The sequence below is a fragment of the Heptranchias perlo genome, chromosome 34 (assembly GCF_035084215.1).
Source record: "Heptranchias perlo isolate sHepPer1 chromosome 34, sHepPer1.hap1, whole genome shotgun sequence".
NCBI lineage: Eukaryota > Metazoa > Chordata > Chondrichthyes > Hexanchiformes > Hexanchidae > Heptranchias > Heptranchias perlo.
Window position 1 is genome coordinate 8,926,702 of NC_090358.1, and position 72,089 is coordinate 8,998,790.

The window sequence follows — 72,089 nt, forward strand, 5'->3', positions numbered from 1 at the left end:
TGTTTCCTTATTCCCTGTTAAATGCAATCCATTTACCATTAAATTCTCATTTTATGTTTCTGGCAGGAGCTTCGAACAATAAACAAATTGCATAAAGGGCCAGTATTTAAAATGAGGCCAAAACTGAATAAGGAGTCAGTGGAATTTTTCACCTAAAACAGCTGGAAAAACACGAAGCACACAGAAGTATTTATTTAGATTCCTGCGACGCCAAACCTTCGCACCGCCAACCTGAGACTCCACTCTTGCCTCGCTGCACTGTGTCTCTAATTTAGGGCACCGAGGAGCAGAAACTGTGCTGACAGTAGCTCCATCAAATATTTATTTTACAATCGGGACTGCCATACTCGTACTAGTTGGGCTCCGTACATAAGGCCTTCTTATGTGGATGTAAGATTCTAAAGGGAGGTGCAAGTTCACTTTCAGCACATTTTCCCCCTCAGCAGTCATAGTGTGTCTCTGTTTTATTTTCCAACCTTGCAGCTACCCAATAAGACTGTAATTGTACCTTACCTGTGGGACGGTGAGAGGATCCTCTCTTTGTGGGTCCTTGGGCACTTCTATCCAGCGGGCAGGAGTCAATGAGGGTGAAATTGGCCATGAGCGGGGACGCAAAACAGGAGGCCTCACGTTGGTCGCCGTTTGTACACTTTGTCCGATATTCAGTCTCGTTGACTCCCAAAGAACTGAACATCAGGCCTGTCGTAGTAACAGGCGGCAAATGTGATTCAGCCCGTTTTGCATCCCTGGCCCATGTCCAATTTCACCCCCATGGGGTGATGGAACCCAGGTGTGAATGTTTGTCCTTTAAACTGTGTTGCCGCTCCCCCCAGTGTCTCAGTTTGGTGAACCCACTGCCCAGGGTGGAAGCAAATCATACAGAACAGGATAGTCCCAGGTTCAACCCCGCACTCGACGTTGAATTGGCCGATCTCGGCCGAAGTGACAGTGGGAATGTTACAATTGGCCCTGGTGCTCCTGGGTTAGCAAACAGAAAATCAGTTTGGGATGCTGCTCCTGATCACGAACCAGTGACTCCTGGCTGAAGCATGCATGTGTATGAATGATGGCTGAAGACGGGTTTGGGCTCAGCTGTAATGTCTCACATGGTTGAATAGCCTGCTGAAACAGATATGTGTTCCTCGTCAGCAAGTGTTGGCAAGTTATTTGTGGAGGGCTTCATAGCTGAACCTAATCCCCCAATCAACACCCATATGTTCACTTCAACAGGAAACAGTAGACAGTGAGAGTGCTGGCTGACTCTCAGCCCTCACCATCCAGGAGTGCAAGGGCAATTCTAAAACCCCAATTGCTTGAAATCAGCAAATTCATGTATGCTTTCCAGCAGGAGTCATTGGAAAGTGACCAGGAGTAGGAATGCTTGCTGATTTTTCCCCTCCAGTGAATGTAAGGCCAACTGTAGCACCCTTGCCAGCTGAGATCAGCTAACCCAGCACAGACTGGGAATTGAACCTTGGACCTTGTATGTTGCTCAGTACCATACCAAGTGATGTCGTCACTCATGGAGTACCAATGGTAGCTCTATGACCAATACTTTCAGTTCCAACTGTTGCAATAAACTGAGGCGACTGCCAAAATAAATAGCAAATTCCAGAGACAAGCAAATTTTAGTTGGTCCTTGACGTTTTCAGTACCAGAATATGGAATTCCAGTTTTTTTGTGCATATTGTTATATGACAGGGTTTACACTGGTTTGTAGCCAGTGAGGGTGATTGACTCTGAAGGTACTGCCCAGTTCATTTAGAAGCCAGAGTTGGTAGTTGCAGACATGGATGTCTGGCCCTCACCCATTGGGTACAGGTTTGGTCACGGAATGTAAAATTGCCAGCAACACAAGTTGTAGGCAATTTATCACCAGGACTAATGCTCCAAAGAGCTTGGACAGTAAAATTACAAAGTTCCCCATATTGTGATATAAAAACCATGACAACTTTTTATCGTTATTTTTATTTTGTAATGGTCATGGAAATCACAATAAATCAACAGGACAGTTTAGTCACCTCAACAAATTTAATCTGCAAAAAAATTATAATTTACTGATAAAATGATAGAAATGAAATAGTTTTCTGGTTGTCAGTCCATTATCACACTTTTAAAAATGTTTATCAGACCAGCTGAGACTCCCATCTGAGTTTCGGCCAAATTTTTTCCTCCTCCCCTGAAGGCGCTAACTCTTGCTAGGGTATAGGTTTCACAGGCACATGAGCCATCTAGTACCTTGCCCACATGGCTTTCTTCAGTGTGAGTGTTGACTCACTATTTGCTTTTGGAGGATATCAGAGCTACACCTGGTTTTGTCCTCATCTGATGCCAAATACATGCCAAATTCAAATTTCAGCAATCACATAAAACGTAAAGCCCATTATGCACCCCATCTGATTTTTCTCTCTATTGAAGTCATTCTATTGAGGGCATTCGATCTGATATCGCCTTTTTTACTGAAAGTTAAAACTACCCCCATAGAATTTCTAGCAGGGTCACTGCAAACAATCAGAAGCAGGAACTGCAGCAGATTGTATTTCTCCCTCCTTCCTAACCCTGGGAAGCTGAGGCACGCTGTAACTTTCCCAGTGCTGTCCGAGCTGAGATCAGCTAACTCAGCACAGAATGAACCTGGGTCTTTCCTGTATGGTTCAGCAGTGTGGTGCTGAATTCTTAATTCAACCAGCAGCTATAGCATCCTGCCTTCCGACAATCTAAAAATAGGAAAGAAACTAGTTAGTGACTAGTTTATGAAGACAAAGAATACATAATGATTTTTTAAAAACCTACATGTGTACTAAGCCATATGCATATGTGGGTAGATATTTTGGATAGATTGTTATTTATGAGATGTCGAAGTTACATTGTGTTTACGTTAAATCTTGGGGCTTTAGTCTGGATTAAGTATTAAATGAACCCGTCTAGGTGATTTGAGTCTAACTGTTGCAATTAAACTGTAAAGATAAAAAGAAAAACTGCAAATGTTGAAAATCTGAATTAAAAAGAAAAAATAGTGTAAGTACATAGTGGATCCATTAGCCTCTGAAAAGAGAAAAGACTAAATAATGTTTCAGGTCTAGAACTTCTGTCAGAAAGAGAAGGGAGCCAAGCCCCTTTATAGGGCTGACTGAAACATAAAGGAGAGGGGAGAACGGTAGGTAAAGGTCACAGGTCAAATATGCTCAATACTAGCACAAGGAGGAACTGCAACTGGGGTAAATGGCATGGGAATAGAAACTGCGGAGAGGCGAGAAATGCTGGATAATTTACAAAGGTCATTTCAGTCAGGCTGTGAAAAGCCATTAAAGAGACAAAAACGGGAGCAAGACAGCTCGGAAATGGAAATAAATGAAGTGGAATCTGAGCAGTTAAACCACAAACTGTCAACTCTACAGCATTCATTTTTGCTTTGTTTGCATATGTGCATACATTTCACACTGGAGGTGCATGTCTGTCATTTCATACACTCATGTAGGCATCTGTGCACTTGGACGTGAAGAATCTCACCCCTCTGCCTGCATACACTGGGCAGAGCAGCCCAAATAGGGCTGATTCAGCTAGTGGAACAAGGGTGGTATACAGTGACCATTGGGTATTGCCTACAAATCAAGCCTGGCCCTTAAGTTACATCCTGGATATCATTCAGAGCACAGAGTTCAGTGAACGTATCCTAGGTCAGATTTTAGGTAGAGTTTGGGCCTTGTCCCACTTCTAGTTGACAGCTTCCACCTGACCTTTTGAAGACACGTTTGAAGGGATACAGCCCAGATGAATATGTCACAAGTTCCAGCTGCTTTTCTCCCCCATTCTATGATCGGAATTGCTCCAAAAGGGATGTATTTTCCCTGCTGTGAAAGGAGTTATTGAAATTTTTCTGGAAATTGTTAGACTTTGCTATGTGTTTTAGAGGGAGCCAGACATACCAAAGAGTGTCAAACATCCTCAAGGATCCTGAAAGAATCTCCTGTGAAGAACTGAACCAACATACACCAGCAAGTTACCCGATTTAGTCCAGGCCGTATTGGCCTTCGGGCTGCTTTATGACAAACATTTTTGACTATGGAAAATGTACTAATCTTTAAAATGTTCCTTGCACCATTCAATGACTTAATAATGACTGTGTATCCATACATTCAAAGTTATTGATGTGCCATCAGTGTGGAAGTGGAGCCCAGATCAGAGCCTTCGAGGCCAGAGGTGGCTGAGCCACCCAACAAAAGGGATAAGCTCTCATTTTGTACTCGTGACGACTTTTTGGACAAAAATTAACTGGAGGAATTTCACCCGCAAAAAGACAACAATCAAATCTGCTTATAGTCATCGATTTGACTTGTAACGATCAATATAATTGATTCCCGATATATGCAGTATAGCTGAGTGGCAGTGTTCTGCACTCACTGGCACATTAATGAGTTGAGCAGGAAATAGCTGGCTTATCCTTTCCTCATCAGTGTGCCAGTCAGAGTGTAAGTGCTTTTATTTTTCCTTCATAACCATTTTTTGTAAGCATATAATTCAACAACAACATGCATTTATATAGCACCTTTAACATAGTAAAACATCCCAAGGCGTTTCACAGGAGCGGATATCTGACAAAACTTGACAGTGAGCCACATAAGGAGATATTAGGACAGGTGTCCAAAAGCATTGTCAAAGAAGTAGGTTTAAAGGAGGAGAGAGAGGATTAGGGAGGCAATTCCAGAGCTTGAGGGCTACGCAGCTGAAGGCACGACCACCAATGGTGGAGCAATGAAAATCGGAGATGCGCAAAAGGCCAGAATTGGAGGAGCACAGAGATGGCTAGAACAGTTAGGAACAGGAGTAGGCCATTCAGCCCCTCGTGCCTGCTCCGCCATTTGATAAGATCATGGCTGATCTGTGATCTAGCTCCATATAACTGCCTTTGGCCCATATCCCTTAATGCCTTTGGTTGCCAAAAAGCTATCTATCTCACATTTAAATTTAGCAATTGAGCTAGTATCAATTGCTGTTTGCGGAAGAGTGTTTCAAACTTCTACCACCCTTTGTGTGTAGAAATGTTTTCTAATCTCACTCCTGAAAGGTCTGGCTCTAATTTTTAGACTGTGCCCTCTACTCCTAGAATCCCCAACCAGCGGAAATAGTTTCTCTCTATCCACCCTATCTGTTCCCCTTAATATCTTATAATCCAGATTATTTGTTTTGCAGATAATGAATTGAAACTAGTAAATAACCGCCATATTTTCCTTCCTGTCCTGAAGATACTGAATGGGATATAATTCCACAGGCACCCTGGTAACCATCTGGTACCTCACCCAGCTGGCCATTTTTCATGTGGACACTTAGACAGTAAGCTTCAACAGGGCATTTAAGCAAAGAGGGCATCACAACAGAGCCTAACTGAGTCCCAACCCAATGTCCATACACAATCCCTGTGAACAAAAGCCCTTCCCTAGCCCAGAGTCTCTGAAGCCAATTGTAGCACCCCTAATACTGCCCCGGCTGAGATCAGCTAACTCAGTATAGATTTTGGATTGAACCTGGGACTTTCCAAATCTGTGTGTCTTAGTTCTACAGCAGGCAGTGCATTTAACAGCTGAGGCAAATCCAGATTGCTGATAGCTAACTAGCAGGAGAAATTCTGAATTCTCTTCTAAAACCACTTCACCTTGTTACTTCCCTCTGCCTTCAGAAACCTCCTTAAAATCCATTTCTTCAAATATGGCTTTGGTCCCCAAATTCTCACTTTCTGCTCAGTATCCACAATTTCCCCTTGTTAAACACTCAAAATGTTCTATCATGGAAAAAAAACTCTAGTTGCAAATTGATGAGAAAGGCTTCACAACTCATTCATTCACAAGTTGGGGCTTTCTCACACAGGCCAACACCCTTTATACTTCCCCAGTGCCACAGAGACCTCCTCCTTTGACATTCAATGTTTGTTCTGCAGGGACGGTACTAACTCACTTTTTAACTCTCTTTCTTTTATAGGTAAATTATGACCACTCTGCTTTTAGTGTTTGTATGTTTGCGAGTGATCGCAGCAGCTATTTCTGTCGAAGTTTCTGGTAAGTAATTTTGCAAGATAAATTAATGACTATATAAATTGTCAGATTATCGGCTTGACTCAGTTTGTAACACTCATGCCACTATCAACAGATTTGAATAGTCTGTGCATGCTCACTGGCCACCAGCATGAGGTACCACACGACCGTCAGTGCTGATAGAATCGTGGACTTCCATAACAATGGATCTCCTGGGGATTTTTGAAACTTCATCTTTGATCTTTTAATGTTAGCAAGGAGACCAGTGTCCCATCAGCTCTGAGCTACCATTCAAATTTAACTGGTGCTTAGTTGCCCATGAACCGTGCTGTGTATCAGTTTTACATATTCCCTGATGGGAGGGTGAGCAGTATAACTTTGGTCTGTAAGCCCCATGGCATTCTAAGTAGGGAGCTGCCTCAAACCAGTATCAGCAGACACCCTGAGCAATCTGTTATTTCTGTACCGGTCTTTGAAAAGTTCTGGATGTAGACAGAGATTGGGATATTCAACTATCCTACTGCATCTGGCCCATTACTGGTGTAAGGAGATGTCTCTTTATTCCTGTTTAACAGATAATGCTAAGGCACTGAGCGTGAAGATTGCCGCGCAGTCGCCAGTGAAGGCTGTTCTTGCGAGCTCTGTGACTATCCCCTGCTACTTCATCAACTCCACACCACTCTCACCGGACACTCCCTTGGCATCTCTACTGGCCCCAAGAATCAAATGGACCAAAATCACAGATGGGGGGAAAGAGACAGTCATCGTAGTTGCCACTTCTGGAAAAGTTAAGATCAACCAAGAGTACCAAGGTCGAGTCAAGCTTCCAAGCTACCATGAAATCCCAACCGATGCCACCTTGGAGTTGGATAAACTGCAATCAAGTGATTCAGGAATATACCGCTGTGAGGTGATGCATGGTATTGAGGACAGCCAGGATATTATAGAGTTGGTTGTTAAAGGTAAATATTATTCTTTTTTTCTCTGCTTTTTGGTGTTATTTTTGAAATCGCAGCCAGGATTAGATTCACTATTGGGTTTACTATTGGTATGTTTGCTGCTAGCCAAAACTTTTCCCCTTACCAACAGACTTACATTTGCATATTCCAAATACTCACCAAATTGGCTCCCAATGCCCACTCCCAATAGTATAGGCTCGTGGATTCAGATCAGAATAACCAAGAGTGGTGGCCCTTCCTCTTCCTGAGAGGTTTGTCTTTGTCAGTTTCAATATAGGGCCTTTGACCATGATTAAACCTGAAGTCAAATTATTGGCACTACAAATCCTTCAAGTCCACACTCATGACATGGACGTGCAAAACTAAGGAAAAATGTGAGTGAAAGAACATACGGGAAGGCCAAATCTAAGACCATATACAAGACGACCAAATGGAAGAGTGGCAGCATTTAGTCAGCAGCAACAATGGCAAGGAGGAGAATGCAATGGCAAAGCCTTGTGACATCTATGGCAAGCCCTGATTATGATGACCCACTGCCTACCTACCATCTAGACTTTCATATCACTTGTAGGGACCTTTCAATAAAAATTCCTGCCCAGCCGCAATAGACTGAGCTCCCTTCTGACAAACAATGTAAGACCTCCTATAAATACAGTAGCTTAAATCTTGACGGTGTTTATTACCTGCATTTCTTTTCTGATTGCAGGCGTCGTTTTCCATTATCGTGCAATCTCCAGCAGATACACCCTCAACTTCTACAAAGCCCAGCAGGCTTGTATTGACAACACTGCAACCATCGCAACCCCAGAACAACTGCAGGCAGCTTATGATGATGGATATGATCAGTGTGATGCCGGATGGATGGCTGATCAAACAGTAAGGTCTGGACCAATTCTACTTTTTGCCCCACAAATCTTTGTGGGATACCACTTTGGGAAAAATGTGAGTGAGAGTCCGTACAGGAAGGCCAAATCTAAGACCATGTACAAGATGACCATAGTTGAACCTGAAGTCAAATCGGCTTCAAACTGAAGTTAAATCACGCCCCGTATGGTGAAATGACTAACAATATAATGGAGCAAATTTTTCAGACCCCACTCTGTCCATGAATTTCCAATCTGCACCATTGCGGTCAGGGCCCGTAAGTGGCATAGGGACTTGCACAATTTACCCAAATATGTATATGAATTAAATTTTAGAACTATTATGGTGCACAAATAATTTACATTGCAGCACATGATAGATGATCTAACATTATATCATAGAAAACAAATTTTGCCATTTTCTCCCCTCTGCCCTGGGAAGTAGTGACCAATGCTGAGGTATAGTTTCATGGGCATTTATAAAGATCTCACTGAAATAGCTTTTCCACATGTGTGAACCTGGATAGTGAATGTTGGCAGACAATTCAACCATGAGGGGTCATCTGAGCCTGATTCTGTCCTCACCCAACGTCAATGCGAGCGGACTTTCCAGCAGGGGTCGCTGGATAGTGATCAGGAGCAGGAACAATGGCCAATCTCTTACCTCCCTCTCCCCTTCCTCACCCACACATAGGTTAACTTGGCACAAGCCGGGTATCAAATGCGGAACCTTCCTGGTCTGTATGCCAGGTGGGAAATTTACCCATCGAGCCATCAGAGCTCCACAAGAGCAGTGGAAAGCCTGATGAGAAAGTATCATTTACATTCAAATTTGTACAGATATTTTATCCTGAGAAGAATGCACCCTGTGTGCATGTCACAGGGCTTCTCAGCTGTTACCCAGTTTTAATGGTAAAAGCCACTAAAACGGGGTCTGGCTGGTGTGATGGACTTAGCACATTGACTTTTCATTTCTGGGCCCTTGGTTCAAATCCAACCTAGACTGACGGGATGAAAGTTCCATTTGTCTGTTGGCTGTAAGGCTTCTGTGTGAAATGGGATTAGCCAGTCTCTGCCGAATCAGGAATCCAGGTAATCCGCATTTTCAATGCTTCATGGAGTCAGTATTTATTGTGGTAGGTAGTGGTCTATCCCACAGGTTGGTTGCTTCCTCCTCTCCAAGTCATGAATTTTATGCAAGTCCAAAATATAAAATGAGACAGAAGACTGAGGATGTTGGTCTGGGCCCAGACTGCTAGTTCCTGTGTTTGTCCATTTTAAACCTTTTACAGTGGAATCCAGTATTTATAGTGAACAAAAAGACACTGCTGACATTATTCCTGACAGATATTTCTGAAATTCTTTTCTTAGGTATCCAATTCACAAACCACGAGAAGGATGCTATGGTAATTTGGATGAATACCCAGGTGTCAGATCATATGGTGTTAGAGACACAAATGAAACCTATGATGTTTATTGTTTCGCAAAAGAATTACAAGGTAAGAAATTTATTTTCTCATGGAGAAACCCAGATTGAGACCCACAGTGCAGGAAGCCACCAAGGTTGAAAAAAATAGGAGAGAACATAAGGTGAACGTGGACAGGTGACACCAACGTTCAGGTTTTAAAAGCCTTGGAGATTGAAGAGGAAGTCCTGGGAAAGAATGGGTTAAAGTGGGAGATGGTGTGATTAGTCATGATTTCAACACAATGCAGAATGCAAAGGAGGAAGTGTGTGCAGGATCAGATAAGATTGAATGAGGAAGGTCCTTCAGCCTATTGGATCTCATCCTTCCAGAATACCAACCCTACCGTCTTTTCACTACAAGACGTAACTATTTCTGAAATGAATCAACCACTTTCCTGGTAACCCATTCCAGCTGTTGATCCCCCTCGGTGTAAAGAAATATTTCCTGGTGTTTGTCTTAAACCTGCCGTTCAGAACTCTGACTGTACCCTCTTGTCCTGCTACTCTGGTGTATCTGAAAGTCTTGATTCAAGTTTACTCTCTCTATCCTGTTAGGTATTATGTATATTCCCCTATAAGATCCGCTATGAGAGTAAGGATGCTATACTTGGAGCAGTGATCATAGCTGCATCAATTAAAAAAAAGAGAACATTTCAAAGGCAGCTAGTTGTGTACCAGATGCTCCCCTCCATCTCAGAGTCTAGGTAAATTGTTGGCCTTGATAATATTTCAGCAATAGCAATTAGTTTCTAAAAGCTTGGAGAGTTCCAAATACAGGTCTCCAATTGCTCACTAAGCTATGAATAACTGAACCACAAAAACCAGGAAAGTTTCAAGTCTGTGCTGTTGATTGATAACAAAAAGGACTGCAATAATTGACTTAAACACTATGGTTGCTGCTTCGATCACAATCCAGGGATTAATGGGCAAATACAACAACACTTGAATTTATATAGTGCCTTTAATGGAGTAAAATGTCCCAAGGTGCTTCACAGAGCGGCTATCAAACAAAATTTGACACCGAACCACATGAGGAGATATTAGGACAAGGGGGAATTTGAAAACAAGGATGAGAATTTTAAAATTGAGGCATTTCCGGATCAGGAGCCAATGTAGGTCAGCGAGCAGAGGGGTGATGGGTGAACGAGGCTTGATGCGAGTTAGGACACGGGCAGCAGAGTTTTGTAGAGCTCAAGTTTATGGAGGATGGAAGGTGGGAGGCCAACTAGGAGAGCATTGGAATAGTCAAGTCTAGAGGTAACAAAGGCATGGATGAGGGTTTCAGCAGCAGATGAGCTGAGGCAGGGGTGGAGACGAGCAATAATAGGGTTTCTTGTGGATACAATCAAGGTAAAACTTTCAAACCTTTAATCGTAGATTTCCAGAAGTGTAGTGGCCAAGGAGTAGAGTCCACACCCAGTTCATCGAGGTAAATTGTCCCATTCTCCAGACAGCACTCCCATGGTCCCAGCTACAGATTGTTCTATGACCTGTTACATTATAGGGGTGATTCTATAATCCGGTGCTCCCAATGAAGGACAGTGATCGCAGGCAGTGCAGGTCAGGAATCAGTTTCCTGTTTCCACATTCATTGTGCCAGCCATTGGGTTTTGCCAGACATTTTTCTAACCCAAATAGTCTTTGCAAAGGCTGAAACGTTAAAAATATTAGCAACCTTTATACAGACTAGTAACATTTTTATCCCCATACACGGGCGCGATAATTAATAGCACACCTTTTAAATTTATTCATCATCCCTTCCGATGTTCTGTTGCATCTGGTGACTTCCCAAAGTCAGGTCCAATATGCGCCAGGAGCCTACCTATACTATGTTAATGAAGCTGACCCCACAAATCAGATGGGGTCGGCACACTAACAGTGGCAGGTAATAACGCACCACCTGACAATGCCAGATGGGAGGCCCTATTTGGAAAATCTTTTGTTGGAAGTCTATTCCATAGATAAACTACAATGAGGGGAAGGGGAGGGGTGAGAGAAAGGACATTTCTTCCAATGACATTACTGGCATATAAATGGAGGGAATGTTCAGATTATTATAGTCTCACGTTAGTAACTACATGTCTGACTATAGCTGAGATCTAGGCTCGTCTTCTAACTCTTAGATCCTCTAATTGGAAACAGATAAACTTCTCTGATGCATATAGAGTGCCACATTCAAGATCAGCAAAGCCAAAGAAAATCAAAAGTTTAGGCACAATCCTGTAGCAAAATGAATGCACTACAATGCAGATGGGAGAACTGGAAGTTTTAAGGTGTTTCAGAAAGGAATTGGATAAGTGCTTGGCATCTGAAAGGATTCATGGTTGTTACATTTTATAAATAAATATTGATAGAAGGAAAGGGATAATAGGATGGGCAGGCCAGATGGACCAATCTTCTTCTCCTGCCTGATTAATTACTAACTGTATTCCATCATGACTAAGTTTCTGTAATGAACGTAAAGGAATCCTTTTAGCTTAACAGTTCAATGGAAGAGCAAATTGGTATTATCCTTGTGTGTTGAATACACATGACACACCATATCTGGAGTGTCTCTCATTCCGAATGCTGTTATCACAGGGGGAGGAAAATAGAATTATAAGCAAGAATGTGTTGTCTTTAACGTACTAGTGTTGTAAACTTTTAAATACCTAGTTACGTAAGTGGATTTTGATTATCAGATTATGCCACTACCGATATTGCACAACAACCAAACTCAATTGGAATTCAAAACTGTTTATCACCTTCGCGAAGGAATCAGAAACCACTAGTTTAAAATTAAGAAGTTAAGAATAAGAGGGAAGTCAGGGGAACTTTTTCACCTAAGGGATAATAGGAGTAGACATTATAAATAGGTTTAAGAGGCAATTACATGCGATACTAGAGAGAAAGAGGATTGAAGGCAGGTTGGCAGGGTTGATCTATGTGAAAGGATCAGGCATTTGGGCCTAATGGATTTTCCCTGTTCTTATGACTTCTTCTGTTCTTATGATTTTTTTTTTCAGGTGTAGCATTTTTGTGGGATGATTTTGCTGGAATTTCAGATGGATTTGCACAGCTCAACTAATCAACTTCAACTTTCCCTTCTGTCTCTAGGTAATGTCTTCTACATAACTACCAATGGAAGATATGCCTTTAAGGAAGCGATGGAAGCCTGCCTTGACAAAGGTGCCCAGCTAGCCACCACAGGACATTTATACATGGCATGGAAAGATGGCATGGATCAGTGCAATACTGGCTGGCTTGCTGATGGCAGTGTCAGATACCCGATCTCAAAACGAAGACCCAACTGTGGTGGCAACCTAATAGGTGTAAGAACTGTGTACCGGTACCCCAACCAAACTGGTTACCCTGATCCACTCACTCGCCATGATGCCTACTGTTTCAGTGGTAAGAGATTAAGAATTTTAGTTTCTTTTGGACTCATAAATTCTGGTTATTATCATTATGAAGGGGCTTAAAAGCTGATACAAGCAAATTGTTAGCTCTGCAAAGAGTTCAAATACAAAAGGATACAAGTTTATTTTTAAATTAAGACAGTTAGGAGCAAGAAGGGAAGCCAGGAGAAACTGTTGAACCCAATGAATAATAAAGCTGCACAGAAGGTGATTGGAGCAGACAATATAAAGCAATTGGTGTATCTGTTGAGTGAAGAGACTGAGAGGTATGGTGGATAGGACAGGCTTATAGGGCTTAGCAGTATCTAAATGTTACTAAAAAATTTTTTTTTTTAAATTAAAGTTTTTTTGGTTCTGACTATTAGCGCAAAACGGAATACAGATAAATGTTTCCAGTTACTTTCACAATACAGTAGTTTAAATGTGGAGATGATATTGAGGAGCAGGTTCTTTTCAAAGAGTTTTTGAAAGTTTGAACAATATTTTTTTACTGATGGTGTGTAGTGAGTTAGCACACTGCCAATTTCACTTCAGTGCTCTGGGTTTGAATCCAGCCTAAACTGACAAGATGGCATTCTCCTCACTCACTGTGTGTCCCTGTTAACCTACATGGATAGTGTCAATCCGGGCCCTGGTGGGAATGGGTCCAAAAACCCTGATTTCACACTGAATTGAGAGTTTCACTCAAAAAGCCTCAAACATAGCTGAAGTAGGAAATGAAGGTAGGTACCACTCTTCTGAGATTGGGGTTAAGCTATGTTACTGGAGCGGAGTAAATAAAGCTTTACTCTGCACTAACCTGTGCTTTATGTGACCTGGAAGGGCTTGACAGTGATATTGGGTGCATGCAATGGAAAAGTGAAGGGGGCAGAAATTGGACCCAGTTGCATCTGTTTTCCAGGCGTGGAACAGGTGCAACAAGATCCAAATTCGGAGAGCCACATCCCGCGTCTGATCAGCACCAGGGGGACAGGCGCTGCAATATTAGCATAGGCTGCTGCCCAGGCGCTCGTCTGAAACAGGCATTAGGCCCCCTTACATAGGTCCCACATTTACATAACGCCTGTTTCATGACCCATGCACTAAATTGGTGAGCGATGAGTGGAGCAGGCTTGGAGCCTGCACCGTTCAGGATTCCTCAGCGGTTGCTGTAGAAAAGAAAGTAATTTTTTTTTTAATGTTCCTGTGAAGCCAGGAGGAAAAGGAGTGCTCATCCCAGCTCCACATAATTCCTAAGGGCAACCTTGGGTCTCCCGGTGTGCTCGCTCGGTACACGCCGTCTGTTATATACCCGAAAACAGGCCAAAACCAATTTTTACCCCTAGTGCTCAGTGCTAACAATCCCCTTCCTCGATGAGCCCCAACAGATTTGTAATACTAATAATAATGAGCTTCGCTTATCATAGAATCATAGAAAGGTTACAGCACGGAAGGAGGCCATTCGGCCCATCGAGTCCGTGCCGGCTCCATGCACGAGCAATCCAGTTAGTCCCACTCCCCTGCCTATCCCCGTAGCCCTGCAAATTTTTTCCATTCAAGTACTTATCCAGTTCCCTTTTGAAAGCCACAATTGAATCTGCCTCCACCACCCCCGCTGGCAGTGCATTCCAGATCATAACCACTCGCTGCGTAAAAAAGTTTTTCCTCATGTCACCTTAGTCTAGGCCCTTTGACTAGAGGGGCTAAGGATGCATGAGGATAAACAATATAGGCTGAGTCCACTCTTTGATATAGAATTCAATTTGATGTTACTCTATGCAAAGTGAAGTACAGTAGTGGTCCTCCCTCTAGTGTTCCCTTCGTTGTTAATCCCTTCAACATGTTTATATTCCAACAGTGAGGTCTGATATAGAAGCATTCACGGAAACTCCACTGACCTATCCAGCCACGGAGCCAGAAGAGATATTTACTGATGAAGGAAGCGCCTTTACTGTCCAAACCATAACAGAAAAGGTAGAGGTCTTCTTCACAAAAGCTATCGTAGAGGGAGAAGCAATAGGAGACATTGTTACACTTAGTCCATTTACTCCAGGAACTCTTCCATTCACTGAGGAAGCTCCTGAGGTGACCATATCTCCAGAAGTTTTCACCCCAGAGACTGTCAGCGTTCCAGCTTTTGAGGAACCTGTTACTGAGGAAATTATTGTTCCTAAAATTACAGGCCTACCTGAAAACATAACCATCATTGAAGAATTAACCACCCCTGGAGTCATATCAGTAGTTACTGAGGAGATCACCCTTCCAGAAGTCACAGTTTCTGAGGTAACAGCTGTCTCTGTCCCTGTCGAAGAACTGACGGCAACTATAAGACTTGAAGAAATCACAGAGGCTCCACAGGAAACTCCAGCCACCATTGAGGAGGTTGTTGCTAAGGCAACAGCAGTTCCAGATATCCTTGCAGCAGTGTCTGAAGAGCTAACAACTGCTCCAGAAGAGACAGGAACCCCAGTCACAGAAGTCATCACCGAGAAACCAATCGAAGAGGAAGAGAGTTCAACATTAGAACAAATATTTCCTATCAGCCCAATCACTCCAACTGGTAAGTTAACATAGTTACCACAGTAAGGATATAAAAGGAAATTTGACCTCTGCTGGGGCCATTTCACAGGGGCAGTAGGTTCCAGAGGAGGGTACGGTAACCTAGTTATTATGGTAATGGACTAGCAACCAAAGGTTGTTTCCCTCATTGTTATGATGCAATGGCATACATACATGTGACTCCAGTCCCACATTGTGTGGTTCAATCTTGATGCCCTCAGAGCAGCTAAGGATTGGCAATAACTATTGGTTTGCCATTGTCACCCTCATCCCAAGAACAAATTTTTAAAAAATGTTTCCTGATCAGGTATAAGAGGATTGTCTACTGAGAAAATCAAAAGCAAAATACTGTAGAGTACTCTGTGATGCTGGAAATCTGAAATAAAAACAGAAAATGCTGGAAATACTCAGCAAATGAGGCAGCATCTATGGAGAAAGAAACAGAGTTAACGTTTCAAAAAGGCCTTTGACCTGAAACGTTAACTCTGTTTCTTTCTCCCCAGATGCTACCTCACTTGGTGAGCTTTTCCAGCATTTTCTGTTTTTATTGTCTACTGAGATACTTCCTTGAGCACAATCTTTTTTTTAGAGAATCCGTAAGAAAGCAAACTATTAAAAGATTTTCAAATTTTCTGTTAGAAAATTAAAGCCAACCAGTACTATTGCTAATGTAGTTACATAATTGGGGAATAAGAGGTCATTGTGTCTGTAAACTGACTTTCAATATAATTGACTATAAAGCCAACACTCAATAAAAATGTGTAAATGGAAATTACAATAGTCCAAAACAAAAATATTGCCAGAAGATTGTTCTAACATGTTGATGTGTTTTTTGGTGTATTTTAGTACAGTTGTAGGGATTGGGGGAGGGTCAACAAGGTAGAAGTGGACCTGATCCTCTTGGAGTTTAAGTGTCCCAAGTCACAAATAGTTTCTGACGCTTGTTGGTGCCACAGGTTGAGTAAGACACTATCCAACAAAGAAGTTTGTATGAAACTATAGGTAACCGTACAATCGCAGAATGTTAGCCACTGTGGTCTTTTGTCATTGAAGCAGATACTGCAAAGTTCAACAAGGATGTTCCAATGTCCTGAGGTAATTGCCAGATCTTGCTTTTACTCACTCCAGTTCCCCCTATTTATTTCCTCTGTAATTATAGTCACTCTTTTCATGGTTACAGCTCCATCAAAATTTCCTGTCTTGTTCCTCTTCAGCTGTAAATATAATGTCCTGTGCAAGCTTTCTTTTCCCTTTATCCTCACTATGCTGAAATCAAGACTCATTGCACTCCTACTCTCTCACTGCCTTCTACTCTAACTCATTCTTTTCCAGGGACTCAAATGGGAACTTGCCCCCTTGGTCTTCCCTTTGTCCTGCCATTAATACACTTTCAAACCCCAAACTTAGGTCACACATCCATTTTTTTTGGATTCATCTCAACTCCTCTCCTCCTCCTTTCAAACTTGAGCCTTTGCTCTTCAATTAAGTTCTCAGTGAAAATAATAATATTCAAGACGTTCCCCTATTTCCTAGTTCCTGGACTTTATCAATTTTATTGATTATAAAAAGTTTATCATAAGATCATTGAATTTTCAGCATGGAAGGTGACCACTCAGCCCATGTGCCTGTGCCGCTCTACATTAGAACTATCTACTCTAATCCCATGTCCCTGCTCTTTCCTGGTACTCTATAGTATTTTCTTTTTCAAGTGTTTATCTAATTCCTTCTTAAATATTGTGATTGACTGGGCTTCAACAGTCACTTGTTATAATGCATCCGATACTCTAATAGTCTTTTGCATGAAAAATTTCTTCCAATTTCCCCCTTTACCCTTCCAGTACTAATCCTGAATTTATGCCCCCCACCCTTGTTACCGATCCATTGGCTAGTGATTTTCTCTGTCAAGTCCTTTCAAAACTTTGAACATTCTGTTGGATTTCCCTATAACCTTCTCATCTCCAATAAGTACGGCCCTAGTTTAAAGCTCAGCACTACTTTGGACCTTGTGTTTTTGCTCACTGACTAACAAAACAAACACTGGATGATTGAAGAACTGGCCTTCAATCTTGCTAGTCAATCACTTAAATTCTGCTGCAAATTTTTGAGCCTGGATTCCAGCCAAGCTCCTGTATCTGTTCAGACCAGGTTGGAGTGACAATAAACCCCAGATCCCACAACTTGGTCTCATTGATTTGAAAAAAATTAATTTTATATTATCCCAGAGATCCCAGTCATTTGTTCAGAATCCATGTCCTGGCAAAATCCACCTTATATTCTTACATATTGTCACTTCTAGGAGCTCACATGAATTTTTTTCACTGAGCACGTTCTGGGTCATTTCTCATCTCTGTGCCTGCTCAATTCTACTATATAATTGCCACAGGACTGAGAACCCCAGACGATCACGGTGGAATGTCAAAACTATTTTAGACTCTTCCTATACAAAATGCAGTAAAGCCTTCTACATAGTAGTGTCCTTGGGAGTCAGGTATGAAGGTAAGGCACACGTGATAAGAGGGACTGTTTCATCTGCTGTCTGTATTACTAAAAGCCAAGTGCACATTAATCAGTGGCGTAATAGTGAGGTTGCATCCATTGTATGCATCACGTCTTATGTGACTCGGGTCAATCACCTGCATATTTGTTCCTTAACAGGGATTGTTTTCCATTACCGTGCTATTTCGAGCAGGTACACCCTTAATTTCACCGAGGCCCAAATTGCCTGTTTAGAAAACAATGCCGTCATCGCCACCCCTGAGCAGCTTCAAGCTGCCTACGAACAAGGATACAACCAGTGTGACGCAGGCTGGCTCTCTGACCAGACCGTCAGGTAAAATATACGCTATCCAAATCCCTTTGGATTAAACAATATGTAGACTAAAAATAATAGCCTACAGTGTAAACACAATCGTGTGACATTCCCTTATCCACTAGTTTAATGGTGATGTTAATCGATGTGGTAGTACTGCCATTAAACAGCTCACAAATAGAATCAAATGCTTACAATTAGTAACACAGTATAACATTAGGAACAGGACTAGGCCATTCAGCCCCTCAAGCCTGCGCTGCCCTATCCTTTGACACCCTCACCTAACAAAAACCTATCTATCCAGTCTTGAAAGCTCCAATTATCCCAGCATCCACTGCCTTTTGTGGGAGAGTTCCAAATTCTTGTGGGAGAGAGTTCACACCCTTTGTGTGAAAAAGTGCTTCCTGATTCTACTCCTGAATTGGTGCTATAGAAAGGAAACTGTGATACAAAACCCTTCAGCACCTCTATCAGAACCTGTCCTGTGGCATCCACCTTTTGGATGAGACATTATACCGAGGCCCCGTCTGCCTTCTCAGGTGGACATAAAAGATCCCATTGCACTATTTCAATGATGAACAGGGGAGTTCTGGCCAATATTTATCCCTCATCCAAAATCACTAAAAAAAATAAGATTATCTGGTCATTGTCACATTGCTGTCTGTGGGAGCTTGCTGTGTGCAAATTGGCTGCCACGTTTCCTACATTACAGCAATGACTACAATTTTTTAAAAGTACTTAATTAGCTGTAAAGCGCTTTGGGATATCCTGAGGTCGTTAAAGGCGTTCTACAAATGCAAGTTTTTTTCTTTCTCTCTTTCTAAGAATGCAAATCCCAAGCTAAAAATTGACCCTCTGAGTTTCTGCCACAGTTAAAGCAATCACTCAGCTTCATCACTGTGAATGCAGGTTCCTTTCCTTTCTGATCAGACCTGCTTGTACAGAGCACACAGCCTCAGGTAACCCTCAACTATCCACCTCTCCAATAGTTCACTCACACTGCATCAGTCAATTGATTTCCCAGCAATCTGTCAAATTGCAGCCCATAGTTTAATTCTACATGCATCACATCGAAATATCACTGAGTGCCAGTTTTGCAAGGTATCCATGGAAACATGTCAATGGCCTGATACTAATGGAAAAGAGTAGCAAAAAATTAACACTTTTGATTTTAAAGCAACTTTTTTTTAGCGTCTCTCCAGTTATCTTCCCTCCCATCCTCCTCGCCTGAAGATGTTGACTACTTTACTGGGGTAATGCTCCAAGGGCACAGGGCACCCTGTGGTAAGTCACCCAAGTGGCCATTCCTAGTAAGTGGGCTGACCGCTCTCTTATCCACAGTCGGATTGTTGGCCAGGGATTGGAGTCAAAAATTGAGCAATAGCAAAAAGTTAATTTTGTAGATTTTTCATATCTCTAACCTTTTTTGATTAGGTACCCAATGGTGAACCCAAGGGAACGCTGTTTTGGTGACAAAGATGGCTTCCCTGGTGTAAGAAGCTATGGTCTCCGCAAACCTGAGGAAACCTATGACGTCTACTGCTACATTGACTATCTCAATGGTACAGTATCCAAATATGGCTAAGAACCATAGTTATGGTCCCTAAATATCTCTGCCTCTCTACCCCTCCTCCTCCTTTAAGATGCTCCTTTCAACCTACCTCTCTGACTAAGCTTTTAGTCACCTGTTCTAATATCTCCTTATGTGGCTTGGTGTCAAATTTTGTTTGATAACGCTCCTGTGAAGCGCCTTGGGATGTTTTACTATGTTAAAGGCACTATGTAATTACATGTTGTTGTCGTTGGTCAAAGCTTTGGAGTTAAGTTGTGTTTTAGGAAAGATACGTACATTCCAGCAGCTTCATCGTATTCCAGTCATTGTTTTGTGACTGACGCAGTCAGCTTGGAGTTCAAAATAGGAGTGAGCCAAAGGTACATGTTTGAGGAAAATGGATTAATGAGCAGCAGTAGAGTACACTGGAGTTGTTTTGAACAGAAGTGTGTCTGGTATCCTTTATTTGCTATGTGTGGGGGAAGCCTATGGCCAAGGCAGTCATCTATGGACAGTGGAGTGGGTGGGTTTGATGGGCCGAATGGTCTTTCTCCTTCCAAGCTTTATGTTTTTATGCCTTATGTATTAAGAAATCAAATGAAGAGCCACAGCCCACAGTGCAGGAAACTACCAAGATCAAAAAAGAAAAGAGAAGATGAGATACATCAAGAAATAATGGTCAGGTGATACCAAGCTTACATTTTAAAAAGGCTATAGTTTGTGAGAGGTAAGGAAGATGGGAGTTAGAGTTCCACAGTTCGGAGGCCTGTGGAAAAAAGAGTTAGAGTTGGAGACAGTCAACAAGTCCTGGTTTCAACACAGTAAGGATGTAAGGAGGAGAAGAATGATGTCAGATGACATATTTAGAACTTAAGGTGTACAAGAGAGGAAAGTTAAAGAGGCAATGGTCATATTTTTAATCACTAAAATAGAGACAAGAAAGGTTGTAACACAGTGGGCTAGGATAGGGGCTAGTGGTGAGAAGCTAGCAGCGAGTATGTTGATAGGGTTAGATGAAGTAGGGTGGGAGAAGGCTCTTGTGGAGCATAAAAACCGGCACAGACCAGTTGGGCCGAATGGCCTGTTTCTGTGCTGTAAATTCTGTGCGATTCTATGTAACAGTTTATAATAAACAGAGCTGCTTTCCTTCAGCAAGCAAAGGGTTACTTGGCACTGATAAATATAACCTTGTATTGGAGGATAGAATGGGCAGAGCCACACAGTGGTTGGCACACAGCTGGCACCTGGGTGACTTGAAATGTGTAACAGGGTCTTTTAACGATCGGTAGGCAGTCTGAGCTAAGAAGCCGTAACTTTTTTTTTACAACATTCCAAAATTTAAAAAAATACTCTATGAAGATATGAATGAAATAAACTGTGAAGAATTTGGCAAGAAATCCTTAGTTTATGATATTAAAAAAGTGTGATACCGTAATTTTCCACATATAATCTGTATTGAAAAATTACCCTGAAATCTGTACGCATGTTATTTGTAAATCTGTGCTTTATGTAAAACATTTTACAAAGACCAGGAAAGGTGTCCATGCATCACATGCAAAAGATGACTAAACATCCTTCACCGTGTTTATTTCTACACTTGTTGTTGTAGGGAAGGTATTTCACGGAACTGTGGCAGACGGATTTACCTATGATGAAGCAGTTGACTACTGCTTCAGCCACAATGCTAAGATAGCCACCACTGGCCAACTGTACGCAGCCTGGAAACAGGGCATGGATAAGTGCCGAGCAGGCTGGCTATCAGATGGCAGCGTTAGATATCCCATCCAAAAACCCAGACCATATTGCGACAGCAGGCAAGCTGGAGTCAGAACAGTGTACCTAAACCTGGATCAGACCGGATACCCTGATCCTGAGACACGCTATGATGTCTACTGCTTTAGAGGTGAGCAAGAAAAAAATGTCTTTTTCCTTATTTTTTTTGAGAGATGCTGTCATCTGATACAAGTAAAAAATCGACTGGGTGATGCAGAGGGGTTTGTACATTTGGACCCCGCCCAGACTGATTAAATGAAAGTCTCCTCTCTCTGCTGTCTCTAGTGGTCCTACACAGACAGTCTGAATCCATTTCCTAATGGGTATGATTCCATAAAATAAAACCGCCCTAAAACACATATTAGCAATTTAACTCAGAGAAGCTATAAGGATGGTTACAGTGGTATAACAGGAAATGTTCTTCTGAAGTTAGGACTGAGGCACATTGTCAGGCAATGTAGAAGGAGTTTAATCTACATCTTACCCATATTACAACTTGCCTGCGTACGTTTGGGGCTGTGTACAGAGAGCTTTATTGGGCACCTGACCTGGAAGAGCTTGATGGGACAGTGTAGAGGCAGCTTTCCTCGACCTCTAACCAATGCTGTTTCATGGCCTGGGAGTGCTTGATGCTGAGACTGGGAGCCCAAAATTGGAAAGTTTTCCATTCTCCAACATCTTGTTTAATGGAGAGAAAAATTGAGTTTAAAATTTAAAAAAGTAAATTCTGTAATTTATTACAAAATCCCTGTACCTACAAAGGATGCTCCTTTGGTTTCTCTACCAATTTATTCTAAATATTGGAATACGTATGTCAAGCTAAAGATTAAAGTTTGGATGCAGTGTACATCTATCTTTGAATATAAAACATCTGGAATATGATAAATGTAAGAAAAGAATACAATTTATTTTGTTTGGGTATTGTTAAAGCCAATATATGGAAACATATTGTCAGTAGGAGCTGTTCATTCTGACATAGGTACAACATGTACTATTCAACTCTGACAGAGGTAGCTCTACTCTGACACAGGTATCTCAACTTGACACAGGTACAACAGGTACCTCAACTCTTAACACAGGTACCTCCTTCTGACAGAAGTACAACAGGACAATACATTATCATTTTTGATTAATTTGTTTGATTTTTTTTAATGAGAGTAAGAGGACACACAATTCAAGCCAGTTTTATTCTTAATTGTGAAACCCAGTTGGAAATTCAAGGCCAATAGTGTAGGACATCATCAAGGTTGAAAAGAATAGGTCAGAGGGAGCTAAATTAAGAAGTCTTATTTAGCTGAGGTTAGAGATTTTAAATAAATACACCAGGAATTTCTGCCGGGTTTCTCCCAATCTCTCCCCTATAGCTTTGGCAGAAGATTAGCAGAACCCTTGGAGAAATGGCATAAACAGCCATTTATACCATTTTGCAGGGAATGCAATGAAGTTGCAGTGAGAGATCGGGAGAACCCCACGGAAATTCTCCACCGTAGACTCTAATATTTTCTTGCAAGATCATAGAGACATGACCCTCACTGACTCCTCCCTAGGGACATTTTTCACAGTACCATTTCTATCGGGGAAACAGCGGGGGTATGGGACTAACTGGATTGCTTTTACAAAGAGCCAGCATGGGCTCAATGGGCCGAATGGTCTCCTTCTGTGCTGTAACGATTCTATGAACTTTGAATCCTTAGTTTTATACATATTATTTTTTTAGAAGCCATTGTTCCTGTGGTTACTGAAGAGCCAGAGGCAGAGATGCTTACAGTGATCCTAGTGGACAGGGTCTTACCAACCCCTGTGGTCGAGCTTGATGTAGCTAAGACAGTGAGACCAGAGGAAGCTGAACAAGGCAGGACTGATACCTTTGTCATGGAGACTACAGGGCAGCCCACTATTACATTGGGTATGACTGAAGAGACTATAGCAACCCACATGGATACAAGGCTGGAGATATTGCCTCCTGAATGGACTACAGTATCCCTGGTTTCTGAGCCTACCACTGAAGCCATCCCAGATGTGTATCTCACAACTGAAGAGGCTGAGAAAGTCTTTGTGACAGTCGCACCCACAGAAGAGCCTGGTGAGTACTGTATTTATTCATTTGTGAGTAGAGGACAGGAAACTGTTATTGATGAAGTATTACAACCAAGCAACTATGCTTGGCGGAGCAGGCTCGAAGGGCTGAATGGCCTACTCCTGCTCCTATTTTCTATGTATATTAGAGGAACCTAACCGTGTGTCAACGAGAAGCAGACTATTTATATATTTCCAATTTTATCCCTTCCACTCCTGAAGGTGTGGATTTCTATTACGTTAAGGAATGATGGCAGACAGCCTCCTGTTATTTTGACTAAGTGGCAATTCTTCATGCATGAGCTTACACAGTAATGGGGAGATGGGTTCAAATTGGTCTTGGGCTTTAGCGTGAAACAAATGATAGCCAATAAGCTGCCCGTTTTACAGCATAGAGTCATAGAGAGTCATAGAGTTATACAGCACGGATAGAGGCCCTTCGGCCCATCGTGTCCGCGCCGGCCATCAGCCCTGTCTACTCTAATCCCATTCCGGATTTTATTTTCTACTGACTTCAGTGGAAACGAAAACCGGACACTGTAAAACAGGCGGCCAATTCACTATCGCCCATTTCTCACTAACGGCCAAGACCAATTTCACCCCTTGGGTGTTGGCCGTCTATTCGATTGTCGGGGAGGGGAGCGTCACAGTTGAGTTGAATCCTGTCAGAAGCTTTGCATTTTAAATACCCAGTCAGTTAGTCATATTTTTGGTTTGATAATGTAGAGCAGTTAGACGTACTCCATTCTAAGTTTTTTTAACAGATGCAATCAGCTGAATGATCGATGCAGGGGAATATCCATAGAGAGTGTGAAGTAAAATCACATGGCCTGGGAAGGTGGGGCAATGAGCCTGCACAGTATATTCAAGCAATCTTTATTTTGAAAAAAATATCTTGTCAAAGAGATTAAGGACAAGGGATGCATGACCTCAGAGATGAACACTCTGGTGTATTTTCAAATGTAGGAGGATCCAGTGGCCTGTGTATATAATAAGTCCTTAATGTCTTCCCCCCCGCCCCCCCCCCCATTTCCACCATGACTTAAAAACATTTTTGCATTTTCTCTCAGGGTTTGCTGATGTAACGCCTCTCCCAGAAGTTGTAAGTGGAGAACCTTCTGGAATACCGGATATAAGTGGAGAACCTTCTGGAATACCGGATATAAGTGGAGAACCATCTGGAATACCAGATATAAGTGGAGAACCATCTGGAATACCGGATATAAGTGGAGAACCATCTGGAATACCGGATATAAGTGGAGAACCATCTGGAATACCGGATATAAGTGGAGAACTTTCTGGAATACCGGATATAAGTGGAGAACCTTCTGGAATGCCTGATATAAGTGGTGAACCTTCTGGAATACCTGAATTAAGTGGTGAACCTTCTGGAATACCTGATATTAGTGGTGAACCTTCTGGAATACCTGATATAAGTGGAGAACCTTCTGGAATACCTGATATAAGTGGAGAACCTTCTGGAATACCTGATATAAGTGGAGAACCTTCTGGAATACCTGATATAAGTGGTGAACCTTCTGGAATACCTGATATTAGTGGTGAACCTTCTGGAATACCTGATATAAGTGGAGAACCTTCTGGAATACCTGATATAAGTGGAGAACCTTCTGGAATACCTGATATAAGTGGTGAACCTTCTGGAATACCTGATATTAGTGAAGAACCTTCTGGAATACCGGATATAAGTGGAGAACCTTCTGGAATGCCTGATATAAGTGGAGAACCTTCTGGAATACCGGACATCAGTGAGGAACCTTCTGGAATACCTGACATTAGTGGGGAACCTTCTGGAATACCTGACATTAGTGGAGAACCTTCTGGAATACCTGACATTAGTGGGGAACCTTCTGGAATACCTGACATTAGTGGGGAACCTTCTGGATTTCCTGATATTAGTGGGGAACCTTCTGGAATACCTGACATTAGTGGAGAACCTTCTGGAATACCTGACATTAGTGGGGAACCTTCTGGAATACCTGACATTAGTGGGGAACCTTCTGGATTTCCTGATATCAGCGGGCAATATCCTGAAATACAGGTAATCCTAGTGCCAACAGAAGAGAAAGAATATCCAACAATGCCTTCTATAGGTGTGGAAGCAGGTAAAGGACCCATAGAAGAACATATTTCAGGGATTCCTGATATAAGTGGGGAGCCATCTGGGATTCCTGATGTAAGCGAGGAGCCATCTGGGATTCCTGATATAAGTGGAGAGCCACCTGGGATTCCTGATATAAGCGGGGAGCCACCTGGGATTCCTGATATAAGCGGGGAGCCACCTGGGATTCCTGATATAAGTGGGGAGCCATCTGGGATTCCTGATATAAGCGGGGAGCCATCTGGGATTCCTGATATAAGCGGGGAGCCACCTGGGATTCCTGATATAAGTGGGGAGCCATCTGGGATTCCTGATATAAGTGGGGAGCCATCTGGGATTCCTGATATAAGCGGGGAGCCACCTGGGATTCCTGATATAAGCGGGGAGCCACCTGGGATTCCTGATATAAGCGGGGAGCCATCTGGGATTCCTGATATAAGCGGGGAGCCACCTGGGATTCCTGATATAAGCGAGGAGCCATCTGGGATTCCTGATATAAGCGGGGAGCCACCTGGGATTCCTGATATAAGCGAGGAGCCATCTGGGATTCCTGATATAAGCGGGGAGCCACCTGGGATTCCTGATATAAGCGGGGAGCCACCTGGGATTCCTGATATAAGCGAGGAGCCATCTGGGATTCCTGATATAAGCGAGGAGCCATCTGGGATTCCTGATATAAGCGAGGAGCCATCTGGGATTCCTGATATAAGCGGGGAGCCACCTGGGATTCCTGATATAAGCGGGGAGCCACCTGGGATTCCTGATATAAGCGGGGAGCCATCTGGGATTCCTGATATAAGCGAGGAGCCATCTGGGATTCCTGATATAAGCGGGGAGCCACCTGGGATTCCTGATATAAGCGGGGAACCATCTGGGATTCCTGATATAAGCGGGGAGCCATCTGGGATTCCTGATATAAGCGGGGAGCCACCTGGGATTCCGGAAATAAGTGGGGAATTTGAAGTCAACGGAAAACCATATGACATTAGTGGAGAAGCTTCTGGAGTTTCTGGTGTTAGTGGAGAACCTTCTGGAATTCCCCAAATTGTTATTGCAACTTCCAGAATTATTGATATAAGTAAGGAACCTTCTGGTGTTCCTGAAGTTAGTGGAGAACCTTCTGGATTCCCAGAAGTCATTGAAGAACCTTCGGGAGTTCCAGATGTGTTTGGAGAACCTTCGGGAGTGCATGAAGTTAGTGGAGAACCATCTGGTGCCCCTGAAGTTAGTGGCGAACCTTCTGTGACACTTTTACCTGTAATTCCTGATATTTCTGGAGATGTTTCATTACCCGATGTGGTAGTGAGCACTGGACAAACGGAGATTGAAATATCCCGGGTGGAAACAAGCATACCAGAAGAAGCTCAACGTGAAGAGGATGAGGTTTCTTCACCGTCAATAGACAGCACAATATCCAGTGGAATAGAAATGTCACTTGCTCCCGAGACTGTAGGGGTGCTAAAGGTTACACCTGCCACGCCAATAGCACTTACAACTGTTCCACCTCAAATCTCGCCAGATGTTGTGACAATTGTGGCTGAACCCGTGACAGTAGAAGGTACAAAATGTTTTGATTCAAATTATCTCCTTCAGTTGGAGTAGGTTCTGTAATAAGTGGTGTTCCAGCGGCATGATGGAAAACTGTAGCCAAAAACCACTGGAATTGTGTAATTTATCACTTGCCAGCGGATCACCCGTGGTGGTGCGCACGGTAAGTCGGATGAAATGCCATTTTATAATGACGGGAGCATTATACCATGTAATGTATTATTCTGTACTAAAATGGAGATTCATTTATGATAGATATTGTGGCCTTAAAAGCACAGGCTAAGTGCCAGAAGTAAATGTAGCTCAAGGTCAGTCAGAGTTTAACTGCTTTTTGCTGAAGCGAGCTGGCAAATTGGCAGATATTTTTTAATATCCATCTCCTGCTCAGAAAAACACAGGAGATGGATATTAAAGTGCAATTTTTGATATAATGAAGCGTGACATCTAAAATATTAACAGTTATCCTCACTTTTCCTCTTGCTCATCCTAAGAGAGACAGGGTGAAAGGGAGAGAGAGAAATGTATTTTATTATTGAGTGTGGTTAACTTTCTCTTTTGATAAGGGGTGTCCTGACATTATATAGCAATCTGTCTGATTACCAGTTCAGCAAAAGAACTGAAACTTAAAAGAAACTTACTCAATTAGGTCAAGAGGTATCCTTCAGAATTAAAAACTCAAGGTATTGTGGTTAGGAGTCAAATGTTGAGTTCCTTAATTGACCCTTTAAATATTTATAGTGGGTCTTGAAGGGAAGGCCAAGAACAAAAAGAAAAATATTCCCTTTGCCAGTCCTTGAAACTGCCCAAATTCTTTTCATTGTTGGCCCCTTGCAACTAGGATGGGTTGGACTCAAAGCCAGACTGTACAGGTGAAAGGACAGTGTCCTAACCCATCCAGGTCTGCCCCTACATATCATGAAAAATTAACTAAAGTTCTAGCACTACCTTTATGTGATGTGATTAAAAGGAGCAAATTCTTACCAGAGATTTTTTTCCCAAATCATTACACTATCGAGCAATGATGAGATCAAACCCCAAGCCCCTGAAGACATTTCAGTGTCTAATGTCATCCATTCATGGCTCCTTCTGCCAAAAAAAATCAAATTATCTGTTTTTGAACATTTTTGTAAATTTTGTGCTCATCAAGGCGAGTGTAGTGGTTGTGTTGCTGGACCAGTAATCCAGAGAGCATGATTTCATATTCCACCATGTTTAAGAATTTGAATTCAGTTTTTAAAAATCTGGAAATAAAAAAGCTGGTGTCAGTAAAAGTGAAGCTGTCGGATTGTCGAGAAAACCCAACTGGTTCACTAATCTCCTTTAGGGAAGGAAACCTGCCGTCCTTACCCGGTCTGGCAGTGAGTCCGGTTCCACACCAATGTGGTTGACTCTTCAGGGGCTTGGGGTTCTATCTCACCACTGCCTGATAGTGTCATGATTTGGGGGAAAAAAATGTTTGGTAAGAATTTGCTCCTGAAGTGGCCACTCAGTTGTATCACCACCTTCTCAGGGCAACTAGGGATGGGCAACAAATCTTGGCCTTGCCAGCGACGCCAACAACCCAAGAAGGAATTTTAAAAATTGCCATTGGATATATTTTCCAACCGGCTCCCATACAAACGCCTAGCAACTTGTACTAAGTTCTCCCTTATGCTTTTTTAAAACAAGCACTAAAAAGCACACAGGGGGATTTACTGTGTGTTAAGTGTTTATATAGAGTCATGTCAATCAGAAAATACATCCCAGTGATATGTAACAGATGACGTGTGTTTGCAAGTCAACCCCTATTCTGTCACTGGCTTCATACCTGTTGCGTGTCCAAAGTTCCAAAAGGTTTCGCTTTAGATTGATGAACAAAATTTAATGTAATATAATGTAGGCACATTGCTGTGGGTTGTAAAACTAAGACATCAGCAAACATCTAGGAGCCTCTATTTACAGTGAACATTGGGAGCTATTACTCTGTTCCAGTTTCTGATTCTTGGCACTGTCTGTTATAGGAAAAATGGCAGGGGGAGGGTAGATTGATTGGTTTGGTTTCTTCAGCGGATTTCTAACACAATGGTACCACTGGCTCCTCCTCTCAGCCTGCTATAGAAACCGCCAGTGCTCAGTTTAAGATTTATTAATGAATCATTCATTTCTTAACAGCTCTTATCACGAGGCCTTGGTTTAACAACTCAACCATAGCACCTCTGACAAAGCAGCACCACTCCCACCCTCCTAATACTGCATTGAAATGTCAGCTTCAAATATGGGCTCAAGTCCTGGCGTGGGACTATGTAGCAAATTGGATCCAAAGCATTTTGACTTGATCTAAACAATCTAAATATCATTTGAAAATTAAGAAATGAGCATTTTTCACCCAAATATATGACTTTTTATAAAGTCCTTGTGCAGTTTGTTGACTGTACTTATTGGTACATTGGGGTAGTTGGTACACTGTGCACACACAGGGAACAGCAGGCTGTTAGGGGTCAGGATAATTTGGCAATGGTCCTTGTGATTTGGCCAGTTAATGGGTTATCAAGGGTCTTTCTAATCTGGTTCGAGCATTGTCTTTTTGTGGAGCAGTTAAGGGAGGGGTAGGGTTGTTAGTTTGTGGCTACACTAACTTTTTTTAGGCGGTGATCTAAGTCTGTGTGGACTCCGTTTCGAGATGTTTTTTGCTCACATGTTTTTGTAGAGGGCAGGATTGTGCTCTGCTACAGAGAGAGTTGCATCATGATACAGACAGCAGCAACAATTTCACCAGCATGTGTATCAGGAGGTAACGGGTATGCCAAGCAAGCATTGGCATGGATCTCCAGGGATTGCAAGAGTCTCTGTGGGTTTTCTTATTGCTTAGGCTGCCTGACTGCCAACCAGTACTAGATGAGCAGAAATTTCCTCCAATTAAATATTGGGAAGACCGAAGCTATTGTCTTTGGCCCCTGCCATAATCTCCGTTAAGTTAGTCAATTTTTTAAAATCTGATTATGCTCCTGTGAAGTTCCTTGGGATATTTTACTACATTAAAGGTGCTATATAAATGCAAGTTGTCATTGCTGTTGCCCATAAAGGCTGAATGAACAACTTTTTATGCAGAAATGTTACTTTTAATATAAATACCTGATTATAAACCCTAAGCTTGAACCCTAAGTGTTGATTTTAATTGTGCCACGTGATACTAGTGAGAAACTCATTAATGAGTGAGCATCATACTTGACAAAGGAATTCCATTCAAAACATTAGTGTGTTTCCTGCTAATTTTGCACAGTGCAATTCTACTTTCATGAGGACACTTTTGATTATGCAATGAACTAACAAGGCCAAGGCTGACATAATGGCAGACACCTCACATTACTCTCCAGGAGATGGAAGTTCAAGTCTAAAACGTAAATTAAACTCAAGTTTGAATGTGATGCTTGGTCAGTTTCTTCAATAATGCAACAGCTGTCGAGGGGTTCTTATGACAATTGTTTATTAAAGAATTACCTGGTTTGGAAATGTGGGATATTACCCCTATTCTGAGGAAGGTGTCTCAGTCTTCCACTGAAACCAGTGGTCAGTTGGTCTTCTAAACCAGGCTGTCCATTGATACTAGAAGATCTTTGCCTTTGGGTTCTACCCTCTGCCACCTCCCACAATTGTCTTCCCATTCACAGTCCCACCATCTTAGCCTTAGCATACCACATGCTCTTTTCCCAACTGAGGCCATTCCATCAACTTCTAAAAGTACCATATGGCATATACGCCCTACCCATGGCAGTATTCTCACCAAACAAGTTCTGCTTGTGGACATAGGCTGTTCCTTCTCATTACTTTAGTGTTGATTGTTTTGTCCACCCATCTGATAGGCAGAATCTTTCCTTGCACAACACATTCCGAAAGGATCCAGCTTCAGCTTCTGAATCATCAGGGTCCAGCTCGCACTATTGCCTGAAGCTTTAAGAGTTGTCTTTGAGTGCATTACAGACATAACCACACAAGCCTTGTACACTCTTTCCACATTCCATAATACCTCTGACTTCTTCCAGGGTGGTCTCCTCACCAGGCACCATAATTCAAGAACAATAAGCCGACTAATGTTGATTTTCTTTCCCCTAAGGTATTCCACCTCACTTTTCCACAAGTTCGACCTCCAGTGGCCTAAGTAAAAATTTTCAAAGCTCCATGTTCCTGAGGGAAAGGAGCTGTAAAGTAACCCAGATCTGCGGATTGAACTTGTGAAGTTGATTTGGAGCACAGTGCTCAAATATTTTGTACTGACTGTAAATGCTGAGCATTCAAATGAAGAAAGTTCCAAATTGAGCATGAATTTAAAATAAGATTTTTTAATAAATCATTGATCTTTCCAATTTGGTCCAAGAAGTTGTTGATGTCAAATTCAATAAATTGTTATGGATGAGCAGTTTAATTCATACACAATAAAGGTGCCTAGTTATTGCCTGTGTCAAACGTTGAGTAACTGCATCACACTGTGATTTTACTGGTTTTTTCATAGATGTCCCTGACCCATGCCAAGACAGCCCCTGTGGTAGAGGAACATGTGCGGTGAGAGATGGCAGCTTTGTTTGTGAATGCCCAGCTGGATTCACAGGAGAACACTGCAAAATAGGTATGTGAGTCAATTATTAAGCAGTCTGTCAAAGCCAATGGAACATGACTCTTCACCATAACAATGGTTGAATCATAAATATCCCTACGTTCTTCCCCAATGCCAAGTTCAGTATTGGTTCTGTGCAATTGTAGCACATCTATCAACTTCAATTATAGTGGTTGGTTTAGTTGGGCTATAGAGTGCAGTTAATACAGTACACCATCAATACATCAACAACAATATATCAACCACACTTTGTATCCAGTTCCAGTCACCAAGACACAAGGAGACATTCCAGCCCTGGAGGTAGTTCAGTGAAGAGCCATGAGACTGAGTCCTATAGTGTCAAAGGAATTAAGTTTTGAAGAAAAACTAGAGAAACTTGGGATTCTGAGCCTTTTAAAGGAGTGCCTTGGAGGTGATCTTACAGAGGAATATACAATATTAAACAGTGCATAAAAAATAAATCCAGAACACAACTTAAAACTAAACCGTGACAGTAGGACAGGGAGATGGGTTCAAATGAGTAAAAAGGAAAACTTAGGACTGATGTCAGGAAATCCTTCTTCGCACAGTGAGCAATACAAGGAATGGACAGCTGAGTAGAGTTATTGGGCAAAATCCTAGAGATCACACTAAGAAACAGTTGGATGTTGTGATAGGGGAATGATGGGTTCTTCCTGGAGTTGGGAGGGCCTGAACGGCCTCCCCATCTGTATTTATAATGTGAATAGATTAACATTAAAATGCTCAACCTCAATTTCTGCTAAAAATTACTGCCAGTGCCTCTCATGACCATAAGGTGGTGCTGCAGTACTATCAACTTGCATTCATCACCGAGGAATTCCAATCTGCTATTATGGTCTCCAACACTTGAAAGTTATTCTAGATTCCATGTAGTATCTCCCTCAGAGAATGAAGCAACCCTGGGGGCCCCTTGAAAGTATTGATGCATTCCTGGGCAATCCCAGGATTCAAATACTAACACACTCCTAGAGATCTCCTGCAACTACTGACACACTGTAAGGACTCCCTGAAAATACTGACACACTCCTGTCCTAATTTTCAAAATAAACAACTTCAGCTACCCACAGGAAAACTGTGCTGTCATTGCAGAGCGTGTTTTTTTTTAGTATACAGCAACAGAAATTATGGGCAAGTAAGTCAACAAACATGGAAAGTATAGATTCTTGAGGCACTGTGCTTGCATCGTGCAGCGTGCCCAGCCCCAGATGGCTAGCAGTGATATGACTCTAACCCCAGTTTGGAAACTGATGGTTTAGTTCTCAACATTTCCTTGTGTTACAAACAGGGGGTCGGGGGGAGGCAGAAAGAAGTAAAATGATCGTTAGCAAATAAAAATGAAAATAAAATAAATTTGTCAGAATCATTTTTTGTGTTTGTGTATTTTTGTTTGTCTCTGGCCAAAAGGGGAACCATTTTGAATGATGAATCCAAGAACCCATCATGCTAGATTCCATCAGTTTCTCCCCGGATGGATTTAATGGGACAGTGTCTTCATCAATAAATATTTATCAAAGTTTTACCATTCTGCTCTTCTCATGGTTTAAAGTGTAAGTGAGGGATGGGCTGATTGTTTAGTTCAATGCAATTTGTGTCCTATCCATATCATCAATCCAGCTTCAAGAGATGCTACTGCCCCAGGGCTGTAAAAAAGCCCCCGGTTCACATTACAAGGTTAACTCCGCAGCATTGGTGAGTACTTTGTTGTTGCTCCCCATCCCCCAATTGTGAAACCAAGGCACGATTTGTTCAATAAAGCCACTTCGTAGCAATTTCAGGAGCACTTTACCCAAGAATTTTTCACAAAAGGCATCATGGGGTATGGGGAGAGAGCGGGAATATGGTATTGAGATAGAGGATCAGCCATGATCATATTGAATGGCAGAGCAGGCTCGAAGGGCTGAATGGCCTACACTTGCTCCTATTTTCAATGTTTCTATGAATTTTTGAACCCAATACTGACGCTAAATGGGGAAGAATTATCTTAAAAGAGTTATTCTAGTTAACCGCAATTACAGATGGTAAGTCCTGCTTATTTCTATGAGGAATTGGATGGTCCATTACAACATTTCTACACGACTCTATAACTGATGAGTGTGGGCCATCGGGAACCGGAATGGCTCAGGTGACAAGGCATCAAAGATGTGATCTGAGGTTCCAAAGGTTTAAATCCCAGTTTAGGATTTTATAAATAGTTCTGCATGTGTGCAAGGAGCAGATATAATGGACCTTCTGTCATTCTTGCCAATGCTATTAAAGATACAGCAGCATTCAGTTACATACAACAGGTCCAAGATGATGGAAGCACATTTCACAATGAGGTTGGACTGTAGTAGGATGGCTAGCCCAGCACTGGCTAAACAACATATTAAAGCTTGGTTGGAAAAATCTGTTTATATTGGCAATTTTTTTCCATTGTAATTGCAAGTTGCTGTATATAGCAAGTTGCACAATATAAAACAGAAAATATTTTGGAAATGGGTGTAAGATATTTTATCCTTTTGCAGCAATAACATTTTAAATAGATTGAACTAATCAAGCTTTTGTGGTATTGATGCTCACTTGTAGCCCTTGTGCTAGGTTGCAGCTCCTTTGTTTCAGCTGGATTATCCTGGGTCGATATCTGCACTGCAAAGCCCCCAGTTCACCGAAAATTCGGTGGGGATTGATGAAATTTGAACTTGAATCTTGCAGCATTTCAAAACTTTTTTTTTACAAAATGAATGCTGCAAATTGATATACCAACGAGAATTAACCACGGCACCTGTCAATAGATACATTGATGTAATGACTCACATCGAAGACTTTAAAGTCAGCTGACCTCTACCATGGCATGGAGACCAGGAATTTAAATAACTTTTGGAATGTCATCGGGGTCATCTGATTTGGTGCTAATGAGCGACAAGAATGATCATTATGAGTGTTGCCTTCATGATGCAGTGCTTGGCCATTTATTTTTTGATTTAAAGAGGAGGAGGAACCAAAAAAAACCTCCATAATTTCCATCTTGATGCACACAAGCAATGCAATTATGTATTTTGCCAAAGATTTGCCAAACCCTTTGTTTCAAGAAGATGAAAGGCCCTTTAATGCATGCCAGCTTAGAAAAGCTGCTGAACTAGTCAAAAGCATTCATTCTCGAGGTCAAAATCTGGGTTGGATATTGGAGCTGTAACCTCTCCATGGTTGTCTTCATATAAAATTGGGGTCTCTCACTTTGCAATTAGTTTCTTTGTCTTCTGTTATCAAAATGTCTAATCATTTAAGAGTTGGTTTACAGGATGCGACACAAAGGTTTTGTGTAAGAGGGAAATACAGGTTAAGACTGCGATTGTCCACAATACCTTTTGGCTGTAAATGTAAGGTTCAATTATGTCATCACCATGACGCAACATGGCAAATAGAACCCCACTGTTACACAACCAAAAGAGTGTTGCAAATAGAACAATATAACTCTTCACCTAATTCCATTTTTGAAGAAGAATGTACAGTTGTGATGTTTACGAAGGCTAAAACCCAACTGTTTTGCTAGTTACTATACATTACCTAACAGGCTGCCTTTGTTTCATTGTATCTTTACAAAACCTTTGCATTCAATCTTGACAGTTGACCTGTAGTACGTTAATGAAGTGATAATGGTTTCAAAAAATGTTGCTATGCTACAGGCTAAAGTCAGCTGCTGCATTTCACCCCCAGTGCCATCAGCCTTAAAGTCTGAGCACTGTAGTCGCCATTTTGAATGCTAAATATGCTCTTGGCCCAATTCTTCTTTATTTCTAAAACTCTCTTGCAAAACAGATTAACAATCTGCTTTAAGTAGGTACTAATGAAAGGGGAACACTCATACACTTTTCTGTCGGCCTCCATCTTGAACCATATGTTATGCTGGGAGTAGCTTTGAAGGCTATAAGCAAGGCAAGAATTAAGTTATTTAGGTCCTAAGTGGTACATTGCAGTGGGAACATATTCATAGGCATATGTTCACAGGAATGAAATATCTTCGATTTAGACTAAGCCCAGTTATTTGCAAAGGCTTTCCTCCTTTGAAAGTTATTTTGCCTTCTCTCCTGTTAGTCTGATTTGTGCAGCGGTGGGGGAGGAGGGCAATTCTATAAATGACAGCAGTCTCTGATAATTTTCCTCAATGAATGAACTTGGGCAGTTAGCGTCAGCAGGTTATTCCACCATGGGGTCATTACAGCCAAGCTGTTTCTACCCTTCACCCTACCTGACATCCAAACTGACACACTTTGCAATCCAGTGACCTATCGCTGGAATCAGCAGTAGGAACCTTGGATGATTTTTCCTTCTCCATAACCTTAAAGTACTCAGACCAAACATGGAACCCCCTAGCACCATCCCAGCTGAGATCAGTTAACAGCACAGATGGAACTTGGGGCCTTCCTAGTCTGTATGATTAAATAGCGCACAAGTGGCGCATTTACCCATCAAACCATCAGTGAAGCAGGCCATACATAATTAAACAAAGTTACCAGAATTTGTTGGTAGTTTTTGAAGGCCATTTCAACACAACGGTGAAGTAAAGCTTTGTTCTGCATCTAACCTGCGTTGTGCTGACCTGGGAGTGCTTGATGTTGACACTGAAAAAGTGTTCCATCTCTCACCTCAATGAAAACCAAACTCACCATTTTTTGATTTTACAAAGTATAAGTTTAATTGATGAACTTTTCTCCTTCAGTTTTTCAGAGGAAGTCTTCTTGCATCATTTCCTACAAATGGCCTCTATTTTTGTTTCAGCCTGTAGAGTGGCATTGGGCATGAGTCTAATGCCACCAGAGCAAATACCACTGCAAGTGATCCCCCCCCCGCCCCTGCAGGAGAGGGGCACCACTAATACAAAAAAGTGGCTTGGTCAAACTAAAAATGTACTCATGTATTAAATGGTGATTTCCTTATCATTGTCAAAGAGGCAGACAATTCCTTGCAGTTGTAGAATTCCTACACTGGCCAAGAAGTTGAATAACTTCATCAATTAGGCTTCTGCTTTGTAAAAACAAATGGTGAGTTTCATGCTCATTAAGAGATTAACACCTTTCCAGTGTCAACATCAAGCAATCTCAGGTCAGGTACAACACAGGTTCGAAGCAGAGTAAAGCTCCTTTTCCTCTGTCCAATAATGTGCTTCAGCCCCAATTTCAGAAGAGTGCCCTCTACTGCAACAGTGTGACATTTTCTGATTTTCACACCAGCCATCCTTAATAGCCTTTCCCAATAAGATTGTCAAATCTGTGCCAGTTAGAGTCAAAGTATGGGTAATTTTTTTGTTGTGGGTCATCCAGAGTTAGAACTTATTTCATTTAGGACCCTAATGTCAGCAGAAAGATTCAAACCCAGATTCCAGGGGCAAAAAGGGCAATGTGTTTAATCCCTGCACCATCCAGCCCCTACTGATTTTATTTCTTCAAATATATAAATGAGGAAGTAGTGAAATAGAAGGGTACAAAATAATTCCTCAGGTTTAGTTTGGTGACTCTTATCAATAGATAAAAAGTAGCTTAGTGACTTAGAATTCTAACATAGAATGGCCGGATGTGAGATTGTGTGATATCCTGCACTCCCATTTCAACTTGTCATTGGGAGGAGGCAAAGCATTGTTTCTCCATTAAACTGCGAGTGTTGAAACTCTCAGGTGAGGAACAAGCCACCACTAGTCCTAAACAGCTGAATTAACACACGCATTGAAACCACAAGGAACAATAATTGCTCTAGTTGTTCATGGAAATTTCCTCTGGTCAGTATAGTTAAATTGTAAACATATTCTTACTTACAATGCCACTACACAAAGTGATCAGAACAGGTTTTGTCCCAAGGTTAGTCATGTACCCGCGTTAATGGCCAGAAATTGAACACAGCTCCTTCTGTATGCTGTTAAGCTCAGTAACTAGTTTCCAACAGTTTATCCAATGAAGCATTCACTGTTTACATAAAAATATTCAAAACCACTAACAGATAAAGAAGAAAAAAATTCAAAAGGCTCATGTAGCTCTGTGTTCTCCTGAGGCTCCTACTTTAGCTTCACATTATACAAGATCCAACAAAGGACACTGGACTTTTACTTTGGGTCTGGGTTCAGACTGATAGGCTGAAAGTTTCCTTTCTGTAATGGCCCTTAGTACTAATTGGCTATAAATTGACAATCCCATTCAGAGGTGCCATTGGCTGGCTTGGGTGAGAAGTGGAAAATGTCACACTGGTGTAGCAGAGGTTCCTTTTTCATGATTGGTGGTGAGGCATGTTATTTGAGGCACACTAGAGGGAGTTTTACTTTGCATCCAGCAGTGCTACACCTGATCAAGCAGTGCTTAGAGCTGACATAGAGTGCCCAAAACATATTCCATTCCCCATCACATCGATAAGCTCAAAAGGTTGTAGTATTTTTCTTAAATCTGAGAAATTTAAATGCTTTTGAGTTAAAATCTCAAAGATCCTGACACTTAAATCTGCTAGCTAGTCCAGTAATCCAATTTCTAGTTTGAACAGATTGTTCTAAATCGGTCCCTAGCCAGGCTGACTGAATCAGTGAGCTCAAAACCAGTTGCCTTATTTAACAGTCACTTCACCTGTTAATTTCAGAAGACTAGGCCAAGCCAGATGAGTGGCTTGGCTAGTTAGAAGTAATTCAAAGTGAAAAGTTCAGTGAGAAAGAGTGGTGCCTTGTTCATTCTAGGTTGGGTTCATAGGCAAAATTTTTCATACCAGACCACCTGGCATCAGAAATCATGAAAGAGTCTGTGCCTGGTTCAGGCACCCACTTTCCAAGAGAAAAGTAAACATGCTGAAGGCAAATAGGTATGGCAGGGAGATAGGAAATAACTGAAGGTGAGATGAGAAAGATTTTGAGGAACCATTAGATATAGTAAGGGAAGATATATAGGAGAAAGCAATTAAAGCTGAAAGTGATAACTGACCAGTTCAGGGGCTCACTCGAGCAACTATTAGGTGTCAGTTTCAAATTGCTCAGCTTGTCTCTCTAAGATAGTTGCAGCTAAAAAATCAAACACGACACAAAATGAATGCCTTCAGAATAAGTGCAGAGAGGAACCCCCTTCTCTCCCTCCCCACCCTGTCAAAGAATTCTCTGCTTGAAATCCTAATGGCAGAACTTGATTTCTTGCAGACATTGACGAGTGCCACTCGAGCCCTTGTCTGAATGGAGCTACCTGTATCGATGGCATCGACTCTTTCAAATGCTTGTGCCTGCCCAGCTATGGAGGGGACCTCTGTGAAATTGGTACGAGAAAGTGGCTTCAGCTAATTTTACTAACAGCTTACAAACACTGGCCCAGTTTAGGGTGGGCAACTTGTTCTGGGTTTGACTTTCATTGTATTTTTTTTCTAACTAATCTTCTTTATTCTTAGAGACTCAAAGGTGATTTTCTTTTTCTGATAGTTTGTGCACAACAGTGGTATTATTTACCACACTTGGAGGATCAGATGTTACTATTCATTGAATGGAAACAATCCACTCCTTAACATGAAGATCCAGCATAGTCAAAAAGATAGTCCAATAATTGCCTTAGTTCACTCGCAGTGAAACTCTATACTATTCAACTGAGAAGTTTCACTTTTGTGTCATCACAGGTTACTGGTAAAGTCTTAACTTGTAAAATGCAAGTGATGAGCATGGGTGACTCCAGGATTACCAAGTTCTTCAGTGAGTCACCTGAGGTTTGCGCTTTGACCCACTGAGATAATGAAGAAGCTTTGTTTGACCCCGATTCATGTATAGGCTAAGTTGTGGCAATCTTATCAGTGAATTTGTCCAACACGGAAACTTTTTTTTACTTTAACTGAGCTGCAATGAACCACTGAATAGACCAGTTGCTGTACGTTTTGTCCTGTATCTCAGCTCTGCTCATTTCTGTCCTTCCTTTGCCCCCTCCCCTCCTGAGGATGCTGATTCATGTTGGGGTATAGCCCCATTGGACCTTCCAGCCCTCTGCTGCCTCAAGTGACCATTCTTCATGCTTGAATATACCGCCCCCCCCCAGCCCCGGCCAGCGGGCACTCGGACCAATTGTAACATCCACCATCCCCAGTGGTGCCCTAGCTGAAATCGGCATAGAGCAGCAAATCAAACCTGGGACCTTCCCGTTCTATGTGGCTCCATAATCACACTACAGGTGCATTTAGCCAACAAGCCATAGGGAAGCTGCTGTGCAATTCTGATCTGCCTGGAACAAAAATGCCTGTGCTTTTCTTACAGAGCCAAGCTGTAGATGGCCCATGTGTATCCTGTAGAATATTGGGTCATACATTAGATACCCATAAAATCATCTTTCAATAAGTCTAGGCATTCTGTAAGAATCTGCCTCACGGGCTAGGATTGCCTATAGGCTGCTAATGACCAATATTCCATGGGTCTTTGTTTAATTCAAACCAGATTATTGGCTGTCTATGACTTCAGCTTCTGAGTCAGACTTCCCTTTCAAAGAACAAGTAGGAGTCTTAAAAGGTCGTTATGATCAGTGATTTGTGACCCAGATGTTCCTGCAATAATACTGGTTAGATTACAAAGAGAGCAAGTTTGAGGTTATCACTGTTTGAAAGGTATGATCCTATTACTGTTTGTTTTATTTATTTGAAGGGAGTGGTTTCGACCTCTTTTAACTTATCAGTGCTGCCTCTGATCAAGAAAGGGCAATTGCTTGATCTCGTGACAGGCAAATTGAGAGGTACTTCAGGATTGATAGGGAGAAGCTGTACTCTTCTGCACGGCTGACCTGTCCTGGCCAGTCAGTTGTCCTCTAAGATGAAGCTCTCAGTTTATGGGCAGTAGCTCATTGAGCATCTCAACCAGAAATCAGCAAAACTCAGGGGAGCTTGAACACTGGTTCAAGATGGCCGTAAAGTTTATGAAAGCCTTTCTGGGACTTAAATGTTCTATTGCTGGAGCCACTATTAGATTACCACATAGAAAATACATAGACAAGTTGGGTCTCATCTAGGGCAGCAATTGGGTGCGGCAGATGGCCTGTGCAACCTTGGGCTAGATGGAAAAATTCTCACACAAATCCCACTCCTGATCACTATCCAGTGATCCTATATTGGAGAATGTTTTATGTGAATGTTGGGTGAAGACAGGATTGGGTTCAGCTGTGATGACCACCCCCCCACCTAAGTCAAATAGCCAACTAATACTCACTGTTTCAGCTCACACATGAAGAATAGCCACCTGTGTATCATGGACCAGTAGCTTCAGAAGGGGAGAAGGAAAAAAAGAAAGACAAAACAGTAGAAATGCCCATTAACATCTTTGATATTCCAAAGCACCCATTCTTTGTACATAGGAATTTATAACTGGGATTTCTTGCTGACCTACCCCTTTAATTCAACTGAATTGATGTATCCATGATGTAAGACACAATCCATAATTTGGCCCCCAATTCAACAACCTGAACCCATAATGAATGCCATAGTGACCAAGAATCCCATTGGCCAGGAAATCTGAGGTCTGGTTGAGTACGTGAATAATATAGAGAAAGGTTAAGGTCATTCTTGCAGTCAACATTCGTGAAACCTACACTGAGTGATGCTGACATGAGGCACAAGCTTAAATTCTCATTCCTCATCCAACCTCAACAGTTCTAGTGGTCCCTTCTTCTGCTGTTTACTTCATGATTACTGCATAATTGTGTTGTGCACAAACTATTGTAGATCACCTAGATCTTTGTAAAGCTACTCAAAAGTCAAACCTTCATAACAGTTTTTTTTTTCCTTCTCATACTCTTTGTAGATCTTTTGGCAAAATTTTCACCATGATCTGTTGGCACTAACATGGTTTTTTACCATCGTTCATGGCACTTTGAGCCTAGAATTGGTGCTTTCTCCTCCAGCACAGTCCAAGATAATACTTTTGAATTCTAAGTAAAGGCAGTGCTGAGATTCTGGGCATTCTTGCTATGCGGGTAAAAGTGAGGTTGACAGATTTGAGAGTTGGCCATCATTGTACTGCTTCCCTCATGTTTACACCAACAAACAAGCCAAATGGCTTTTTGTGAATTATCCCAGCTGTGAATTGGTGCTGGACTATTGTAAAGGTGGAAAGTTCTCATTTGTTTCTGAATAAGTTGATGGGCACCTATCCCTGATATGAGAAGAATCTTGATGAGTGGGGGTTTATCTTTCAATGTCCATTTTGCCAACAATGGTATGTTTATAAGGATTTGGGCTTAAATAGTTTGCTCCGTGTTCAACAATCTATTTCCTACTGGCAGCAATTCCGACATACCTAGTCAGTCATAACCAGATTCATCATCAGCACGACAAGATCTTGGCATTGCCCATTGCCCTTTGCCAGTTCCTGAAGCTGTCTCCTTATTGTCACTTTTCCATTACGGTTATCCATTAGCTCTCTTTTGGTCTCCTATATGGTCTACATAGCAAGTACAATAGGGCAAAAGACTGTTTTAGGGCAACCATTACATTAAAATATATCAGGTAACGGCAACAAGTGCTGGAGGATAGGAGGCGCGAAGATTCTTTGCTTTGCCCTTTTTAATGTTTGAACCAAGACCGTGTCAAAGTGAAAATTTTGCCTTTAATCTTAACAATCTTTGTAGATTTGCCTGAAGTTTGTTATTGTCAGTTTGCAGTAAGTCAACTGAATATTTATAAACCTTCTGTAGATTTGATTTTCTTCATAGTTTTAAATTTGATTCCGTCACCGGTCTGATGCCTTCTTTCAGTACTTTTCTGGTTCCTTTCTGGGTTAATTGGGTGTTGTGTCCTTTTGTATATTGACTATAACACTTATGCATATTGCTTTGGGCAATACAATAGCAGCATTGGAAAACACTAAAAGCCTGCAATGCTGCTGTGTGTTTTTCCAGTATGAGTTGTGATTGCAATGGTGGGAAATAACACATTTTTATACAGTTCAAGGGAGTGAATGAGAATTCACCAAACCTCAAATTAACATGACCTAAATCATGGCCCCCTAATTAGCAAATGGGATTGCCCAGTGTCTAAACTTAGCAGGCATGCAGTCACAGACAATGCAATGAAATTAGTGAATGCCACCATAAGCAAGATATTGTAGCAAAGGATGTCCATTAAATCTTACTGTTCATAGCATGTTTTTAAATGTTTCAATATTTGTGGGGTTTGAGCTGATATATTTCAAAGGTTTTTATATGTCTTATTATCATTTGCTTACGACTGAGGTATGAAATCAAATTTCCGTATGATGACATTCCAGAGAGTTGCTGAGCTCCAATATTGAACTATTATAATACACGTGTAATGGTCCCAATTTTTTTCTGTAGATGTGGCGGAGTGTGAAGTTGGTTGGGAGAAGTTTCAGGGTCACTGCTACAGGCACTTCATTGACAGACAGACATGGGAAGATGCAGAGCACCAGTGCAGGGAGCATAAAGCTCACCTGGCCAGCATTGTCACTCCAGAAGAACAAGAGTTTGTTAACAGTGAGTTTTTGATGCAGTAGTAAGGACCATTTCTTATGTCATAATCCATTTACGTCACTTCACCGCTGATAGCTCTACTTTTTATCCTTCTTCATCTCTTGACATTTCTTGCTTTACTGTTTCCTCTGAACTCAAATGGAATGCCCACATCTCCTTCATCACTAAACCTGCTTCCAAGAAGCTCAGTTTCCCCTTTTCAAACCCAAACACTTTTTTTTTCCATCAACAACTTGCAATTCCCTATATAAGGCCAAGCCTGTAAAAGACGTGAAAACTGCTCCCACATGTGAGCAGGCTATTCTAACACTTCACTCACATTCCTGATCATGATGCAAGAAAAAGTTTTCTCTCACCACAAGCCTTCAATTTCCTTCCCATTGTCCATCATCATCTTTGTTGGCTCCTTCCATTTTACCAATGTTACTCTTGTCAGTGCTCCTCCTGATAAGTGTAGCATGCTTGGGAGGAACAGGTGACTTTGGATCTATAGTCCCCAAAGCTCTCCACCACCAGTGGAATACTCCTCACCTCATGTCTGGGTCTGTTGTACACTAATTGATAGAGATTGGTTGCCATGCCTGGTCAACAAATCCATTATCAGTGTATCATGCGACTACCAGGATGGTAGAAGGCGAACGAGATGGACCTTGGTCTTTTTTTGTGTAACTATTCCTACATTCTTATATTTCTCCCCTCCTATTATCCTTTCCTGTTCCTGAGCTCCAAATACCCCATCCTACACACTCTTCCTCTTCCCTGCATCCTCACTGTGTTGAAATCATTGCATCATTTCCTCCTCTAACTGATTTTTCTCAGGCCCTCAGCCTTCCCTTTTGTGCTACAATCTACAGGCTTTTAAAACTCAAACTTGGTATTATCTAACAACTGTTTCTTGATATACCTCCTCTTCTCTCCTATTCTTTTGAACTTTGATGGTGTCCAGCTCTATGGGCCTGACCCTTCACCCAGTTTTCTAAATCTAGGGCGATTGAACTCTCCAGCTATGGCTGTTTAAGAGTTAAAATCCTGGCTCTAAAACTAGCGTGAAATATCAGTGCACAAACTATTTAGTTTGGCATTGAAAGAAAATCTAGAATTATTCTTTTGTTAACTCTGTCCATTGTGAAGTTGATATTGTTGCTACCTTTGTGTGCCCAGATCATGCCCAGGATTATCAATGGATTGGACTGAATGACAAGACAATAGAGGGCGATTTCCATTGGTCTGATGCCAGCCCGCTGGTGAGTTTTGGCTTCAGATTTGCTGCCCATCTTTCTCTTTGTAGTGATTACTGTTCTTTTCAAAGGCAAATGTGTTTTATATGAAAACAGGAGAAATTAGAATACAAAGCTCTAATGGGGAATAAATAACAAGACTTTGCATTGGATAATTAACGGTTCTCCATCAAATCAGTTTTTCCTTAACTGACTAAACTCTGTGGAAGATCAGAGAGGAGGCCAGCCACAAGGAAAGGAAGAGATTCAAGCATTGTCTTTTCCCCAATATCTAGCATTCAGTTTCAGAGCAGCATTAGAGCAGTGCCTGGAGAGAAGGTTGTCTGCCAACCATCTCAGCGGAATATAGAGTTTCACATTTATCTTTTGACTGTACACTTAAAAGGGCAGAAAATCTAAGGTAGTACTTTTTGTTCCAAGTACTGCCCCTTTTATATATGAGAAATATTCATATTATCTGAAATTTCTTTGTATTATTGCTGTCATGAAGACTCAAGTAGATTCTTGTCCCTGCTATGCCTCTCCAATGATATCAATTATGAGGAGTTTTCTAGGGAAGCTCCACAGAAGGGGACACAACTTCAAACTAACCTGGGGACAGTCTGTACTGTCATTTCCAGGCCTGTAGCTTGATTTCTAAGGTCAGCTGGCTCTGGAGAGGCCCTTGGGTCTGTTTGACCTCTCACTCCTCTATTTGTAAAGGAGATGCACCAGGATGCATAGGGTTGCTCCCCAGAATTGACGTCACCAGAGCAGTCTAGCAGAGAGAGAGAGAGAGAGCCTACTCGAGTGTCTCGAGGATGACATCAAATTGATGTTTTTGAAATGAAGGGGCTACACATGAGACGTTAATTCATTTTTTCAGATGCTGAGACACCAGCACTATATCTCCAGCATGTTATGTTTTTATTTCAGATTTCCAATATTTGCAGTTTTCTTTTTATCTTTTTAGCCCTACAGCGCAATACAGATGTGCTGTTGTTGGGTTAGTGGTATTCAAGAAGGGATGTATCTTTTTTTTTCTCAAATAGTTGTTTGAGAACTGGCGGCCCAATCAACCTGACAGTTTCTTCAACAGCGGCGAAGATTGTGTTGTCATGATATGGCATGAAAACGGCCAATGGAATGATGTCCCATGCAACTACCACCTGCCTTACACTTGCAAGAAGGGGACAGGTAAGCTGGGATGTTCCTGTGCAGTGACATCTGTATTCCAGGGCATTCTAATAAAATAAACATTCCCTGCCCCCCACCCCACCACAGAACATAAAGCAAAAAGAGTGTACACCAAGCTGACAGATTTCTAATTCACCAATACAAATGAGGGAGACCATTTCGCCATCTAGCTCATCTTGACACATAAATTATCCCTCTTCACAGTGTCCATCCTTGCCTCCTTGTCTGCAAGCCCATTTCAGGTTGATATAGTTCTATAATGGTTTTGATTCTTAGTGGTGGGGAATTAGATTCGATAAGTTGTGGAAAGGACTCCACAGAACCAAAAGCAGCAGGCTGACAAACATGCCCAAATCTGTACAGAGTTTGAAAGTTGGGCATCGCAACTTTTGTTTCTGGCCGCCAAACCTTTACCATTGACTGCGGGTATCCCCCAGTCAATATTTTTTTTTTATTCGTTCACGGGATGTGGGCGTCGCTGGCGAGGCCAGCATTTATTGCCCATCTTAATTGCCCTGGCGAGGGTCAAAGTCCTGGAACTCCCTACCTAACAGCACTGTGGGAGAACCGTCACCACACGGACTGCAGCGGTTCAAGAAGGCGGCTCACCACCACCTTCTCGAGGGCAATTAGGATGGGCAATAAATGCTGGCCTCGCCAGCGACGCCCACATCCCGTGAACGAATAAAAAAAAAAAAAATTGACTGGGGGATACCCGCACAGACCCGCAAGTGATAAAACAATATTGAGTTATCATGAGCATTTCCCAATCCATGATCCTAGGGTAAAATGAGCCAGGGGTTCACTAGGATTTCAAAGGGTCAAGAACTGTGATAGAGATTGTTCAATTTGGAGTAGGAGGAGAACAATGAAATGGCCACATTTAATAATTGTAAACAATTTTACAACACCAAGTTATAGTCCAGCAATTTTATTTTAAATTCACAAGCTTTCGGAGGCTACCTCCTTCCTCAGGTGAACGATGTGGAAATGAAGTCCTCGAAATGAAGTCGCATTTATAATTCACAGAACAATGCTGGTGATAACAGACAGTTTTTTCAACTGCCCGTTGCCAAGGCAATCAGTGTGCAGACAGACAGGTGTTACCTGCCAGGTCTCAGAATATACAAATCACCAAAAAAAACAACAAACAAAAAAAAAAACAGAGATAGAGAGGTAGAAACATAGAAAAGACAGCAACTGACCCGTTATATTAAAAACAGATAACATTTGTTCGCTGGTGGGGTAACGTGTAGCGTGACATGAACCCAAGATCCCGGTTGAGGCCGTCCTCATGGGTGCGGAACTTGGCTATCAATTTCTGCTCGACGATTTTGCGTTGTCGTGTGTCTCGACAACGCAAAATCGTCGAGCAGAAATTGATAGCCAAGTTCCGCACCCATGAGGACGGCCTCAACCGGGATCTTGGGTTCATGTCACGCTACACGTTACCCCACCAGCGAACAAATGTTATCTGTTTTTAATATAACGGGTCAGTTGCTGTCTTTTCTATGTTTCTACCTCTCTATCTCTGTTTTTTTTTGTTTGTTGTTTTTTTTGGTGATTTGTATATTCTGAGACCTGGCAGGTAACACCTGTCTGTCTGCACACTGATTGCCTTGGCAACGGGCAGTTGAAAAAACTGTCTGTTATCACCAGCATTGTTCTGTGAATTATAAATGCGACTTCATTTCGCGGACTTCATTTCCGCATCGTTCACCTGAGGAAGGAGGTAGCCTCCGAAAGCTTGTGAATTTAAAATAAAATTGCTGGACTATAACTTGGTGTTGTAAAATTGTTTACAATTGTCAACCCCAGTCCATCACCGGCATCTCCACATCACATTTAATAATGCAGACACTTGGACAATAGTGCAGTGAGTAAGTAGACCTAATCCCCCTTTCTCATTCCTGGTGTTCTGTTTTTTTTTTGAGATCATAGGGAAGAAGTAAGGTTTGACAAAAATGGAGTAAATTTTCAGACTCCACTGTTGGCAGAGAATTTCACTCAACAGGGACATGGATCAGAGACTTGCACATCATTCGTAGCACTCCCAATTTTCCAGTCACTTTCTGATCCAGAGAGTGAAAGGCACCCATAGAACTACAACCCAGCGGGGAGGCAAAGCCTTGGAGGTGGGGCGGAGGGGAGAACTTTAAAGGGAAAAATAATTAAATAAATGTGTAGATCTATATTAATAAAGTGCATCAGACATATCACAATTTCTTGTTAGAAGATGCCGCGATCTTTTTATTGAAAGATTTCTATTTATATAGCATTTGATCTCATCTCAGGAGCACTTCACATACAATGACTTACTTCAAAATGCAATAATTGTTCAACTAGGCTGACACATCAAGCATTTTGCACTCAGCAAGATGCCACAATCAGCAGTGGGTTGATTGACCAATTGATCTGTTTTTTTTATGGTGTTGGTTGAGGGAGGAATGTTTGCCAGGACACCAGGAGAACCCCTTGCTCTTCTTCAAATAGAGGTATGGGATCTTTAATATCCACCTGAACCAACAGACAGGGCCTTGGTTTAATGTCTCTATCTCATTACTGCACTAGAGTGTTAGCAGAGGGAAAAATGCTACCGACTAAGATGACCCCACTTGTGGAGTTTTAAATGATGCTTTACTTTTTTTTGTCTTTCATCAGTTGCTTGTGGCCAACCTCCAGTGGTGGAACACGCCAAAACCTTTGGAAAAAAGAAAGAACGTTTTGAAATTAACTCCTTGGTACGGTATCAGTGTAAAAATGGCTTCTTACAGCGCCATTTTCCCAACATCAAATGTCAGCCAGACGGGCAGTGGGAGCAGCCAAGGATAATGTGCATAGACAGTAAGTAAAAATTAATTCAGGTCTTTTGTCTTTTTAATTTTTTCCTTCTCTTTCTCCACCCCACCCCCACCCCCCCCCCAACCACAAAATTATTCCTTCATATACCATCAACAAGCAACTGGCAACTCACTATGAAACAGTTAGATGCTGTAATGAGAAGATAGTAGGGTTGGTGTTGTGGGAGGATGAGATCAAATGGGCTGAAGGGCACCTTCATCTGACCTGATCTAGTGACCTTGCAAACCTCCTCAGCCTAGGAAGTTGAATGATCCTGGCTGTATTCTACTTCACTGTATCATTAGGTGATTGATAGATTTTTGTGAGGCAAGGGTATTAAGAGTTATGGAACTAAGGCAGGTAGACACAGTTAAGGTACAGATCAGCCATGATCTAACTGAATGGCAGAACAGACTTGAGGGGCTGAATGGTCTCTTCCTGTTCCTATGTTCCTACGTGATGGAGATGTTCATGTTTCAGGGATTACATAAGAAGAACATAAACCTGGGCTGTCATGGCTGTTCCTTCCAATAGATCGAATATACTTTTAGTGTGGCAGAGTCTCCTCAAGTTACTTAATTTCCTGAGTGAGTTGGGTATCACAGGAAAACATCTGGGAAATCTCTCCTTTCCAAAAAAAAATAACTAAGCAAAAACTCCAGGACTACAATCACTAGCATGATTCCATCCTGGCCACTTGGGTGAAGTGGGAAGGGCAGTCAGCACCTGTGGAACTGCACTGTAGCATGGATCAACACCCTCAAGAGAGGCAGAGAGAAAATGAGGAATGTTATCCGAAAAACAACTAAAATTAAAAACCCCACCTATTTATTTCAGATAGTTCTCCTTTTGGAAATTCTAACCATTTCCTGGTATTAAGGTAGCATCTGTAACATAAATTGAGAATTTTTGTCTAAGATTTAGCTTGAATCTTGTTTCTTTAATTTTGTCACAGTACCTAAGAGGTTAAAAACCAGCTTCAATCTCAGAAGTCATGTTCCAGTTTAACCCGATACATTGTTATGACAACAGTTGATTGTGAGCAGCTTCCTTGAGGAAGGACCCTTGTCAATCAATTCAAATACAAACATGTTGTCTGATTTGCAGCATTTTGAACAGATAGCTAAGTCCTGGTAACTCATTTTGGAATTAAGAACCACGACTTAAAAAAGTAATGACAACATAGTTTTAGCACAGAGTTGGAAACAATTATTTTTTGCTATATGAGTGAGTTAGTAAAGTTTAATAATTACTGTAAAAGTATGTTTTTTTCATAATTGGTTGTTTTACCCAAAATAATATTTAGTGTAATGTTACTCTGCCAGTTTCAAAAATGAGGAGATTCTCGTGGAGGCATGGGATAAAACTAATAACTGAAAGAACCTAAAAGAAAGGTTTCACTATTCCAGGTGCATTGTGATACTTTACCTAGATATCAGGGTAAGTGGAAACAATTCTGAGGATGTAGGGAGCTAAGGCTAGAGTCTGAAACACAGAGGCCAACAATATTTATAGATAAATGGGTAAATGACCCAAGACATAACATCTATTGTGCAATTCCAGAGAGAAAGCATACGAGGTAAATCATATATGGTTACGACACTTGTGTGGAATATATGAAGTTCTTACAAAAAAATATCTCTACTGACTTTCTATTTCTTTTTACAGCCGCCACATATAACCGCAGGCCTCAGAAGAGGGTTGATACAAGTAGGCCGCATCCTCAACCTGAATCAAGTGCTTCATACAGTCCTGACCCTTAAGTGGAAAAAAAGAGGATATAATTCTATTCCAGAACATTTATATTAACAAAAGAATAATTTTGTCAGATAAGAGAGTTGTTTTCCCAACCAATATATAAAACACCAAAGCAGCCCTAGATCCAATGCCTTTTTTTTTTCTCGATTTCAAGTCAAGCGTTATCATTTAGGTTGAACTCTTCAACCTGTCAATGTGCCTTTTGGGATGAGATGCTGAAGATTTTATTTTCAGACAACTACACACCATAAGAAATAATTGGATCAACTAACACCTAGACGGTACCTGCAAAGATACATCAACATAGTTTCAAATAATGTTGGAATGTATAATGCAAACAGAATCATTCACAAATGCAACACATGCACAGATTTTTTTTAAATGAGAAAGAAATGTATAATTTCTTTTCTGAGACACATAAGCAACAGAACAACAGTTCTGATGCTATTCAACCAAGACCGTGCAGTGCATGGTGCTTTTGGTGTCTTTTATTTGTGGAGGTGCATACTAGAAATTGGAGTGCTAACCTGTTATCAAATGCAGCAGCCACCTCCAAACAGGGAGGGCCTGTTGCACGACAATCTTACCAATAACCATTGAACCGGAAAACGAGCAAGAAAAAAAAATGGATTTGTTTTTTTTTAAAAGAGAACTGTGTGAATGAAAATTGCTTTGACAAAATATGTCCTTGAATGTGTAAAATAAAATATGAACCGTTATATTTTATCCTGAGTAAAACAAACAGTAACAGCTTTAAAAATATTTCAGACAATTGAGTGTGTGTGAGTGTGTGCGTGTTTTAATGAAACTGTGAATGTTTGAGAGATAAATGTGCACATGCAGCAGAAAAAAATGAGAAAGGAAGCTTTGCATTGTTAAATTTTAGATAGATATCAAGAGAGGACTGGACAATGTAATATTTTAAAGTTTGTGGAAACCAATTATATAATTGACATTCTTTTCCTAAGTAATACAATATAATTTACTTTTGAATCTTAAACTCACAGAGAATTTCTTTTGTTTTAAAGGGAAATATCATCTATTAGCAGCTGTGAAACTGTGGGTTTCCCCTGTTTTTTTTTAGAATGTAATCTTTCCCTTAAGCTACAGAACATTTATTGTGTTCAGTGTTTGGCCATTTTTTTGCCTGTCTGGTTTTGTGAGGGAGAATTGAGGTTAGGGCACTGCCTTTCCACCTCAAGCATCTGTTTTTGAGTGCAACCCAGGCTAATGGGATGAAGGTCTCAACTCTCTGCTGGCCTCTGATGCCCTGAAGAAAATGAGTTTGGGTAGTCTCAACCCAGTTCCCTGTCGTCATGGGCTCCATAATATCAAAACTGCCCCTAATTTGAAAATCTCAGAGAGGCCATGAGATGACTGATGTGAGAAACAGAAATATCACACTGATGCAATTAAGGGCACGGTTATGAGCTAAGGTAACAATGTTGGGACAGAGTAGAAGCAATAGGCTGTTCTATACCTGATGTGGGAGTGCTTGACACTGCCACAGAGTGCCTGAACTAGGAAAGACAGGATTTCATATCACAGCACTGATATGCTAATAAACGCAAAAATACAAAATAAAAGACATAATGTGTATTAGTGGCTCATAGTGAAGATGTGGCTTCTTCCTGACACATCTTGAACGTGACCTCTATATCACTCTGGATATCAGTTCAGCCCAATCTAACAGATTACATACAAGGCTTCATTTATGCTACAACTGCAGCATTAGTGCAAAGTGGTTTAGCTTCATACCAATGCTAAATGGGTCAGGGACTGTTCGGACTCCGGAGCAGAGCAGAGTGAGATTCCTCGGTGGTGGGAGTTTCACTCCACTTTGTTGCAGAGTGAAGTTGAGCCCTGACTCCAGATTTATGCTACAACTTGTTAGTGTTGGTGTGGAATCAAAGCACTTTGTGCTGACACCCCACTAGTAGTGTAAATGCAGCCTAAGAGGTCAGTGTTGAAAGTTAATCCACATTCATGTTGTACCCAGTCCCCAGGATGACTTCCTATCTGGGAGCCCTGTAATGCTGTGATCAGTTGCTGGACCAACTTGTATTGCAGTCACACAGCGGAGAGAAGGCACTGCTCACTGGCACGAACAAACCCAGATTAAAATTACATGGAAAGTGAAGAGCAAGTAAGGTACCATAGGGTAGTCGGTGCCAGGGGTCAACACCTTCAGGAGAAGAGAGCAAAAGAAAAGGGGAGGAAATGTTAAATAAACAAATCAATTACTGCAATCTTAGGGTCACGGTCGTTTATTGCCCTGCAGCTTTGCTTTCTGGGTTCTTTTGCAAACTAAAGCATCTGGGTTGGCCCTTCATTCTGTAAAACACTACATTCTCCAACTCCCATCCCCTCCCCATCTTTACCTCCATTTTATTTTAAATAGACTTTTTTCCAATACTGAGTGCACCCCACCTTTTCAATCTCAGTTCACCCCCATCTTGTGAAGTCTCTGATATCAGCTCGAACACTGGAGAAACCCTGTATAAATGCCATGTAGATGTGGTAGAGTCTATTCTGCTAATTATGGAGGCGGAAGCCATGTTGCCAAAGCCTCACCAGCAATGCTAACCTGCAGCATATCTGACCCATTGTTTGAGCTGTCACCAGGTGCAGTAAAGTGCACACCTGGATGGTACTCCACACCGAGAGAAATTTCCTATTGGCAGTTATTTTATCCTTATAAGGACAACCCATTTAAAGGAGCATTCTATGTCAATCATAGTTCTATGATAACTTGAATATTTTTAAATATAAATCATTCAAGTTACCAAGTTCCACCAGCCCAACTATTTTAAACCCAATAGTCTGAGTTTGGTAGATGTATTAAGTTTGTTTCTATATGATAAGACCCTAATCTAATATTGTGTTATGGATCCCACCAGTTCATTTATCACTTCCAATTTTGTAGAAACGAAGGGGGAGTATTCAGACAATCTTATGAATATTCATTAAAGGCATTTTACACCAGTTACAATTTTGTAAAAAATTGCTTTCAAAATGATTTAGATCCATTCTCCAACAAATGCTGTGAGAGAAATGGGTAAGTGCAGATTATTATAAGTTGTTTTTTTGTAAACTCTAAACGAGCCAGGATTGAGCGCTTCTAAATCTTTGTAGTTGGTGCATTGTATTTGCTGGTAAGAGGAACTGATTGTACACCCTGCATGATAGGATTGTACCAAACCCTGTATGTGTTTTGCCATTTTGTAATGTTTGTTGTTTTTTAAAACATACGCCCACAAATGTAGGTGTTAATTCAAGCACAGCTATGTATTAAGATGAGGAACCCAATCTATTTCTGCATAAATTGAATTGTATACAATAAACTGTATCCCACGTTACAACTGCTCTCAACTAACCCGGTGACTTCACAAAGTTCTTAGAGCTTGGCTGGAGAGAGAGAGAGAGAGAGAGTGTGTGAGTGTTTGTGCAAGTGTGTGCGCACGAGCGTCTGTGTGTTTCCTCAACGCAGTGGCTTCAGCAGCTATTCATTTTGTCTGTTGAATTTCAAAACAGTGAAAAATTGTTTTTATTGAGTCTTGTGCATGTGTGTGTGTTTGTGTTTAAATAAATTCACTCTGTCACAGAGCTGAAAGTTCTGAGAGTATAGCCATGCAAGTTTTGATTTTTTTTTAATTACACCATGTGTTCATTTTAACCATGTGGCACTGACGACTCCTCTGCTAATTGTGTGATTGTGTCGAACCCGAGCCATACAACTGGGGTTATTGTAGAAAGAACTAACAGGGTGTGACTATAAAACTGTTTGAATTATTTCACTTTTAAGTCCTTGATTAATTTCACTTTTGACGAGTATGAACATGAATTTAAAGCTAATGAAACTTTAAAGGTTGTTGGTCATCAAGATGCTTAGTTTCAAAACAAAGCATTTTTTTAGCAGTAATTGCTGTACAATAATTAAATATTTTTAAATAACTAAGTATTTACCAGTAGGAGGATAGAGAAGTCTTTTTGTTTTAAAAATGTCCTTCTGCTATTGATATTAGATTGTCAAGTTTTCAACAGAACCTTACTCTGGCTCTGTGATTGCTGGAAGATTAGGGATGCTATAAAGGTGTCTATTGGAGGATTACTTTTTTTAAAAAGAACTCCAGCCCAAGCTATTGCAGGAAATCAGTTTGGAAGTTTGCAATCCCATTCTTCAGGGGAAGAGACTCACACCACAATATTGGCCATCTCACTCAGAGCAAACACAAGGAGGTTGGTGTGGCAAGTGTTCTTAAGAGGTTGAGGCTGAGTCGTGATGGCCAAACAAGGAAGCTTGGTGCACATCTCTAACCTAGCTATACCTGATCTGGGCATGCTTGATGCTGTTTCTAACATCCTTCACTTTGATAGTCACAAGAAAGACATCGGCTTATTTGGCTCCTACATATCAATTGGAAATATGTTCATGCAAATATAGACCAAAACACCTCAAAAATAGCTTAGCAAGCCAAGTAGATGGAGATTTGCAAGCTTCATTTGTCCCAACACAAAGGCTCTGATATTTCAACATTACTTTGTACAACAATTCTCTTTGCTGCCTGTGGACCCTTACAGAGCAATCAGAAAACTGCAGAAAATCAAAGTTTGGGTTTTGCTTTAAGGTGTGTCAGGAGTGGCAGTGTTAACAGCATAGGTTACCTGAACCTCTTGAAATAGAGCCTTTGGTGATCCTTAGCATTACTATTGGGTGCCTCTCCATCGCAATATTGACTTGGACCAAAATGGTGAAAAGTAATTGCTTCAAAAACAATGTATTCCAAAACAATTTTCCCACTGTTGATTTTTATTTTTAAGATTGACTTGAGCAAGACAATATAACATTGACTTCAGTGTCTGGGTAATAATTGAAACATTATTTATCCTTTAATTAGGGAAATGACTTGCATTGTACAGTAAAGTTCTCAACCTTGTGCCCAAGGTCCTTCTGCTACTTCAATAACCGTGGGGCAATACATTAATTCCACGCTAACTGCTGCATTCGTTGTGTGAATACTGCGCTTTGTGACTTGTTCATCAAGCTCAGGTGTTTTAGCAATTCCTGTTGTACTTTGTACCTATAATTAGTATCAGTCTCAGACACCTTATAAGTTTATCAGCCTATTTTGTAGTTTTATTTAATCAATACCTATGCCCTCTTTTACCTGGGAGAGTGGAGTGTTTAGGATATGTTAATGACTATGAATTGTGCCACTGCTGCTGGGCCAGCATGATCTGACTTTGCTTGTCTTTGTTTACACCAGGGGTGTCCAAACTGCAGCCCAAGGGCAACGGACATTCCCCAAACAACTCAGACCTATTGTGCTTTATATCCTATTCCACTGGTTTGTCCTGTTTGAGTTTTGTGGGCCTAGAGGGTTTGGAAAAGGCTGTTATTGTTTCCTCCTAGGAAGGTAAATTCTAAATCATAATACCAAGGCTCCACTGTGCTCACCTATGCAGCCCACAAAGAAAACAAAGTTTGGACAATCCTGGTTTCTACTACATCCTTTAACTTATTCAAATAAGTTACATGGGAAGGACACTGAAACAGACAGTATAATTGGGATGGAGACAACTGGATGTGTTTCTGGAGAGAAGAAGGGATTGGGAGGTATAGTGAGAAGGTGCATAGGTTGGGTTGATCTATGAAAATGGAAAATGACTTGTTAACCTGATTGGCTTTTCCTATTCCTAAAAATATTTCTTATATAATAATGCACATAAAAAACATGCTTCCCTCCAACCAATCTACAAATATATTATTCTAGTAAAATCATGGCAATCAATAATGTCTAAGGAATCATTCCTGACCTCACAGAGATGTCAGACAATTGGCTTGTCAGAGGGGGAAACGACAGAGAACCCATGGAGAATACTGATACTCACTATAGAGCACAGAGACAACTGTAGGTAATATGTATATCAATTGATCGCATAATGTATTAATGTTCTCAGATCACACAGTCACCTCCTTGATGGCAAGTTTATTTTTGTTCGCACTGGAATAAGATGAAACAGGGCTCCAATGCCAAAAGTGGTACTAGCCATGTTGCTGCTTTAATGGCTCACTTGGCGCCCTGGGGGTCATGTTGTTGGTGCATCCTGGACATTGGTACCATTACAATGTAGTGGAGCCTGCCTAACCAAAGGCTCAGTTCTGGGAGAGCATCGTCTGTGAATTCACCTCCCACTTTTACATTCAGGCTGGAGAGCCAACCTCTGTCGGCAGGCTGGACTCCACAGAAATTAACACTTGGGACTGGCTCCTCACATTTACTTTAATACAACTGGCTCACTTATCCTCACAGCATCATAAGCCCACGGGTGGTTCTATGATGCTGTTGGAATAAGGGAACTGGGTACAGCAAATGAAGGGAAACCAGGTCTCCCACTGTCGGCTGGAGTCATATAGTGTAAAAAGCACCTTGGATGATAGCTGTTTGGAAACTTTCAGTAGATAATCAATGATAGTAGTCATAAATGTTCTTTGTTGCTATTGTGGTCTTCAGAGGCCTCGTAAATTCCTACACATAGCATGTATTGGTGTACACTGTCACTCAGTGTGAGTGGATGTTAGCACTCCAGTTTTTATTATAGACCTCATTTCCGCGGTGTCACATTTAAATAAAACCATTTTACTTTACATGGTTGCCAACAAGTCCAGCATCTCTTGAACCATCCAATTGAAATCTTCCTAAGAATGCAGGTAAGCCTTTCTTGCTTCTGAGTGATAGAATTTCAGATATGAGGCAACATTCCTGGAATCATTCAGTTCTTTATTTTGTGTGCCTAACTTTCCATTGTCCTATCTTATTTTTTCTCCCCCCACCCCCCAATCCCTCCTTTGGTCTCATGCTATCCTCCATTTGAAAAAGCATATGACCTGCTCCACGGCCTCTACAAGTACTTCTGTTGAACCAGACACCAGCATGGTCCATTGACAACGCTCTCTTTCAAGGAGATGCTTACATTGTCTTCCCACAGACATATGGGTGAAACTAGGAACTCAACAGTGTGGAGCAATCAAACCCACATCACCAACACTCCAGTAAACAGTACTGTCCCACTGCCTATGTCAAATCTACCATGACACCCAATAAAATGGGTATGGATTGTTTATTACCAAGGTATTAAATGAGATCTCCATATGTAGGCCCGGATTTCTAGTCACAAAGGCAGTTATTGTGCATATGCTCCTACAGCACATTAACAATTCCTACACTGCATGGTTGTGGATTTAGCCTTCAGTATAATTCTACCAAAATGGTTTGAGAAAAACAAACTCTTCAGGAATTCAGAGCGGTTCCATTAAGCTTTCTCTTCTCCCAGAGAATCATAACTCTAGCCAGGAATCAACAAAGGGTGGGGGAAATAATCCAAAAGAAAGTTGAACCCACAAGTAGGTTTAAAATATTGTTGCATTATCCAGTCACTCTTCCTCATTCTAGGCAAGTAAAATGGCTGCTCAGTTAACTCCATCTTTCCTTGTGACTCCCCTTGATTGGACTATAGGTGCCAGCGCACCCACACTTAGTCCATTTCAAAGACTCGATCTGGACCCCAGAGCATACATATGACTAATGTCTCCACTGGCCAATGATGGAATCATTTCATTGTCCTCAAGGAGCCAGCCCACTGTACGGAAATAGAATTCTGTTGCACAGTGGTGTTGGAAGGGGAAATAGAAACAGGAGCTTCGTACAATGAGAACAAAATGGCTGCATCCAAACAGATCAGCCTTGAACACCCACAAAGTACACTGAGTCTCACTTCAAAAATTTGTTTGGGGAATGTGTTGATCTGTTAATTTGACCGTGAATTACAATTTATAGATCCAAATTAAGAAACAAATACAACAAAGAAACAACTGGCTCTAAGACATTCCTTCTTCCCATCATGCTATTTTTCTTATCCTGGTTACACAGGCATTGATACTAACGTAAAACAAATGTATGGTATTTTAAAGTAGTCATACATCAATATCATTTTAGAGCGTGTGTATAGAACTGTAAAGTTATGAACAGTAAAATTGGTTCCGACTTTTAGAAAACAGGTGTAATCCTCTGTAGGAACATAAGAAAGCATGGAACAAAGAAATACTATTCAGCCAATCAAAGACACTCCTTCTACAGCTAATGTACAATTTACCTTGTCATGGACTTCACCCATCCACTTAATCTCCGACAGGAAAGTTCTGTATAAATACTCCCAGATCCCTAAAGATAATCAAGCAAAACTCCAGAATATTCATCCATCTGTCCATCCTCACATCTCCACTATTTAACAGTGGCCTGCAAACCTCTACAGATAAATATTCAAGCATTCAACCCAGCCCCAGCAGCACGTCTTGCAGAGTTTTTAATCTCAATCTATTCCTAGAATCTCCGATCCTCTTCCCAAATATTTAACAGCCCCTTTTTAAAAGTTTTTTTCTAGCAACAACACCTCAGATGTTTTTTGCTGGCAGTCTGATCCGCATCCACACAATATAGGAAAATAAGACTTCTTCCTATCTCTTGCCTTATTTGAAGCATTTTTTAACATTTAGCCTGTGCCCTCTAGTTTTTTGTTCACAAGTTAAATACTCTGGTTACATCTACATCATCTGTGCCTCTACATGGATCATGTCCTCCATCAGTCTTCTTTTCTCTACTGAAAATAAATTCAGCTCTCAACATACTGAGTAGTTGGGCTCTTCTATAAAGCTCTTTGGAACAATGTGAAAAGCTTGTTGTAGCTAGATGTGCTTTTATAGCGATGGTGTTTTATGTGGATTATATATTAATGAAGGGGACTAAACTTCAGTGGTGAACTCATTCTTCTCTCCATCCCAAAATGTAAAAGTCTCCTAGCTAGTTCTGTGTACCTCTGGTTAGAAATACTGCCACACTGACATCAATTCCCTGCGATTCTTAGCAGGGTCACCGGCCAGATGATTAAGGACCGCCTGACAAACCTTCAAAGTATTTCTTTTCCTGTGGTACCCTTTTTATCCCGAAGACACATGTCATGCTGTAGTATGGCTTCAGAAACCCTCCGCTGCTTCTCTCAAGTGGCCATTCTTCAAGTGTGTACAGTAGTGTCATCAGTCTATTCAATCATGATGCCCAATCCTGTCCTCACCCAACATCTACATGCAGCACTTTCCACCAAGGATCATTGGATAGTGCTCAGGAGTGAGAACCCTAAGTGATTATTCCCTTCTCTAGCCCAAAGTGATTGAGGCCAATAGATGCACCTCAACCACCAGCCTGCCTGAGATTGTCCAACTGAACACAGATGAGGGCTTGAATTGGCATCTTCATGGTCTATGTGGTTCAATACAACACCACATTACATCTTTGTCCATTCAACCATCAGGTTAGCCCACTTTCACTGCATCTAAATGGAGAGCAGGGTGAATAATGTACTACTGGGGTTCAGGGACTCTTTACTTGGCGAGCCCCAATATATGATACATCACTGGGAATATTATATGAGTGCTATAGTAGAAAGTTACTGTATCACTTTGTTAAAATTAATGTAATTAAATTAATACATTTACATTTAGATTCTTTGTAAAGAATTGTAAGGTTGGATTCTGAAATCTACACTGCATTCTATTATTATCTTAAGCCAATCTAATTTCAGTGAAATAATGTGTTTCATTGTGTTAAATATGTAGATAAAATGCTTAATTTTTAAAAAAAATATATAAAAATTTATTTTCACGTTCATCCTTTTATTTGTAAAATTCAGTGATCTGATATTTTGTGTGGTAAAAGTAGATTGAAAACTTTACAAAAGCAGCTGCATTGTGTTCAGTGCAGGCCATATGTAGGAAATATATATTTTTGAATATAGCATGTATTGGCAGTGTCGTAGCATCTTTCTTGTGAGTCTTGCTTTATTACGCTGTATATGTATTGCATACTGTAGTTTGCTTGTATGATGTATGCCTTAGAAGAAATCTATAATCATCTTCATACGCTGAATCCTGGAACCTACTTGTAAATGTTGCAGTTGACATTTTGTACTGTATGTTTTGCCAAAGACTCTTTGTCAACCTCGAGGTTACTGTTGGCAGAAATATGGTGATACTTTGTGTTTGTTTGAGCCTGCCTCTTCAAAACAATAGATATTTTCCAATGTTACTTTTTCCATTATAACAGAACCAATAATCAGTAACAATTAATGGGTGTCAGGTCCATAAATAATCTATCGGATGACCTGTTGTACTGACTGGCATCAAAATAGCTTTCATACTATCAACAAAGTATGGACACATTATGTTTCAAGAGGCAGCATCCCTCTCTGGTGGTCCTCACAAATTGGCATTAACTAATTGCCAATCTACTTTATAATCTAAACATAATTTCACCCTATTGTAGCCCAGTTGGTCGAATGGCAGAGTATTGGCCACCAAGCACAATGCCTGCATTTGCACCACATCTTCAACATACCATGACTGCCCTTAATGGATGAGAAATATCAGGCCTCACTTATTGGTCAAGTATTTCACTGTAATGAAGTACTGCAGCTAAGGGAAGTGGGGAGTTGATGTGAGGACCAGTGTTGCTGCCTGACCATTGGTGACAGCTGAAATCCATACCTTGCTAGGCTAAGAACATGGCAGTTACCAGTCAAAATCTCGAAACCATGCGGTAGATTTTGACTTTGTGCGATGGTGTAAAATGGGTGATAGTGAGTCGGTAGCCAGTTATACATCTCTCCTAATTTTTATTTCCATTAAAGTCAAAATCTATCCATGTGCCAATCAAACAGGAACAGCCGACAAAGACAATTTTTTATTAATCACCAAGAAATAAGCAAAAATAAATTTCACAATAGCTTTAGTGGTAGAGCATTGCTCTTGAGGCCCAAGGATGTCTATTACTCAAACCTTAGGAGTGTACTTTGAGTTTTCTGCTGACTGGCCAGACAAAGTTTAATCAATGGGATGGCACTGGGAGGGTATGGATGACATATGGTCAACTTACTCTACCTCAAGAGCTTCTCTTGTCAGACAATAATTGAATGCCACTGAGTACAGCAAGGGACTGGTCCACATCTTGAACATTTATACTGTGAAGAGGTGAGTGGCTCCTGTAGGAAGAAAAAGGGGGTGAACAAAATGGATGGAAAGTTAATTGAAAGTAGAACTTTTCTCCAGGACTGAGCAAAGCCATCTGCTGTCCAAAATGAGCCAAATCTGAACCACTGGAATAGCCATTTGTTTGTCTCTCAGCCTCAATAGTAAAGGAAAGACCAAATTCAACTCCAAGTTCCCATTTCACTATTGAAAGAAATGATTTCAAGTACGGTGAATGGAAAAAGGGCACTCCAGAGAATCAGCCATTGTACTTCTCATGTCTGACAGAAACTCAGCTCCAATCAAGTCGATACCAACAGGTGAATACTTGTGTTTTGTGAAAATCATTTTCAATTGTATTCACTCCTGTTAAATAAATCACTCTAGCCATCAGTTCCTGTTTAGTAAAATTGTTTAAAACATATTAACAATCCAAATTCAATTGTTGCTTTTCATACAGATTGCACAGCATCTGTTGTATCTGAAGAATTACAGCTAAAGTTAAATCCTGAGATATTTTATAAAGTAAGAAATGTTGCATCATAGTCAAAGATGTGCAAGAAAAGGCATTGGTACATTAGAGTTAACACACTGTTGGTTGATCACTGGGACCTGGATTTCAATGCAGTCAAGACCAATGGGAGAAAAGTTCCCACTCTCTGTTGACTATAAGGTCCTAAGTTCCTACATGAAAAACATTTGGGGTAATGTCTACCCAGTCCCATTAGTGTAAAGCGGCTCCTAATTCAGCATTAATTGACAATTTAACTCTGAGGGACCAAAAATGTAGGAGATAAAACTAAATCAATTGGGAAGTGCTGTTTTGAAGATAAAGGCTAAGGTACATCGTTGATACAGGTGACTACACTGTATCTGTCCTACAACAGAAAAGTGTTCCATTCCCCTGCACTGCCAACTTGATCAACATAAAAAAAAAACCTAGAAAATTAATGGGCAAGAAACTGTGCAACATAAAGATTATTTATGAGTAAATACTTCATTGGTTCACCAAACGACTCGTTGAACAAATGTATTGTGCTTCCTTTGTTTCCACCATAGTTGTGTTAGTTTGTACATTTTCTTATTCAGCAGAGCAACACATGGGAGGCACAGTTCCCTACTAATATCGTCAATCCCCCACGTAGATTTAAACAATAGTGTAAGATAGATGGGCAAAATGGCTTCTTCTCGGTTCATTGTTATTGTATTTGTGGAGGCTGGAAGCCATAGTCTGTGAGAAACGTCAAGGAGTCATTGCGTTTTACCTAATAAAATGGAACACCTTAATACCACACAGCTCTGCATCTAAGCCTAACAAATTAAACTATTCCTAGACAGCTCAAAGGCCAGGTGGCCAATTGACTCCAAAACAGTGACACTGTGACCAACAATCAAGTGTTCACCCTGTACTCTTAACTTAAGATTTAGTGCTACATTCATATTAAGGAAAATGAAAGGGATAGTGATTCCCAATATTGATTATATTTAGAGTATATGTCCTAAATGCATAATCATTTACTCCTGTCTGCTTACATATCAGATTGCATTGGGCGTTCCAGTCATAAACTGGTCTTTCTTTGTCTAAAAGACTTTGATTTTCAAATAAAAGATACAGCAAGGAAGACATGATTTAGCTCAAGACTGTAATCCTTCTTTGTAATAGTACGAAACTAAATATGAACATCTAATAAATCTGTCAACAGCTCCGTATGTAACCTTGTAACAATCACAAATCTGTAATCCTAGACAAAGAGGATTGGAATGTGCATTCTTAAAATATTTTGGCAACAGTTTTTGAGAGATTTCAACTCTAGACTGAGAATTTTAAGAAACCATGTAGAAGATTAAGTGGAGCAATGAGTTCGATATTGTCCTTTCACATTAAGAATCAAATTGAGCCCACACTGATAAGATGACATTTTCTGCAGTTGTAAACAATCTACTTAGTTTGGAGAGAAAGCACAGAACTCAAGGACACAATTATAAATATCACTTAAGATTGGTTAGCAAACTTTCTTCCCCCTCTCCACACTGCCTTTCATACATCATAATCCCTTGATACGATGCAACAAGCTTGTACATGTTCTATACTTTGGGTTTAAAATGTAAAACAGTACTGGAGATGCCAACAGGCATAAACCAGGCACACATTTAAACGAGTAAAGCCCACATTTATTTATTAGTGTTGGAGGCAACTCTCTACTTCACTAAATTGGCCACACTCACTAGGAACCAAACTTATTCACTTAAGACACCTACAGCCAGCAGCAACTTTCCTCCCATTGGCCAATTTCTCTTTGTGCCAATATACATCTGTTGCATATATTGCATCTCCTCAGTACTTCAGAAGAAGGTTACAATTTTAATGTAATGACTTTAATCATTTGGATTATGCAGAGATTAAAGGTCAAGGATTTTAAATTGACTGGAAGTTGCAATTGAACAACGGCAGTGCTGATGAAATAAATGTTTGAAGATGAAAACCTGCGCAGCCTCAGTCACTTGTAGAGATAAATTCCTTTTTTATTGGTGATAGATGAATATAATACTCTGTGTATCCATTAGTTTATAAAGGCTTTATTAAGAGAGTGTATCACTCTGATGGATTAACCTTTTAATCACTGTTGTGCCTCAATAATATAGTAAGTGTAGTGATGTTTGGCCTATTTCTCTATAGCCTATGCTATTGGGATTCATTGTCATCAACACATTATTTTACCCAGTGTCTCATTTTCATTCCATTCTCTTCCACCTGTTTGAAGCAATCATTTCTAAATAATAATCTCCATATCAGACTCACCAAGTAAACTGGTCTTGGTTTTTAATCATGTCTCTTTGGTGCAAATGGATCCACTCGAGGCTTGAACCATTACAACTTATTTATTTGAAAGGTCTTTGATCTGGATGCCTCATTCATCCACAGGGGCTTGTTTTTACAGTATATAGTATATAGCCCAACATAATATTAATTGCAAACACCTTTGTGCTTCTTTGAAAGATAATTAGCCACAGACGGTCAGACATCAGTGTCAGGGTAAAAACTAGTCTCAGCATCAAGCAAATAAAAATCCTGTCATCTTAAAAATAAATTCAAGTTTGTCTAAAGTTGAACCCATTAAGGCATGCATCCTGGATCAATTAAACAGAACATACTTGCATTGACTTAGAGTTACAACTAGGCATTGCATGCATTTTTAGAAAATATATTCAGTCTAGAAATATTTTATTGTAAATATATCCAGCTTAAAGTCAACACTAAAAGCACATTTTCCCAATATCAACTTTTCTATCTCTCAAAGTTAATTTGCCAAGTGTCAATATCTTTTTCTCACACAATGAAGATAAATCTTCTCATTGGAAAGGAGCAATGAATGTTGGTAAAGAAAGAGTCAGCAATATGTATCCATAGTCTTAAGAGTAAAAATGTGTTTTAATACAATATAAAAGCAACATCTTAGGTCAAAAGTATGTAGTAACCGTGAGGTAACAGAACAGCGAGAACTAGTGAATAGTTAAGAATCTAAATAATAAGCGACATTATAATGAGGGAGGCATTCTGTCATTTTGAAGTCTTTGACTGAACAGTATGCTGCATCTTTTTTGCACTGAGTCAGAGAATACTGGGTAGGGAAGATCCCTACTATTGAACTGGGAACTGAGATTACAATTCTTGTCTCTTACTCACCCTGACTCCAAGTTAGAACTTGAACCTAGAACGTGGCTTTCTTCTGAGACCAACCAGTGCTCGGATACCTAATGGCTTTGGCTCCACCTGTGCTTTAGTTGTGTCTGTGGGTGATTTGGTTTATAGGTAGTCACTTGCATTCAAGAGAAGCACCGTGGTCGAGGTGCTCCCGAATCAATAGCAGGGGCACTCATAACACACTCACTGGCCATTTTGCAGGCCACCTCCTCTTTATCTGTGACTCTCAGCAGAGTTACTGCTCCAAGTGCCTTGGACTTCTATTCACAGCCAGTCTGATTGGAAAAGCTGCCAGAGTGGGCACCAGTGCTGTTTGCTTCTCCTCTTGCTCTTCAAATGGAAAAAGCAAGGGATGCTGTTTGGATTCAAGCCATCCAGCAATCATAGCACAAGTGAAAGGACCACTCAGCCATCCATACTATTGAAATCAGGAGCTCAAGAGTGTGAGGATTAATGGGCACATACCATGTCACACCACTCCATGGTCCAGCAATCCTGAGAATGGCCCTTGAACAAGCCGCTGCCTTGGGATTCTAGCCCTTGACAGAAAGTTAATGCCATACATGTTTTATAATTTATATGTGCCTGCCTCAAAGATTTGCATGTTCAAATGCATAAAAGACTAGAGATGGGACTTCTGTAGCAACATATACAACGGCCAACAGCCACTCCAATATCTCCTTTTGGAGCAAAGGGTTTGTCAAAAGAGCATCTGATACCTCACAAGCCACAGCTTAGGTCTCTTGTGGAAGTGTGCAACCCACTGCCCACGATAGAGGTGCTTGGTCCTCAACTCACTGCTACGCCAGTACTGCATCACTGCCAAGGAACCTGCAGGATGGCAAGGGATGGTACCTTTTAAGTACACATGAACCTCACACCCATACTAATGTTAAAGTTGCAGAGAACCTCACAGTTCTGCCCACTAGCTCTATATCTACTTAAAGAAAATAAACTGGGGATAAACACAACAGAAATGGAGTAAATAAAAACAAAAAATGCTGGAAATACTCAGCAAGTCAGGCAGCATCTGTGGGGAAAGAAACAGGGTTAACGTTTCAGGTCGATGACCTCTTGTCAGGACTAGAAGAAGTTAAAGATTTAACAGTTTTTAAGCAAGTACAGAGCCAGGGAAAGTGGGGGGTGGGAGGAAGGTAAGGGGAGGAAAGAACAAAGGGGGGGTCTGTGATAGGGTGGAGGGCAGGAGTGGTTAAATGACAAATGGGAAGATGATGCAAGGCAAGGAGGGTGGTAATGGGACAAGTAAAGAATAAAAAGATGGGTCTAGAGGAGCTGTAAATGGCAACAACAGAACCATTAACAGCATCTGTTGTCCGAAAAAATGGGAGCAGTAGAGTAACAATCTCTTTTCTTTGTTGATAAAATATTTTTAACAATTAGAGTTCCTGGATACTGCAGAGCTGCAGTGTTGAAGCACTAGAACACTATGCCATAGCAATGTTGGGGTGCTGATGGAATCTTCCCTGTGGGGATGGTTTCAGCCGTGAGAAGTCCATTTCCCACACTGCCCATTTTTGTGATTTCCCTGAGTGAGATTACTCAATTTAGAGCCAATTTGTGTTCAATGATTGGCAATTCAAAGTTCAATGCTCCTGACCACAGGGAACTGGGTTGGGACGACCCAAGGTTATTTCATGTAAAATCCAACCACCAGCAGAGAGAGAGGAGACTTTCATCCCAGAGATGGAAGGACAAGAGGCAAACTCACTGAACCACTCAGTTTTCAGAATGTCAGCATTGTAAGTATCGACCAGTCTATGATTATCTGTGGAACGCTGTCACATAGAAAGGGATAATTAAATTCAACTCAATGACCCAATCCTAGTTGGTTCATCATGTCCTGTTGTCCATTTCCCCACCCCTCAACTAGCAGAAAAACTTAGTCAAACTTCATAAGTATGACCCATCCAAACGGTGCAACACTCTGGTGCTCCGATGTACATCATCAAACACAGATTCCTTACTGCCCTTTAAAGCATCTATTCATCTATAAATGAATATGTGCTTTGGAATAAACACTCTGTATAGAATAAATACCACAAGAAGGGTTTACATATTTAGTTCAAATGCCTTTTCTAACCATTTTTTATTCAAATGTATATAATCTAGTTTGCGCATAACTTCATTCAGCAAATTGTAGGTTTAGAAAATTGTTTCCAAAAGTGCCTTCTCCCCACTCTGTGCTGGGTTAACTGACCTGTACTCTCCACTCTGTTCTGGGTTAACTGACCTGTACTCCCCACTCTGTGCTGGGTTAACTGACCTCTGCTCCCCACTCCGTGCTGGGTTAACTGACCAGTACTCTCCACTCTGTGCTGGGTTAACTGACCTCTGCTCCCCACTCCGTGCTAGGTTAACTGACCTGTACTCTCCACTCTGTGCTGGGTTAACTCACTTCTGCTCCCCACTCTCTGCTGGATTAATTCACTTCTGCTCCCCACTCTGTGCTGGGTTATCTGACCTCTGCTCCCCACTCTGTGCAGGGTTAGCTCACCTCTGCTCCCCACTCTCTGCTGGGTTATCTGATCTCTGCTCCCCACTCTGTGCTGGATTAGCTCACCTCTGTTCCCCACTCTGTGCTGGGTTAACTGATCTGTGCTCCCCACTCTGTGCTGGGTTACCTGACCTCTGTTCCCCCCTCTGTGCTAGGTTAACCGACCTGTGCTCCCCACTCCGTGCTGGGTTAACTCACCTCTGTTCCCCCCACTGTGCTGGGTTAACTGACCTGTGCTCCCCACTCTATGCTGGGTTAACTGACCTGTGCTCCCCACTCTGTGCCGGGTTAGCTGCAATAGGGGGACTACAATTGGTCTCTTCACCTTTGGGCTAGAAAGGTGGGGTGGGGTTAAATGTCACCTAGGGTTCCTGCTCCTGATCGCTATTGAATAACTCTGCTGGAAGTGCACGTGAGTGGGCATCGGGTAACAACTGAACAACAATCTTAAACTGCCTATCAGCATTACTGCACTACAGAATTCTGTTTGGCTGAAGTATCTAAACAGGGATTTCAGGGTTAATGATGTTTGGTTCTAACTAATAAAACGTTATAAAATATCTATAAAACTTTGAAAATGCAAAATTTTGGAATCCCCTGCCTCCCTCCCTCCCCCCCCCCCAATATGACAGGCTGCTGCAAACATTCACAGTCCCACTGAACATCAACTGTAATCATTAAAAATGTTTCCTTTACTTCCTGGATAACAAGCTAAACACACCCTTTGGTTTCTCGGTTGGTCTAATTGCTCACATTTTAAAGGTGAAATCAAATGGTTTCTTTATGAATGTAGGTCTTAAATAAATTGTTTTGGTAAATGATTGAATTTAAAGTGTTAAACTGTTACTCGACTCCCACATCGTTAAGCCGCCAATGCAATGAGCAGACCTTAGCTCCTCCGCTGGTTCTGTGGGTAAATGCGCTACACAGGGTGAGCCGTACAGGTCCTAGGTTTGATCCCTGGTCTGCGATTCAGGCAGGGCAGAGGTAGGGGTGTTACCATGCCTCACCGCCCCTCAACTAGGGAGAAGAAAAAGAGATCAGCCAGGGTTCTTGCTCTTGGCTTCTGTCCGGTGAGCGCTATGGACATCGGATAAGGACAGGATTGGGCTCAACTGTGCTCCCTCCCACGGTTGAACAGCTGACAATCATTGTCTAGGTTCACACATGAAGAGTGGCCTCTTGGGTGAGGTACTGGAGGGCTGATGGTGCCAGTGGAACTGTCCCACTGCAGGGAGTCAGTACCTTTAGGAGATATAGGGAGGACATTGAAAGAAACATGCAACTGACTCTGCCTTAACAAAAGTGGGAGAGCTCCAAACCTGAGATTCACTGGTGACTCCACTCAAATCCATTGTCAAGATAGGCAAACTTATAGTGTAATGTTGTTCCATCAGTTTACGGGCCTTAGACGCAGCAATGAGAACAAAGCCAGATTCAATTGGCCTGAAGCTGACCAATTGAAGATTAGAGCTAGACCAGGCAGGGCACACCTGACAGTGTACATGTGACCCAGGGTAAATACTTCCCTCCACACACACAAAATGTTAATAATGTTCCTCTCTAAACATCTGTCAGTTGGTCTTCTCTGGACAACCTCTTGTTCACCTTGTGCGTGAATACACTGGAGTGCTGGTCCCTGGAGGACTAGCTCAAGAAGTGTAGCCTGGTTACTGGTGGAATATGTGACCACTAGTCCTTGTTTCTTATTGGAGCAGGATGCTATCAGTTTGCCCTACCAGTGGGCTCAATGATATTGGGTTGGGGGTAAACGAGGACCATCTGGATCTGATCCTTGTTATCTCTATGGGGTGAGGAGATTTAAATCTGTTCTCTGTGTCTCTAACTCCCTAACAGTACAATAAGGAGAACTTCCTCCCAGAGGAGGTCCATGTATCATCCTTCCAATTACCTCTTAAACATTGATGTCACAAACCCCCGAGTTTTACCAATTGTGAATCCAAAATGTACAAAGAAAAGTCAACCTTGTGTAGACATTTTCCTCAAATTACTGCTTAAAATCTACAAAGGTTCTTTGGGTACGCTTGGCTTAACACACAATGGCTGGGTCTAATTTCCTGTACCGCAGTTTTTCAATCAAAATCCGGACTGAGAAGTGTTGTATTAGAGAATTGTATGTTAGACTATCATTATTCTATAAATTGGTTATAATATGTCAACAATTGAACTGAGTTCAGTTTATCAATATGGACGCCGTGGTATGGAAAGGATAATGGATCCTAAAGCAGAGCCCGTATCTTGGGCTCATTTGATACATCCCAACTCACTGGCCTGCACTGGGCAAACATCTGCCAGATCTGGGCCCAATAACGTAACAGACTATCCCAAGCCTAGGACCGTTCCCTCCAAACAAGTTGGCTGATCACGGGAATTCTTGGTTGCTGTGACTGGAATCACTGCCTGGACCATTCTAGACTCTTAAATGAAGACACAGCGATGGGGAAACTAAAAGGGATGAGAGGGGAGGGGAACAGAGATTCTGAATGCAAAAACCCTTCACTGGCCAAAGGGACAATGTGGAGTCTCGCAGCATTCCAGGAAATTTTGGTTTTCCAAAGCTGCCTTAATGAGCTCTTAAAGGCTGGATGTAACTTTTTCTTTAAATAAAATCCTCCTGAAGTGAATGTAAGCAGATGTACTATGGAAATCAAACAGAAGATAGATGTATATGAGGAAATTCAAATTAATGCCAATGAGAAAAGATTTTCCAAGTGGATTTGGGGGATGTAACAAGGAAGATTATATTTTGAATATTGTTTTTAAATAATCTGATTTCACCTTTAAAGATGAGCACTAACATTGGCTCAATAAACAATGAGGGGCAACTGAATGGAAGGTCCTCCTGTGATCAACACAGCAACGCCCCTTGCCTTTTAGCTCATCTTGAAGCAGTAGACCCCAAACTTTCCATTCTCCTTCCTCGGGAAGCCGAAAGTGCGAACCCCAGGCTCTGGTGGGCCGCACTTTGGCCGAGGGAAGGCGATGGGGTAGCGAATGCTTCCATCGGCAACCCACCCAGCTTCGCAGCGATCGAATTTGAGAAACTTCCAGGCAGCGTAGAGCTGGCCCACTTTGGCGATCTCACCCCCATCTTCTCGGCAGGCTTCCACCGCTTCATCAAAGTTGAACTTCAATGGATGGCGTAAGAAGTACAATTTACCTAGAAGAAGACACAAGGCATTACGCAAGAGATTGGAGTCAGTACAGGAACCAAACAGCCTGGCTAAAAATAGAGCACAAAACAAGGTAGAGCAAGCACGTCTGGTGTTCATACAGGAACTTCATCACCATCACCAAATATGTCACGCATCTGATTTCACAAAGAAAGAAAGAACTTGCATTTATACAGCACCTTTCTTGACGTCCCAAAGCACTTTACAGCTAGTGAAGTACTTTGTTGAAGTGTAGTCACTGTTCTAATGTAGGAAACGGGGCAACCAATTTGCACATAGCAAGGTCCCACAAACAGCAATGAGATAATGACTAGATAATCTGTTATTAGTCATGTTGGTTGAGGGATCAATATTGGCCAGAGCTCCCCTGCAAAGAAGTGCCACAGGATCTTGTACGTCCACCAGAAGGGGCAGACAGGGCCTTGGTTTAATGTCTCATCCGAAGCAACCCCGACAGTGTAGTATTCCCTCAGTACTGCCAGTCTAGATTTTGTTCTCAAGCCTTTAGCAGTGAGATTTGAACCCACAACCTAGCTGAATCAGAGACGAGAGTGCTACCACTGAGCCACAACTAACACCTAAGATAGTGTGCAATTCCACACAACATCACTACTCAACTACGGGTTCCATTACCGCATGTTGCTTGTGTCTCTCCCTAATGGCTTAGTTGGTAATTGGCCATTGTGGTTCCTGAGGTCCTAAATTGTCCTGCTGTGTGCTGAGGAGACACCACAATTGTTCTCAATGCCCATGGGTTATGGAGAGGGACATTAAAAGAAAATCAACCAAGGCACCTGCTACCCAGTGTCCCTTGATGGAAAACTCATGTGTGTAGATGTTGGGTGCAGATAAGATTGGGTTGATGCTTTCTACAGTCAAATATCCTAACCTTAGTAACTAGAAAGGTCTCCCTGTGGTACGTTTTACTCATTAGGCTAATCATACTCACTCTGACTTTTCCCAAGAGATAAATATAACACAATGAACAATTTCTAAATGTTGGGTAGAAAAAATTGAAATTAAAAGTCCCTAACTTTCTATTCTATTTAAAGTATCTATTGTAGGTTTTTAAAAATATAAACTTAAGTTATTATTGTAACCTGAGAAATCCATCGTAGTTGCTTAGTGATCTCCATAGCAACACTAAAGCTGCAGACGTGTGATTTTCTTAAGATGTTTGCTCCCCCCTTCCCTTTTCTCCCCATGCCGTGCACTATCCTAACCCTCAGCATACGTTGGCAAGCTCTTCCCAGCCCCATTGGTGCCATTGTGGGGGAGGACCATCGGCTTGAGACCTCCTCCCCGGCCACATCAATACCAATGGGAGGCACACATGAGTAGCCGAGGCTGAAGGAGAGACACAGCCTCTGAGATCTCCTTCTCTACAGGAAGGTACCTAATCTCTGCT

General features: G+C 41.4%; 2 protein-coding genes across 3 annotated transcripts in view; one reads left to right on the top strand and one right to left on the bottom strand.

The window, feature by feature from the left end:
• The first annotated feature begins 5,977 nt into the window (after window positions 1–5,977).
• acana (aggrecan a) lies at window positions 5,978–50,309 on the top strand. Of its 2 annotated transcripts, XM_067971389.1 has the most exons (18): window positions 5,978–6,050; window positions 6,602–6,988; window positions 7,692–7,866; window positions 9,220–9,347; window positions 12,413–12,706; window positions 14,552–15,253; window positions 17,908–18,082; window positions 19,496–19,623; window positions 21,223–21,516; window positions 23,104–23,469; window positions 24,533–27,139; window positions 31,616–31,729; window positions 38,874–38,987; window positions 43,024–43,182; window positions 44,341–44,423; window positions 45,449–45,593; window positions 48,255–48,437; window positions 50,103–50,309. In XM_067971389.1, the coding sequence occupies exons 1-18, from the start codon at window positions 5,981–5,983 to the stop codon at window positions 50,195–50,197; spliced, it is 6,219 nt and encodes a 2,072-aa protein (XP_067827490.1). In that variant the 5' UTR covers window positions 5,978–5,980; the 3' UTR covers window positions 50,198–50,309. The 2 variants fall into 2 exon arrangements, with proteins under 2 accessions (XP_067827490.1, XP_067827491.1); XM_067971390.1 differs by lacking the exon at window positions 38,874–38,987.
• A 13,821-nt stretch (window positions 50,310–64,130) lies between these two features.
• The window catches only part of LOC137301765 (hyaluronan and proteoglycan link protein 3-like), a 16,321-nt gene continuing 8,362 nt past the window's right edge, over window positions 64,131–72,089 (bottom strand). The window contains exon 5 of the mRNA XM_067971391.1: window positions 64,131–70,668. Coding sequence (XP_067827492.1) covers window positions 70,382–70,668 — 287 coding nt within the window. The 3' untranslated portion in view covers window positions 64,131–70,381. The remainder of the gene's footprint in view (window positions 70,669–72,089) is intronic.

Excerpts from the sequence above, each read along its gene's own strand:
- acana (XM_067971389.1), top strand. The coding sequence starts at position 5,981 with ATGACCACTCTGCTTTTAGTGTTTGTATGTTTGCGAGTGATCGCAGCA. Across the intron at positions 19,624-21,222 it reads CTACATTGACTATCTCAATG|GGAAGGTATTTCACGGAACT; the intron begins GTACAGTATCCA and ends TTGTTGTTGTAG. Across the intron at positions 45,594-48,254 it reads CACTTGCAAGAAGGGGACAG|TTGCTTGTGGCCAACCTCCA; the intron begins GTAAGCTGGGAT and ends GTCTTTCATCAG.